This window comes from Colossoma macropomum, unplaced genomic scaffold (genome assembly GCF_904425465.1).
Source record: "Colossoma macropomum unplaced genomic scaffold, Colossoma_macropomum, whole genome shotgun sequence".
In the NCBI taxonomy this organism is placed as follows: Eukaryota; Metazoa; Chordata; class Actinopteri; order Characiformes; family Serrasalmidae; genus Colossoma; species Colossoma macropomum.
Window position 1 is genome coordinate 20578658 of NW_023494790.1, and position 72089 is coordinate 20650746.

The window sequence follows — 72089 nt, forward strand, 5'->3', positions numbered from 1 at the left end:
TCAGAAATTGCCAATCATCTGTTGAATCACTCACTGCAGAGTTCCAAACTGCCTCTGGAAGCAACATCAGCTCAAGAACTGCGCATCAGAGCCTCACAAAATGAGTTTCCATGGTCGAGCAGGTGCACACAAGTCTCAGATCACTTAACACAATGCTAAGCAGTGGCTGGAGTAGTGTGAGTGATGAATAATGCTTCACTCTCTGGCAGTCTGATAGATGAATCTGTGTTTGGTGCCAAGAGAATGCTGTGTGCTTGCAAGCATGGTGCCAACAATAAAGTTTGGTGGAGGAGGAATGATGGTCTGGGGCTGCTTTTCAGGGTTTGGGCTCAGCCCCTTGGTTCCAGTGAAGGGTATTGCTAATGCTACAGCATACAAACACATTTTATACAATTATATGCTCCCAACTTTATGGTACCAGTTTGAGGAAATCCCTTTCCTGTTTCAGCTTGACTATCTGTCCTCAAAGCTAGCTCCATAAAGACATGGTTTGAAGAGTTTGGTTTGGAGGTACTCAAGTGGCCTGCACAGAGCCCTGACCTCAACCCTTTTGGGCTGAACCAAATGCTCATTTGACTGAACGGGCAAAAATTTCCACAGACACACTCCAAAATCTTGTAGAAAGCCTTCCCAGGACAGTGGAGGCTGTTATAGCTGTAAAAGGGGGCCAACTCCATATTAATACACATGGTTTGAGCTGGGATGTCCAAGAAGCTCATACAGGTATAATGGTGAGGTGTCCATATGCTTTTGGCTACATAATGTATATATTATTTCAGTCAACAAATATGACCTTCAAACAAAAACAACTGGTCTAAATTAATATAAGAGATATTTTAGGGAATTTCAGGATGTTCAAAAAAGATTTAGCAGGGGCTGCACTGCCCTCTGTTGTGTCCCACCTTCAAATATTATTTTCTATATTCTATATTATATTTTAAGCTCTTAAACTTAGTCATATACATTTTTCTAATAAACAGCTTTGTTTGGATTCACTGCAGCCTCTCCTCTCTTCATCATCGCTTCTACAAAGCAAAGCAACCTAACTAAAACTTTGCTAACATTTCTGTGTGTTGACATTATGTGATTATTCACTAACCATCCTATAAAGCATTCATATACAGAGTGTTAGCTTGTCAGACAGTGTCCTAAACAGGTAGCTGTTGTTTTGTTTATTTATGGTTAGCAATGCCATGTTCTTTCCATGTGTTTGGAAACCAAATGTTGCTTTCAAGTGCAAATGAGGTGAAAAGAAACTAATTCACCTGATTGGTTGCTTTCATGTAGGAAGTAGCTTAAACAAAAATGGCATAGCTTATTTTACAAGTCTTTAACACATAAATAGCAGAAATAAAATGTGGGTTAACTGTACATATTTAAAAATTAATTTTGACAGTTTTGTTTTTTCCCTCCCTCACAGTCCCTGTGGGCTTCATTGTAGCCTTGTTGTTTCAAACTTGACTATTTCAATAGGCTACAATATAACAGTGTAACTCGATAGCTTCAAATTATAAATTTAAATTCAGTGTTATGTAGAGTTCATAATCATAACTAATAAGGCTGAATGGATTTTTTCTACATTTATGTACTGCTTCTGTAAAATTCACAATGGTTGCTACAAAATAACACATTTGTGGGCAAAGCGAGGATTACAGTGGCACAAAAGAAGCGCCATTTTCTGAACTGCAATAATCAATTTAAGCATTCAAATGGTCTTTGACTTGCCTAGGTTCTATATATAACCATTGTCTTTACTAAAAAATCCTTGAAGGACCCCTTTTTAGGAGCGCAACATTAGACCTGCCTTCTACTTCACCCCAGTCAGATCACAGAGAGGAGTGCTTCTGTCTCCATGAGGAATCTGTTGGAGTGAAAACAGAAAAGAGAACAGATGGAGAGAGGACACCGAGAGATTACCATGAGAGGAAGAGAGAAGAAAAATAGAAAAGTTCTGTGGGCATGTGCTGCTGCTGCTGCTGCTGCTGCCAGTAATAAACAAAGACAGAGAGGAGTCAGAGAGAGGTGGGAATAAAAAAAAATAGAGACCAGTCAAGGAAATGGATTTGTAGAGGGACGAAAGAAATCTATGTGAAATGATACAAGCAAAAGAGAAGCAGAGAAAGAGAAGGTGACAGAACGTGCCTGGGGCAGAGAGAGTGAAAACCAGGCAGAATAAGAGAAACAGTGGAGAGGGAGAGAGGGAGAGTGGTAGGGTGCTTTTAAGGAGAGAAGGCTAGACAAAGAGCAAGAGCCTGAGAGAACAAACAGAACACAGAGTGCAAGCAGCCACTTATCTGTGCATCAAGGCTTTGGCACTGCCTACTGAATCTGTAAAAGCTCATTTGTAGCGTTTTCCGCTTGTCACTGGCCTTAATATGGCACACTCGGGAGAGCTGGAGTTTGCTACTTGATGAATGGGCGGGCAGAAAAAGAACGCCTCACCATTAAACGCTTTTGACTCCCCGGTATGCGGCGCACGCGGGAGCTGAGTGATATGGCGCGTGATAGTCGGCCCGCTAGCTGTCTCATTAATTATAAAGTGCGCGTTCTGCTGTACAGCTGAGTCGAATGCTTCCCTCCCCAAATCTCTCACACTCTGAACATTCTCTGTGTTCTTCAGTCTGCAGCCTTGGAGTTGTTTTACACAGACAAGACTAGCAGAGACTGGTTTATCCTTCCTGTGAAGGCAGTCTGAGCGAAACGCTGTATGCTAGCTGGCTAACAGTAGAAAAAATCCTCATTCGGGGAAGTGAGCCATCTGTATATTTAACTATTCATGATTAAGTGATTAGTGAGAGAAAAGTGGACCACTTTGTACACTCAAAAAAGTCATTCTTTACCTGAATTTAAATGAGCTATGGAAATGATACACATTTAAAAGGCCTTCTTTCAAAATAAGGCATATTGGTTGATGCAACATAATTCACTAAAATTGGTCCAGTCCAACTTATCTCATGAATGTTCACTGAAGTCGATTCACTACTATTGATTTCACTTTTGTTGATCCTACTTAGCTTACTAGAGTTGGTTTAAAGTGGTCACTGTAGTGTCTACTCAGGTTAAAACCACACTCAGTAATAAAGAATGTTGTAACAGTCTTGTATGGCCAACAATAACAAGGCAAGGCAATTAACCAAAATATAGAATGTGAATGTATATCTAAGGGACGATAGAAGGAAATACATCAGGAAAGTTCTTGTAACTCAAAATAGTCGAGTAATAAGAGATATATCCTACACTCAGAAAAAAGGTACTAAACTGTCACTGAGGCAGTGCCCCTCTTGTCAGGGATGGGACCCTCAAGGGGAACATAATTCTACCCTAATCCACTGAAATTATGTTTTCTTAGTTGTATTGACTCCACGCACCCGTCATATCGCCAGTCTTTTTGTATTATTGTTCTTTTCTAAAACATTAGGTTATGAAAAGGCACAAATACGTACTTTTCAACTTCAGCTTTTCAACTCAGAAACCTATTTAAGGTACAAAATTTGACCTTAAAACCACTGTTGTACCTTTGAGGATACATTTACACTGTTTGTACCTTGATGAACAAAAAATGTACCTTCACAGAAACTTTATTTCTAACAGTGTATTATAAATACAACAGATTTCATTTTTGTTGGTATGCATCTCATGATACCAGGTAGAAACTCCATAAGACTTGGAAACACAATTCATTCTCTTTTATTTGACTTGACTGACTTTGGCTCATTTAATGATTGGGATAATTCTTTCTAAGTCAATACTTTAAGTAACAATTTTGAAATGGATCAATTCAATCAATATCAACTTGATTGGTTTTTTTATTTTAACACATAAAAGATCCAGTTCAACATGTTTTGAGTATGGCAGTGTTTAAATATGTCATTTTTAATTCATGCAGTCAGAGTAAACAACAGTTTGTGATAGTTGTTCACCAAAATGACATGACCTCAGGGTAGTGTTTTGCTATAGGCTATACATTTGCTATAGGCTGTCACTTATGGCTCCTGAGCCACCAGAAAGCCCCATAAAATATGGTTTTGTTGTTTTATATTTCAATTTTTTTTTTTATCTTATCATTTGAATATGATATTTGCATAGTTATTATTTATTAGTACTCTAACATGCCAAGAATTTGTAGATACCTGCTCATCCAATGTTTCTTCTCAAATCAACAGAATTAATAGGTAGTTTTATCACCCTTTAGCTTCAGTAAAGGCCTCTAGTCTTCTAGGAAGGCTTTACACTAGTTGCTGGAAAATTGCTGTGAGAATTTGATTGCATTCAGCCAGTAGAGCATTAGTGAGGTCAGATACTGATGTTGGATGATCAATTCTGGAGCACAAACACCACTCCAACTCTTCCCAATGGTATTGGATGGAGCTCCATCACTCCAGAGAATGCGGTTTCACTGCTCCACAGCCCAATGCTGGGGGCTTTATACCCCTCTAGCCAATACTTGCCATTGGTCATAGAGCCCTTAGGCTCAGAGAATCTCTTATTATTGCCACTGCTTTTCTATGGAGATTATACAAGCAATTAAACACTTATGTCAGCAATCGGTGCACCCTAAAGAAGCTGAATTCAGTCAGTAGAAAGGGTGTCTGGATAATTTTGGATAGTCAGTATACTTGTTAGTATACAATGTGCATATCGGTTTGAAAAAGTCATTAAACATTGTTGGGCACCAATTGCGCCAATTATTCGCACCAGTCAAGCTGACACAGCTTTTGTGGCCAGATCATCATAAATCATTGCATGATGCCATTTTACCCATATTGATTTCAAAGGTCATTTCTCTGATGATATCAGTTTACGTCTATCCCAATTTCATTTATAAAATACCTGGTCCATTATGAGAAGCTTGATTATTTCAGTGAATTTTACTGATAATAGAGACACAAGGCACTAGCTGTGGGGTTGCAGCCATTTGCCAGGTTTGCATGAAATCTGCACTCAGCAGTTCCCTCACAAAATACTCACCGGAAACAGCTGAGTTGAGTCGATGAGTGCACAGCATGCTTTCGTGTCCCTGTTCATAACCAGCTTGCTACATGAGATGCACTAAACCTGGCTTTCCGCTGTTAGCTAATTGCAGCTGCCAAAACTGTGATGCGGATTAATATGCGATTAATTGTGCAGGCCTAATTCACAGTTTGGGGTGACTTCAATGCCATGTGCAATACCTGTATCTCTGCACTGCAGGCCCAGGGAAATACGGCCATAAATCGCCATGCCGACATTAATTAAAGGGTAAACATATTGTGCTCTGTTCTGTTAGCGAATTAGCAATCCCCTTCTCTCTCCTGTGCATAAGGTCATAGAAATATTGTTGCCTTTGAGGTTACACGCAATGATAATTCAGTTAGTTCAAAAGGTTTGCCCATTCCCTGTCGAAGTCAAAGACACAGTTGTCTTATCTCTTTGTGTAAACCATTAATTAATTGATGATAATCAGCATGGAAAATGAGTATGCACTGCCTCTTTAGACATTAATTAATTAACCCTGTTCAGATGCCAAGGGGAGGCTCATAATTAAATATAATTGTTGGTCAGGGGTTTAAAAAAGTGCATACATAAGCAAATGTGGGCACATGTAAAACCATACCTGAGAGAGAGAGAGGGAGAGAGAGAGAGAGAGAGAGAGAGAGAGAGAGAGAGGGAGACCAAGGCATTTAATGAGAAGAGATATGGGCATATTTTTGGACTCCCTTTTGGTTGTCACTCTTATTTATGCAAATAAGTTTTCCGCTTAGCGAATGGGCGTCAGCGTTTGTATTGGAGGTGTATTCTTAATCTACATATATCAGCTCACCTGATGAGGTCATGATGGTTTGTCACCATGACAACTCTGACCCAGTTATCACTGGGCTGTCTATTTATTAACAGTAATTTGATATGAGGTGAGGTGATTGGATATGATGCGTGCATAGTAGTGTGTGTATGTGTGTGAGAGAGAGAGAGAGATTCAATCTGTAAAGATGTGATGTGTCCATTTAAAGTAATTCCTGAAGTTCTCATAGATACCCTGCAACCAAACATCTCATATCAGTGTAAGCTACCTTTTAGCCCTCGGAGTGTGTGTGTGTGTGTGTGTGTGTGTCTATGTCTGTGTGTGTGTGTGTGTGTGTGTGTGTGTGTGTGTGTGTGTGTGTGCGTGCGCATCTGTCATACACAGAACATTTTCTTTCTGTCCCATTACATTTCCCATGCTCTGCTGAGCTGCACTTGTCTAACTTGATTCCAAACTAATAAAGACTAATGAATCTATCTAACTGATGATAATTATGTTATTAAAATGCAAATACTTAATTTTTGTTAATTGCAATCCATCACATCTAATCAATCACAATGACTTATTCTGCTGTCGAAACCTCCTCAGACTGGCTTTGTGACAATTACACAAGCAAAAATAACAAATCCTTACCAATTAGTTTTATGTTAATAATTACATCAATATAGGTAAATACATTTGGAAATGTATTGCATTTGTTGTAAGTGCTGTGACTGTAATAAATGAGCTATAATCTAATATTTCATCATGCTGCTTTAATTTACGCTACCATGGAAAGCAAAGCAAAGTTTTACAAAAAAAAAAAAACCTGACACCTTTATTATACATGAAGACATTTGGCAGCTTCAGCACCACGAACAGCGCCATAACCTCACTAACGAGGATCAGAACCTTGGACAGCGGCCAGTAGCGCTCATACAGAGCAACTGTAAGTAAAAGCAGAGTGGTAATTTAATATAGGACAATCAAAAGAAAAATATTCAGTGCGTTACCAGCAATAAAAAGTTAACCATAACTTTAACCATTTAACCATTGCATTCTTGGAATCTTGGAAATGACCCTTGATTTGTACTTATGACCAGGTACTTTTAGAGACCACTGTGCATCATTTCTATTATGTCAAAACTTTTTTACACCATTTGACAATATGAGCTGCTCTTAACATTGTGTGCAACTTTTTTGATGAAGAGACCAATAGTCATGACCCAAAAGTACTTAGAATACAAGAAAACACAGGGATTTGTCACAACACTGATGGTATCTTACTTCTTGCCTTGTTTAAGCTAACTCAACAAGACCAAATCACTGCACTTCTTATATCAAGCAAGCTTCATGAAGTCAAGCTTTGAGGCTAAAGGCTCTACACACATCTCACATCTCTCTAAAGAGAGATCTTCAAGTGTAAAATCAAGAATTTAGCGGGTGTTAGAAGACTTTGGAGTGTTGAATGGGTCTCTCCAGACTCTTTCACACTAGGCTAGCTTCACTGAGTCTTTCTGAAGGAGGAATCTCTGAGAGAGTGCACAGGGCTTTATGGACAGCAGCTATGGGTCTAGGAGACTCACATAGAGCAGGAGACCAGAGATGTGGGTCAATGGTGAGGAGCATCAGAGGCAGTCGATCAATAAACCTTATCCCAAAACACTTTACATTTGAGACTTGTGGTTCAAACAGTTCCTGAACCAAGCAAAGCTGAACAAGAAGGAGATGCTCTGTTTAGGACATAACAGTGACAGTGAGAAGGGTCTTTGGGGGATGATATTGTTTTTTGCATATCTTCACAATCATAAAAAATACTTAAGGTAACTTTATAGGAGAAGAAAAAAAATGTTTAGCTTTATATTGTAATTTCATTTCATGCACAGTAAACATTAATCTTTAACCATAATCTATGATTTAGCATAGTGCTGATTTGATTCAAACTCCCAGCTTAAAATCCGTTAATCATTAATTAGTTTCCAGTGAAGACAGGGCTTCGACATGTTGCATATACTTAAGGGTGACAAAGGAAAGACCTGAATAAATGAATGGACAAACATAACAAGTGCAGATGATTCCAGATAGTACATGACCTACTCTGTGGCATACAAAATGCTAAGCAGGCCCAGTTGACCTCTATTTTGGAACAAGATGGCAAGAGGAAATCTCCAAGTGTCTTTGAAAGAGGCATGGATTTCAAGAGCTTCAGTCACAAAGACTGCTCAACAGCCTAGTGTTTCAATAGGAATAGTGATTAAAGTGGATACGGACCTGTGGGACCAGTGAGTAGGGCTGTTTTGTATTGTTGTGTTATATTGTGGTACAAAAGTCAAGGTCCATTTTTTTTCCCAGGGGAAACATAATGTTACCTAATGTTTTAAAACAGAAAATAAAGTAAAAATCCCAGAGTCAAAAGAGGATATATGGAGTCAATGTAACTTAAAAATGTAATTGCAGTGGAATATTGAACAATTTATATTCCCTATATAAAGTTACTGAAGTCGTATCCTTGAGGGTACCACCCCATCATAGTTTAGTGCCTTGTTTTCTGAGGGTGTGATGCTCCTGTATTCGTGTGATATATAAGGAAAAACCGAGGTGCAACTGTTCTTAGGTGACTGAGACTGTTAATCTAGGACGTGATCAGATTGTGTCAGTAAGTCTGTCCACAGTCCATCCACGACTATGTAGAGAGGGTTATCATAGTAGTATTGCAGTGCATAAACCGCTCACTACAAAGACAAATATACATATGAGAGTTCAGTAGTGTAAAAAAACAAAGTCACTGGTCTACAGAGATCTGTGAAAAAGATCAAGTGGGTGAGTGCATGTGTGGCATACACGAAGAGAGCAGTACAGGCCTGAATGCTTGACTCTACTTGTCCTGATAGAGGAAAAGTTCATTGCAAATCGATACAAAGTTTTCTGACTGATCACTTTCATCTTTTAATGAAAGATTTCTTCATTCTATCCATATGGGATTGGTCTCTTCCTGGGTGCCAATTTCCCCTTCCACAGGGCATGAGGGGTCAATGAATGGTTTGATGAAAATGAAAATGATGAAAATCATATTCTATGACCTTCACAGTCACCATATCTCAACCCATTTTAAAGCCTATGGGAGATTTTGGACTTAGTTACAAAGTGCTCTCTACCACCATCATCAAAACACCAATATCTATTGGAAGAATAGTGCTCCATCCCTCCAGTATATTTCCAAGGACTTTTTTTTGCCAATTTGTTCTAGCAGTCTGTGGTGAGTAAACACCTTACTTAGACATATATTTGACATTTATATTTTTATTTTCTTTTAATTCATCTGAACATGATGAACATGAGCAGAGAGTTGATAACCACCAGTTTGCATCCCTCCAGAGTGAGAAATGTCCCTTTGCCAATAAAATATGGATTTAGACCCTTGATCAGAACCACAGGACACCTACATATAGCCAGAATCTATACTCAATGTAACCTCCAAATGGCCAGCCAGGGCATTTGCTTATACATTTATTTGACTTTTCTTTGTCTTTGTGGCTGTGTGTAGTATGAAAAGTGTTATGAAAAGCTCTCTGTTTAACTCTTAACTTGTGGTCGGGTTACTTTGTGTTATTTGTGCTGCTCTTTGCTTCTGTCAGCTTGAAGCACTGACTCAGCCCGAGTTATTTCTTTTCTAAAATGGCTTTCTTTGTTCTGTTTAACACAGCTGCATATTTCTGCACTGACTAATTGCAGCCTACACACTTAGTGACATCAGCATTCCATTTCTCCAATTTGCCATCTCTTTATGAAGGCAAGGACTGAGTTTGTAAAATAAGGTGCTAATGTTTGATCATTAAATATTTAGAGTGCTCTTTCGCTAAGTGCCAAGCTGGGAAATAAGGAGTCAAACCACACTGAAGCGACAGAAATCATCCTCTTTTCAAAGCTCATCTGTAATTGGGAGGCGTAATACGTTTGGCGGGCTCCATTTGAAGAGGATTCAGTGTGCAGTATAATTGAAGTAATTTGACAATCCATTTTCAAATTAAATTTGTTCCTTTCCAGCATGTGAGACATCGCACACAATCCGAGCGAGGTCCGCTCTTAAGTAAGTTCACCCTGCAGCGTGATGGATGTATAGAGCAGATATTAGATTTCCTGGTGTTCAAGCAGCATGTGTTGTATCTGTTTTTTTTTAATTGAATAACTCTCTGTGGCCTGTGCTTACCTCTCTAAAGAGAATTGCCTTCAAGTTGGACTAAATCATAAAAAAAATCTTACATCATAATGCTTCCTCAGTTATGGTTCAGATGTGACATTATTAATTCTTTTTGTGTGCATGGCTGGATAAAGTTAGAGCACACAGATAAAACTACTAATTAACTGATTATATCTGCAGGTTACCAAAGGTGCTATAGCGGCTCATTAAGGCCTTTTCCCAAAGAACTGCCACTCAGGAGGACGTTAAATTTCTGACTGGTTAAGTATTCGTGGATCCATTTTCCAACAATAGTGATACCGAGAGAATCTATATGAATTCCAAAGGCAGAGTTTATTTGTTATTATTTCTCCCAAGCATTCTTCTTATATGCAAGCCAATGTCACACACAGAAAAGCATTGTGCAAGGAGATGATTGCTCCATGCAACAAAACCACAGCGCTTTATACTGCTTTTCTCCTCGAACCCAGCATAAACACCACCCTCATGCATTTTGCATGCAGGACCAATTAATAGAGTGTAAATATATTGCAGCATCTTGACGAAGAAGGAGACGCAGGAGAGGCCATGATTTCTGCTATAAGTAGTGCTCTTTATTAACACCAGCAGAAAAGGCACATCAAACATAGCTGGGGAGCAGGCAGGTGACCTCCAGTTATAAGACTCCTCTCTATGGTAGAACCAATCCCACTCTAACTAACCCCACTGCTCAACACAAAATAGCACATCAAACACATTCACAACAACAATAACAACACAAAAAACAATATTTAATGTCTCTTTGGTGAAGGGGGCAAGGCACACAGTGCAGCTCTGCATAGCATGCCTCTTGAGCCCCTTCTGCAAACTGGAGCAAGTGGCAGCAGCAACATAGCCCCCGCCAACTGCCCCTCCCAAAGATCAGCCATACCAGCCCTCAACACAGCCCTATGAGGCCCCCGCTCCTTGTGAGCGTGGCAAGACTCCTTACAAGTCATTGCATCAAGTCTGGGACTACCGGGAACAGTGGACAGCAGCAACAGCACTTCTCCCAGCTGCCCTCCTCTTTCACCGCCACTCGTGCACCGACTTTCTGCCTTGGCTCTGCTGCTGGTGACTGACCTGAGCTGGACATTGGTTACATTCCAGCCATCTGATGTTCCTCTCTTAGTGTGTGTGAGCATGCCTGGTTGTAGTAGGGATATCAATGAGTCTGTGTCAATGAGCGCAATGAGCCATCTGCCCTTTACACCTCACTCGACCCAAGATCTGTGGGGGGAATCTGGGCCGATTCCCCCAGCCAGCTTCGGTTTCACCACCAGTTCAGGTCTGTAGCATTGTCTGATGTGGTGTCTCTTTTTCCTGCAGCTCCGGCCCACCAGGCACTCAGCCGTTGGTGCTCACTCATGGACCATGTGACACACATGGTCCTCCGCTATGCAAAGCTGTGCTGTTCGCTGTGGTGTTTCCATGCTGAGACTGAGCTCTGCTCCACCTCACCCTACCTGGATGCCGCCGGTTGCTCGCTCACCTGCCACATGACACACATGCTCCTCCACCTCATAACGCAGTGCTGTTTGCTGCTTTGCTTCCACAATTTCTCTCTTGTTGGCTTCTCTCTCACCAGCTTCTCAACCGTCAAGCTTCACTGCACCTCCTCCAATGTTCAGGCTTGCCGTGCTGTCTTCACCATTGAGCCTCACTGTGCTGTTTCTGCCGTCACAGTCTTTTGCAAGGCTCTGCCTTCCTCTGCATCTACCTTGAAATTCCAGTCCTTGCTGCAGGTGGGTGCTGTCCCACTTCTGACACCAAATGTAGTCTTGGCAAATATGGAGACATGAGAGAAGCCATGATTTTATACTATGAGAAGTGCTCTTAATTAACACCAGCAGAAAAGGCACATAAAAAACAGACCATTAGCAAGGAATGTACCCTCTAGCCATAGTCCTCCTCTGCATAGTAGACCCTTAACCCACAACTAGCTAAACCCACAACCTGATAACAATTGTCCCTTCAAGGAGAGGGAGGCAGAGCATGCAGCAGTTTTGCATACCACACCTCCAGAAGCCCTTCAGCGAATTGGAACAGGTGGCAGCCACCACAATATTTATATCTTTTTATATCTTATGTCTATATTTCTAGTTAAGAAACATAATCAGTACCTGTTATACTATTTTTCCCCTTCTGACAAAATTATATAATGTAACAACACATAAGATTTTTCAAACTTAAACCTAGTACAATATGGCTCCTGCAGGTATTAATGGGTAATAAATCTCAAATACCCAAATGTCCACTTTTCCAAATATATGTAAAGCTTGTTACTAATCTTAGGGCCAATGGTCAGAACACAGAGGTGGGCAGAAACTGCTTATACTACTTATGTATTTTTTGAATGTGAAACACCTCATGGATCTGGCTTGTAACTTACTCACTAACATTTGCTCACTCCAGTTTAGAAAGATGAAAATTCTCCACAAAAGGCTGTCATTAGCAGTCAAATACAGTCATATGAAAAAGTTTGAGCACCCCTGGTCAAATGATGTTTTGTTGAGTTTGTGAAAAAAAAAGTGAATATAAGTTAATACATCCTCTGCAGAGAACACACTTTGGCACATTTTAATGCACAATTGTTGAATATTGAAAAAAAACCACAAAGCACCTACACTTTTTGGTACCTTAAAATAAAGGTACCAAAAATGTCATTGTGTAATATCATAGAGAAACCAGTTTTATTCCCTAAAGAACTTTTCAATGGATTGCTATTCAGAGAACTATGCTAATGTTAATCCAGATACACATATTTAAAAAAAAATGGGATATGTGAGTTAAAATTTAACAAACCTCAACATAATGTAAAGGTTTACCCTTCAATTTGTGAAGAACCTTTACAAAATTTTACATTCCTGTTTCTCATTTACAAAAAATGGTTCTTTAGGAAACCAAAATCGTTTCTTCTATGATGTCACTCAAAGAACCATTTTGGCACCACTGCTTTGTAGAGTACGTTACTGTCCCTCATATTAGCTTTAGCATTGTTTTAGACCAACAGGAGACCTAACAAACTATAATTTCTATGCTCATATATGCTGGATGGAAGTTCCACACAGTTCTATGGGGAACTTTTGACCTGGTACTTCTTTACTGAAGTTGTTTTCTGCTAGGCTACGTTTACTACTTAATTATTTGATCACTTGACATTTCAATGAAGTAACCATACTTATTTGAGCTCAGTTTCCTCTATCCACCCACAGAGACCGGAGATGTATGAGAGCTCACGCTGCACCAAAGGGGCCATTCTGGGGCACTGAGATGTTTAATCTTAAAAAAGAGCTCATCAGTTCCTTCTATCCATGTCTTACATTGGACACATGGTGTCATGGTTTAAAGGATGTTCCCCTGAGCAATGGCTCCCTCCTCACAGTCATCTTCTTATTCTAATCACACAGGCTTCAGCCTCCCCATTCTGCTGTCCAGTCTCTAACAGAGACCCCTAGAAAGCAATTAGCAGCCTTGTCCATTAATTGCATGTGGAAGTGCCACAGCCTAGCATGGCTACAGCACAAAGAGGATGCGAAGCTGCAAGATCAGTCACTTTAATCAAGTTTTACCAACTGCTGCAGTGGTCATGATTTGCTCGATCGCGGGACGTCGGGAGAGATTCATTTGCTGACACCCCTCCTGCTTCTCCTTGCAATACGCACTAACTGTCCAGAAGAAAATGAGAGTATTCATCAGCACTCCCGTGAGGAAGGGACAGTGCTGGAGATGAGGCCGCCTCCACTGCAGCTGACAGAGCCCGCGCTGCTCCCACTCGTCACTCTAATTAGTTTTGTTTCTCCGCCGCAGGCCTGTGCTGCAGCGCTTTATTACAGCGGCCGAAACCGCGCAATCTATACTAAAGAGATCCTCACAAATGCACACAGCTGGAAGTGAGAGGGGGCTGCAGTGAGAGAGGTGGACTTTGAGACTTTGACTGAAGTGCTGAGGCTGAGAGAATGGGAATAGGGCTGATTAGGGCTGATTAGGGCTGATTGGAGATTTGTGGTTTGATGTGAAATCACATTGTAGAGAAATCTACCAATTTCTTTAAAGCAATGGTGATAGGAACCAGGGGTTGTGATGTCTACAATGCAAATATAAATATATGACCAGTGCATAACTTATACAATTTGCTTTGTAATGTTTATTATCATAAAACAACAATAAATGAAAATAATGCCTTATAATGCCCTGTGTGTACCTTTAGATAGAAAAAAGAAAGCTAGCTAGCTAGATAGACAGATAGATAGTATATATATATAATATAAAATATGATATAAATATACAAAATAGATATGATGATCAGCAGTGTCCAGTATAGTGTGTGTATATATATATATATATATATATATATATATATATATATATATATATATATAATTATATGGTAAGCTAGCAGCATTACAGTGACAGCATGCACCAAAAAAAGTGCACCAAATGTTTTTTAAAAGACATATTTTAGTCCATAACTCAAAACTGTACAGTAAAACAATTTATCAGGCATCAGGCAACACATTTGCAACTGTACAAGGTACAGTACAATGTACAATGCAGTAACTTTGTGTGAAGCAGCTTTTGTCTGTTTCCTATAACCATCACTGTGAACATTCTGACTCACTGCCTTTCTTTGGAATCTTAACCTTTTAACCTCTTAAATGGCCAGGGCCCACCGGCAGGCCCAAAGTTTTATTTCACACTTCTATAACCTAAGAATAGCTCAACCAGTTTGCATTGAAGACCCTGTAGTTATTCAATACGAAACCTTAGTATGTAGTAAGCCTGAGATTTTAAGGGGTGAAACATCCTTAACAGTCTTGAACATTAGAAAAATCGAGCTGGCTTAAAGCGAAAGATCCTCTGTTCAAGATCCTCTCTGTTCAAGCAAAAGATGCCTAAAAATAATTTAATGCTGATATTATTTAATATACATTTCTGGTCAAACTTTACAACCAAAAGTGGTGACAGTGGTTGAGAGCGAGTTATTAAAGAGGACAATTTATCCCCCTCCAAACACTGAAAAGGACACCAGCACCACCACCCCCCGCCCTCGCAAAAAAGGACATGCCCCTCCCCCACCGCCACCCACCCATTCCCACATCTGTGTCCACGTCTTTGGAATTCCCCTTTAAGGGGATAATAACTGAATAATAAACCTAACATTTAAGGAGTTAAGAGTTTACAGCTGACCTGTAACATAATATTCCTAACTGAAACACAATTTTAATAGAAGCATTTAAGTAGCTTCTATTGTGAGTGTGTTTTAGTCGCTGTTTTTTTCTTTGTTTTTTTTTTTTTACTTCTTTACTAAGTACAGAGAATTGTGTCAAATTTATGTGGCAATCAACTGTATGCTTACAGATGTAGCAGATGGACATTGGGTTGAAACTTGCAGAAGTATTCCTCTCTTCCTTTAAGGGGCTAAGACATAATAACAGTAATAGGAACAGAAATATTCACAATAACTAAATAATGAGTCTGCAGTTTACGGTTGTCAACTCAGTTGACCCATAAAATATGAAATATTTTGTATCTGTGTAGACTATTTTTATGGATTCTAAGGGATTATTTCAAGTCTTCTTTCTTTATGTGTGAACGCTAGATGTGTTTATTTGATTTGATGTACAGAACCGATATGCAATATTGGTCTATGCAGTATTTACTGTGTAGAAACATCGTTAAATATGAAGAAAAGAAATAGAGATATGTGGACAGAGTGGGAGGACAGGGAGAAAGAAAAAATGAAGGAGAGAAAACAGACAGACGGATAGACAGACGGGGGTGCTGAGTGACTCATTGATCTTCCCCACCTCTCAAAGACCTGTGAGAAGTAAACAAACTCTCTCGCTTTCTCCCTCACACACCCCCCCTTTCGTTCTCCCACTTTTCCACTGAAGGAAAAACACAATAGCTCACATCATTTTCTCATTTACAGCTGTATTCAGTTTGTCAGCAACAGAAACTATCACACTTTGTTCTCTGCAGCAAAATAATAAAGAAAATTCTTTGTAATTGTTAAATATAGATACAGCATCCATACAATTTGTTAACTCTGCTCATCACTCTACTTGGCCTGCAGGGACACATAAAGGAGTTATAGAACAGAAATGTTATTAGAACACATATTGTTATTAGAATACAGAAAAAAGATAGACTAACCGAGAACAGTGGCTACAAATCAATGGGAAAGAATAAGTGCTTTTGCAGGCCTGCAGTTTGATATTAATGCCTCTGAAAGGCACATCTGCAATAACATTCTCCTACACGATCATTTGTGAGTGCATGCTCCCTGGCAGTATCTCTCTCACACACACAGCAAATGCACATATGGCAGGCTACGTCTATAAATGTTTATTAAAAGCTTAGCCTACATTAGGAGTACAGTGTTTATTAGTGCAATCTGGCAATATTTTGATCTATGAAGGGAAAATACCCATCCAAAAGACCACTCGAATATTCCACGCAGTTTAGCTCGGTTAAAATCAAATTATCCTCATAAAAGTTTCATCAGAGGCCATTACATTGACCATTTCACACTGAAAATCAATCACTCTGGACAACTCCCCAGGAAAAAGCTGACACAGGCAAAGTTTTAACTCACATCCAAACACATTCCAGCTCCAGTATTGTCCACATACATATCATTTCCAGGCACCACCGCATATGCAAATGATCCTGTGCAGATAATGAGTCTAAAAAACAGATTCAGTAACAAATAAACCTAAACGCTGCTCCATGAAGACTAAATGTAGCTCACTGGTATAGATGGAGGTCCTAAACCATCAGTTTGATTTTCTGTATAATCCTGATCTAGTGCAACTGATTCAGTCGATGAGGGATTTGATCGTTATCTGGCGTGTGTTAAAGTGGTGTGATGGTGCTGTAATTAGTAACACCAGCAGTATATCAGCAGTAGTGTTAGTGATGGTACTTTTAACCTGAGATGTTGCTGTTTCTGTGAGTCTGTGAACACAAACAGACATACACAGACATCTCAGTTCATTTGTAATGTCAGGGGGCTGTGCTGTAATCAGATATGGAGCACACCAAGAGCCAAATAACAGGTGATTTACTGCCTCAGCACTGATAGGATTTCTCGTTACTCTGTGTGTGTATGTGTGTGCACGTTGTTTTTGTATTAACAACAACCAGTTTACCAGTTACCAGTATTAATTTATATAATAAATTTTGTGAACTTGTGATTGTGAAAGGAGCTACAGTTTGTAAAAGGTATGCAAAATTTATTTGCACAGCCTACATTTATTTATTTTTTTTTTTCATTTTTCCCTGATGTATTCAAATCGGCAAACATCTGTCTAGCTTATCTAACTGGAATGAAATGATGATGCAAAACCAAAATCACATATTTGTAGGTTTTGTCTCAAATGAATTATTTCACATGCATGTGGGTGGATTTTTTTAATTTTTTTTTAGTAAAATGAGAAGACTTAGGAAACAAAGTCACATGTCCAAAGCAAATAATACTCAGTTTCAGTATCCACATCCAGTGGAATAGGTTTCATTTCAACTTTGGCGGGGACACACTGCTCACACCACCTGACCCATCATATGATAAGTGTTTTATACAGATAAGTGTTTTATTCTAACTACTAATTAAGTCTGTTTTGAAAATGTGCATAGCTGCTTGTATATTCGAGCCTATCTTGAGTTGGTAAACCTATAGTAGTGAAGTATGTGACTGATGACATCCTCTTACATTCACACTTTGAAACTGAGCAATGTTCTGATATTGGCTTCCTTTTCTTGATTAAGGGCTACACTTAGAGATCTCTGATCTCTCTATCACAGTGTAGCCGTGTGAAAGAGGGTTAGATATTATGAATTGAATGCCTTTAGAATGAGACTCACTCTCATTTAACAAAGTAAATGCATCTGCTAGTCCTACAAAACTAGCTATCGCTAACAATCTAGGCTTTTTTTCAATCCAGGAGACAGCTACAGTCTGCGGTAGATAACAAGCTGACAGTGTCTCACATCATCACAGCTATCCTGCTTAGTTTACCTCACTTTTAACTCTTAAATGGCCAGGGCTTGCCAGCCGGCCCAAAGTTTTATTACACTTAACCTAAGAATAGCTCAACCGGTTTGCATTGAAGTGTCTGTAGTTACTGAATAATAAGCCTTAGTTTGTATTAAACCTTGGATTTTAAGGGATTAAACATCAACAGTCTTAAACATTAGAAAAATTGGGCTAGCTTAAAACAAAAGATCCTCTGTTCAAGATCCTCTCTGTTCAAGCAGTAGATGTTTAAAAAGAATTTTAATGCTGATATCATTTAACATACATTTCTAGGCAAATTTAATAACCAAAAGTGGTAACAATACTCTGGATGTGTTGCGAGTGAATTACTGGAGGGGACAATCCATCCCCTTCCAAACACTGAAGAGGACATGCCGACCACCCCCAACCCCTTTCAAATTTATGTCTCTGTCCACATCAGTACTTTGGCAGAAAACCAGTTTTATAATGCCTGGTTGGACAACTTTTCATGGATGAAGTATTTAGTTAAAAAGATGCAGCTTTCTGCTTTTTATGTAGACTGTTCTGCTCCTACAACTGGCAAGCAAAGAAGTTGTCCCCTCAATTTAGAGTGGGCCTCAGTACAACCAGCAGTCTAGAGACAGCTCTGGCTCATACTGTTGAGCTATTGCTCCTGTTTGTTTGTTTTTGTTTGTTTTTCAAAGACGTTTATTTTTTGCCTAACACCCTCCTCACTCTTTCACTCACACACATCCGCACACTCGTACATGCTCACTCCAGTCCGTGTCCCCCTCTCTGAGGTGATGATAACCTTTATCGAGCCATGGGAGATGATGTGACATCACAGCAAAAGTCCAACAAATGCTTGAGCTCATAGCAAATCAAAAATTAATTGCCCAGCTCTTCAGAAGTTTCTAGTTACCATAGTAATTAAGGGTTTCAGATTAAGGGAATGGATTACAATGGGATTATGGGGTGATTACGATGGATGATCACAAGCAGTCGAAACCAGTTTATTATGCTGCTCATCCATTTATTTTAATCAAGTTTACTTCAGTAAACAAAGCAATCTCTCTCAACACTGCACCCTAGTGGTCTAGTTTAGGAGCATCCCAGGCCATCTGCTGAACCACAAAGACAAGACATCATTAACGAATTAACAGAAAGGCCAAAATCGTACAAATATAGCCCTATCAAGCACAGTGAACACAGCTGATATGATCTATGTGCCAGAAATGTGTCCCAAACATCAAGAGGAACATTCAGGTACAAATGCATTAATGGCCATTCTGTGCATTTCAATCCGTTTTCAACATTTGTATGTTTAAAATACATTTGAACTACGCCATTCCATTTCTGTAATGGGGTTATAGCAGCCAGGGTCTTTGAAAAGTGCTCATCTCATCCAGTCTCATTTTCAGTGCTCTTTAGACAGATGAAGCAGTGCAGATACACTTCATGATAAGCACACTCTCACCCATTACCGGCCGCATCCATCTGGATTAATCCATCTTAGGGTGCTCCAAAACCCCCAAAATAGAACATCGGATCATGTAATGGATCAATCTGAACCCATCCCTCATGATTTGCTCTATCTCCAAGAACTATTATGCTGAAGATTGGCCAGTCAGGCTGATTCTCTTCGGTCAGCCCTGAGGGCCATTCACAGCCTTGTGCTTGTGAGCTGAGGTTATAGCAGTTCTCCTACTCCCTTCCACTTGCGATTGCCTTCAGCCCACCACATGGTTATTATTTAATAAATGTGATGGGATAAATGTGATTATAATATATGTAGGCTAAACTGAATGGATATTACATTTAATGAGAAGATTTCATTCTTAAAATGAGGGAAGAATACATCTGGGCATATTTTATTAATAAAAGCAACATTGCAAATTTTTATTTTCCACATTATTTGATCACAGTAGCTGTCCTTTACATTGTGTGGACACTTCAAGATGAACAAACCATCAGAAATGCTCCAAAATTTCTTGGAATAAAATCCCTTTAACTTACATTAAATCAGGGGTGTCCAATCTTATCCACAAAGGGCCCGTGTGGCTGCAGGTTTTCTTTCCAACAAAGCAACTACTCAGCAGTTTGAAGACTGAAAAGAACTGATTAAACAAGGGAATTAGGTGTGTTTTTGAGGGACAACTGTAGCCACACTGGCCCTTTGGGAATAAGATCAGACACCCCTGCATTAAATGTAAAGGAAGAGTTTGCCTTCTCCTGTAAATTTTCTATTTTGGAGATACTTTTTTGGACTTCTCAACGAGAAGCAAGAGTCAGAGTCCACCTGTTAAACCTATAAACTAATCTAAAGATATTAATTAAGACCCCCAGAACTTTAACCATTTTGAGAGAACAAAGGGATCAAAAGGTTTGCACCCGCACGCCATCTGCAGCTGCACTCAGGCCCCTCACTGCAGGTGTGTGGGGGCGGAGCATTGTTGTTGATTGGTTAGGCTTTGGTCAGCAAAATCAACCAGAAGCTTTGTAGGTATGCACGTCCTCATCCTATAGCAGCTATAGCTACAGATCAGGCAAGACAATACAGTTACTACATGCTGTATCTGGTTAATGTTTACCATGGGCAGTAGTGCTAGCAAAGTAGGGCTACTGTCAGAGCCTTCCTCAAAGACGGGTCATTTCAGCTTTATGAAGTCTGTCATGAGCTACAACAAAAACAAGGATTTTGATGAAGACTTAAAGAAACAGAAAAGAGCACCTCACCCGTGGAGTCCAACCCAAGGCCCTGTCAATGATGGAGCTGCTTCCAGGATTAGACAAACCAACAAAGCTGAAATGAAGTTTCGGACAAAGTTTGACCCCCGCGTCACAGCCAGGTATGATGCACAGACAAATTTTTAAAAATAAGTAAGGTTATACTGGCAGATCTGGGAGTGCCACCAGAATTGAGGAGGCAGTGCTCATAATTAAGCGTATTTCTTCAGTTTATATTGATAATTAGTCCAGACAGGCATAAACCTTTGGGTTCTGTTCACATTTTGATCCTGCCAAGTTATATTCTGTGTGCAGCTGCATGATTAGCGGAATATATTTGTACAGGCGTGTAAGGCGTCATTAAATGTTTTAAAAGCCCTGCTATCATCATTGGCTCCAAAAGCATATTATAGTTTCATATTTGAGAAACTTTCTCGTATTTGTAAGCAGCTCACCTGTGGCCACCCAGCTGGGCCATGCTGCCCTCAGTTCATTGTCATTTGTCAGGTAGATATGGCCTCCTGGGGATGTGATAAAATGACCGTCCTTCCTCAACAGCTCTCTTCACAGCAGGGCCCGAAGTATTTAAAGCTTCAGAATCTTGGAGCACAGCCTTCTCAGAAACTGTGAGACGGGGCTTAGCAGACGGTCAGACTGTGAAGTGCATGCAGATCCATGACCTGCTGTGGTAATTGTGTATTTAATGAATACAAATGTTGTGTATTATAATAACCTGAGAGCAGGTTCTCTGAGGCTTTCATATACATAGGTATCAAAAGATAATTATCAGCATAGTGCTTTAAAATGCTTTTAGAAATTTTAATGTAAGTGGTAGTCAATGGGGGTTCTCCATTATTACCCCCCCCGCCACACACACACACAAACACACACACACACACACACAGCCCCCCAGTGTTGAACATAAAAAAGGGATCCACATAATGTTGGGTAATATTTTTCCAGGTATGACATCAAGGCTCTGATTGGTCAGGGCAGCTTCAGTCATGTGGTGCGTGTTGAACATAGACACACCCGCCAGCCCTTCGCCATCAAACTCTTGGAGGTCAAAGGCCACGAAGGTCGTGAGTCATGTCGTGCAGAACTGGAGGTTCTATGGAGGGTCTGCCATGCCAACATCATCCGTCTAGCAGAGGTGTTTGAAACTTCGCATCGTGTTTACCTTGTTCTGGAGCTAGCCACAGGAGGGGAGCTGCTGGAGCGAGTGGTCGCTAGAGGCTCCTTCACTGAGACTGACGCCACAAGGTAGGGGTGAGAAATATGACAATATGTTTGCATTATTGATAAATGTAGTATATATCATTCAATAACTGTATGTATCATAAAACGACACTTCATAGAGTGGCTGTAAACAATAACAACCTTATAGGAAAAGGAAGTATCTAAACTGCATAGTAACAAGTAACTGACTATGCCATTATTAACCCTTTGACTAACTCTTTGACCCTTCGGTTAATTACTCAGTTATTAATCTTAACTATTGTTCAGTAATTGCTATGGATTGGTTATGCAACTAACATGTAGTTAAACAATCACAGTTAAAGAAGTAAGATATTGAAATTGTATTTCCTCCTGTTTCTTCATTAAATATTATCTTAATCTATTATCTATTTTCATTAAATAATGTCTAAAATAACATTTAACAGACATTTAAACTTTAATTTGCACAAACATAACGAGAAACTTATATCTAGCAAAATGAATAAACAATCATTTTGTGTTCCAATATGTAAACAATCAAAAAAAAACATATAAATGTAAAAGTCTTGCAAACACCACAAAAAAATGCTTTTTTTAACTATCACTATTGCTAACTATTACTATTCAGCTGAACATCAACAACCTCACAACATTTTGCTATGTTTTTTAAAGAAAATACCTAAGGATGAGTTGATTTTACAATAAAATAATGATGTTCCTCTACAGTACCTTTTTTTCTGACAGTGTATTATAGTGTTGTACCATGGCATGTTAGCTCATAGCACTCTTCATTTATTTTTAATGTATCAGAAACAGTATTTGGTGAAGACACTATACTGTATGGCATAGAACAGACTTCTGAATTTGTGAAACTTTACACCCCTCATTTTTGCCATATCCCCCACCCTTATGACCAGGGCGCTCATCATGGTGTCAAGTGGGCTGCGCTACATCCACGCCCTGGGCATCATTCACAGAGACCTGAAGCCAGAGAATCTGCTGTACTACCATCCAGGTCAGGATTCACGTCTGATCATAACTGACTTCGGGCTGGCCTGCTGGGGCAGCAAGAGCCGCACTCTGGGAAGAGGTGATATGACAGTTGGGGGCAGCTGTGGAGCTGGAAGTGCCCGAGAGATTGTGGATTGTGCTAGATCAGTTGTGGATGATGATCGGGGTACTGGTGGCACCAGAAGTTGCAGTATTATAAATATAAAGGAAAAGGACGCTTTATATGACTGCAGAAGATTAGTAGAGGATCGAAAAGCCAAAGAAAGCAGCCAGGGAAAGGGTGTTGCCATTGGAGGAGATGAGAGAGGGGATGCGAATGGGTGTCCGGTCAGCACAGGAGATGAAAGGGAAATAGATGAAAGGTTGGGATTTGATGGAACGGGAAAAGATAGCAGTGGTGTAGAGAATGAGGGGGGCAGCTGCACTGCACTCTCCGGGGGTACTAAAAGGGACCAGCTAGAGGAAAGTCAGACAGATGGTTTAGAAACTTCTAAACATACCAACCCTGATATGGAAGGAGAAAGAGAAAATAGACTTGGCCAAGAGAAACAAAGCCAATTTTCACATGACAAGCTGAAAGCTAGAGGACAAACTAACTGTATTCAGCGCAGACAAGATGGAGATCATAACAACCAGGAGAAAGGCTTTCATAGCTTCACAATAGCATCTCTGACCGAGGATAATAGGTGCCGAAATGGACATGACTGGGCACTGAGGACGTTGTGCGGAACCCCTGAGTATTTAGCCCCTGAGATGGTGGGTAGGAGACCCTACGGCAGTGCGGTGGACATGTGGGCACTAGGAGTGATTTCCTACATCCTGCTGAGTGGCTCCATGCCCTTCGACCAGCGCAGTCGGCCACGCCTCTTCAAGGCCATCCTCAGGGGCAGCTACAGTTTCCACGGTGAAGTGAGTGTCACGAACTATGATGTAGTGTCTCTTTCTCTCTCTCTCTTTCTATTTCACAGTGCCTCTTCAGGGTCTTCACCATCTGTGTAAAAGGATGGCAAGGTCACATGTGTAGGTGTGGGTGCATTTGTTTGTCTGGTTCAATGCAGATCAACATATGCTTATGCAGGCTATAATGTTAGGATGTACTGTAAAAAGTGTAAAATTACAGTAAATAAAAGTAATAATTGAATTACATTGACGGTATGCTGTACCTGATTAACAGTAAATAACAGTAAACATAATAACAACTGACCTCACAGTGACCTGGACCGCAGGAGTACTGTGGAGTAACTGTATTCTGCACTGTTGTGTTACTGTGATGACTGTATTCTGCTGTACACTGTAATACAGTAATACAGTCATGTCCTGTATTGTAACACAATTGTTAAGTAATGAAACTCCGTATTGCAAACTGTATAAATATAAAAAATACATTTTATTTTAATTCATATAAAAATACTTGATTTTACCAGACCTATATATGTAAATGAACCCCTTCTCAGGCTTATTACGTACTAAGGCTTCTTATTTAGCCATCTTCTAAAACTCTATGACCCCCTCTTTTAATTGGTAAGTGATTGGTTCCTAGGCGCCTCACCGTTGTAAAAAATATGGCGGATTAATCGGATTAATCTTTTTGAATCACCCGCTATTTTTCAGTTTTTGACATAATTTGAAAATACCTGTTGCCCTTTACATGGTATGTAAATTTCATGATGAATGGGCTAAAAGAAATGACCCAAAATGACTTGGAAAAAAGTCTGGTTCCATTGACTTACCTTAAAAGCAAAGGATGTTTTTTCCATAACCATGAAGACAGTAATTCTTATTGTGTTTTTATATCTCTTAAATATTACTTATTTATAAACATTAAGTCTTTAACCCCCTTAAAAGTCCAGGCTTATTACATCCTAAGGCTTATTATTTATTACCTACATGGACTAAAATGCAAAGTTATTCTTAGGTTATAGAAGTATGTAATAAACATTAAGACCAGGTCATTGACTAACAAATTATTATTCAGCTATTAATCTTAAATCCTCACTAACAACTGAGGCTGTACAGCACTGGTGACAAGTTATATTTTGATGTTTTATGTCTTTGCTACAAATATTATGATAAGTGAAACACTAAAAAGGAGTCTTTATGGGACTAATTATCACTCTACCAGTGGAGCTGTTGCATTTGGAGGAGCTCATAAAGTCATTTAGATTATGGCGGCATGGACATGAAAATCATATTGCAGTAACACCTCAGTATAGAGATACATTATAATGCCCTTGTAAGGCTCTTATTGAGTCTGATCAAATCAGTAGCTGGTAATTAACTGAGTGACCATTGCTACGTTATTACGTAATAACTAGAGTGAATTAAGCATTTCCAGAGCACTTTATGCATTATAATCACATTATACATTATACATTATAATCTTGTGCACAACCTTTGTCTGAGCACTGGGTCTATAATCTGCTTATTTTCCTTTGATTCATGTTAGTAACCAAATAATAAACCACCAATCATCTCTTATTAAAAATAAACTAGTCCTCTATTCTAAAATAAAGTTAGTACATGTTTGTTGTCAACATGTATTAAGAAGGTGTTCACCTCTGGTGTATAAGCTTTATTTGAGCATGGCATCTGTAAGAACTGTGCTTATTAAAAGAGCAAAGAAGCTTCTGGTCAATACCTAACCTCTTAGACTGCATTTCATCAGGCTGTCTTCTTATCTTCCTATCAAAAATGTGCAAAAGATTATGATGTATAATACATAAAGTGTCCAGCCTAGTTTGAGTTATAGTATGAACAGGCAGTTCATTTCCAACTACTGGTTTGCTGTGACTTAGTAAAGGCATTAACTAGGGCATTATAAAGTCCCCCTTCACTGAAGTATTATTATGCTACACAAATATATTCTGCTAATCATGCAGCTGCACACAGAATGTAACTTGGCAGGATCAAAATGTGAACAGAACCCAAAGGTTTATGCCTGTCTGGACTAATTATCAATATAAACTGACGAAATACGCTTAATCATGAGCACTGCCTCCTCAATTCTGGTGGCACTCCCAGATCTGCCAGTATAACCTTACTTATAAAAATGCCTTTTACTATATTGAAAACACATTGGTAAGCCTTTGATATGACATGGTCAAGGATTTGATTTTTTGATTTTTGACTAAAATGATTCATTAATGTGAAATCATGTGAATGCTGTGATTCATCCAAAGGTCAGGTGGTGCTCATAGCACACTATAAAACATGGTTCAGGGCTCATTTGCATATTCTAGCCTTCTGGAATATCATTACTGCATAGAATAATGATGATTAAGAAACTATACCTTGTGCAGCCATGGTAACCACTCTGAAACTTACAGGGGAAATGGGGGAAGAAGCCCCTCTTAAGAACAATGTAAATTGAAAGTGTCTCCTAAAACAGGAGAAGGCCAAGACTTTCTTTAATTTTGATGTAAGTTAATGTAAATAGGTTTTGTTACAAGTGATTTGGGATCATTTATGTAGCATGGTGTAGCATGGTGTAGCATGGTGTAGCATGGAGCATGATGTAGAAAAATGAAAACTGAAAATTGTTTTGTACCACAACAATTTACTGTAAAGCTGATTGTTTAAGTTTAGCATGTACAGGATGATGATGTATAAACCTATGCACAGTTAGAGGAAAAGAAACTGGAACCGCATACAAATTTGTTTTACGATCAGCTGATCTGTCTCACAGCCTCACAGCCTCGCAATGCAACAGAAAACAACACGAATACTGGCAGATATTTGAACTGCCAAACTTAGGTTAACATGAACACGGGTTGCCAGTGTGAACAAACTGAAATAACTTGTAAGTGATTCTTTTTACAACTGGTCCAAAACCGAAAGTGAAAATGAGAGACTAAATCAAGTGATAAGTCTGCAGCAGGCTAAGCAACCAGAGTCAGAATGGAGGTGATGAATGGTGTTTTCGCTCGATAGTTGGTGGAGGGTGGGATTGTTGGTTAGTATCATACGATATAATAATCATATATTTTTAACATCTTTTCTTGTACAACTTGATATAAACAAACAAAGAAAAAAAAATTGATCAACAGACCTCAACAGACCTTTTTTTCCCCAGAAGATTTCTGGGGAAAAAAATCTCAGGAATGCAGTGATCCTCACGATTAGACCATAGTGTCGAGATTTGATTTGGCTGCAGTGTTTGATCAGGAGAGGAGGGTATCGTGCTTTTTCCCCTCAAGGTACCTACTTGTGTTATGAAGTTACGAAAGAAACAGAAGCTGCACCTGCAAACAGGTCCCTCAGTGTTTAATTTGTGAAGCACTGCACAAAAAGCACTATAATGGAAATCCATAGTGATGTTGTCTGCGAGTCATCCAGCACTTTGCTGAGTTCTAAAAAAAACACAGCAGGAAGCAGGAAAGGACATACAGTCAGAACCAAATCTAAATGATCCAGAGTGGTCCGGATATAGTTTGCGTAGGTCTGACGGGGGTGCCAGGTAAAGAGAGCTGAAAAGAGGCAGGCAGCGGAGCAGAGACCAGTCAACAGCCAAGTGTCAACCAGAGGGCAAACACTGTCTGTGTGTGTGTGCGAGAGAGTGTGTGAGAGGGAGGTGAATTCTGGTCAGCTGTGTAAACAGCCTGGAGGCTCCTGACAGACACGCTGGCCCTCCTACGACTGGAGGATGCAGCATGTCTCAGGTGTGACCCGTCTGGCCCGCGGCTATTTTCCTGAGTGGGGGGGTGAGGAGGGAGGAGGAGAGGAGGAGGAGGAGGAAGCAGTTGGAGGAGCAAGGGAGGGAAACACATTCTGAATGTACCACAAGGCTTTTATCACCTCCTTCACACATCACACTGACACACACTCACAAACACTCACAAACATAGGGCTATGTTCAAAACACTGATGTGCTGATACAGTCATATGCAAAAGTTTAAACACCCTTGTTCATATTGCATGTTTTGCTGATTTTCTAAGTGAAAGTTACCACGTCAAAATTAAATTTTTTTCTGAAAATTTCTGCAAATTTTAAAGCACAATTTCTATTTATTTGCTGAAATTAACATAGTGGATAAAATAAAACATAAAATATAAAATCTGCCATAGCTTTTGCACAGGCCACATTTTATGCTTTATTTTTTACAATATGTTAAATTCAGCACATAAACAGTAATTGTGCATTAAACTGCAGAAGTGTGTCCTCTGTAGAGAATGTGTTGAACCTCTTTTCACTTAAAAATGACGATCTAACGTTTGCGTACGACGGTGTCAGCATGTCGATATTCTGAACACAGCCTTATATATCAAGCTGTTATGCATACTTATACAGTGATGATTGTATCAATATTTATGAATTTACTTTACTTACTGAAACAGATGCTGCTTTCAAGTCTGCGACTGTGACTTTTAAAACATGTGCTCTAAAAAGTTTGAGTTTTGCTCTTTATATATTATTTTTGTATGAAGGGCTGCACTGGAGAAAACAGTGTTTCACTCCAGCCCCCTTTACGCATCACACATTCAGGTGAAATGAAGCAAGAGTGAAAACAAGTGAAGGGAATTCATTGATTTATTGCCTACTGTCATGTGTGTGAATTAATAGACCTCTGAAGTTGTGTGTCATTCTATAGTTGGTGTCATACTCATATCAGGAACTCTCAATCTAAGCATTTGTGTCTATGTGCAAAATGAATGGCATTTTTGAAAATCACTGCTATCACGTCCTTCAGTAAACAATATGGTTGCAAACCAGATGTTTTGTCCTACATACATTTTTCCACAAAATGTCACTGGATCCTCAGAATTACAATGTTGTAGTACAAATAATGCTAGATATATGCTACAAACAAGCTAACGCTACTGCAGATTAAAATAATAAGTCACATGAAAGTAAGTCTAAACTGTAGGCCACTACTGCCAAAGCAACTTCACTACCACATTTAACAATGGTGTTTGTGAGGTATTTTGAAGAAGTATTCTGATGTCAATTCAGTGCACAATGGTGTTAGCGTGCATGTAGTACATTGGGTCCGGAACAAGATGTGAGTAGCTATTTTTGAAGAAACCGTTCATTTTCCCCATAGAGACATCAGTTCACACAGAATGACAACAAGACTTCACGAGTCTAAAAATCCCTCCTTAACAGTTAATAAGGCACATATGATCCTTTTTAGCTGTGTATTCATATTAACTTACCTTTTACAGATGTGGCTTAGTTTGCGGTTGTAGTGAGTTATTAGTTGATTAGCGCCTAGCTGTTCACACAATTGTAGAGCTGCTTTGTGTTGTAATGCTGTTGAAATGGATGATGATACTGTGCTGTATGTGATCTTTTGCATGTTAATGAACATTTTGCATATGTGAGTGTACAGTGCAATGTGTGCTACATATACACTTATATGCTTTGATACACTTTCAAAAACAAGAAAAAATCATTATAGAAACACCTTCAGGTTGAAGGACAGAACTGAAATGCTACACACAGTAAATGCAGCTGGAGGTTTAGGGTGTTTCTTTCTAAGAATGTCATCTAAAGCTTATTACCACTTCAGCTGAATGAGCTAGCTGACACACTTACTATCCAAACTACAGTCATGTGCATAAGTTTGGGCACCCTTGGTCAAATTACATGTTTTGTCAATTTGTGAAAATAACAACACATTTTATACAGAGAAAACTCTAAATGTTTAATTGCTTAATTTAACATATTAGGGAAAAAACAATCATAAAATTTAGCCTGTCCAGAAGTTAGAAGGTGTTTCCAGTTTGTTTCCAATACGTTAAATTCAGAAAATAAATAGAAATTGTGCACTAAAACTTGCCATATTTAAGTTCCTGTTCTCTGTCGAGTAACTTATTTTCACTTAGAAAATCAACAAAAGATGTAATTTGACAGGGGGTGTTCAAACTTTTGCACACAACTGCACAGCCATAACTAACTGAAAACATGTCGAACCTGACACTGCTGCGAACTGCAAGAGAATGGCACTGCAGTAATGACAAGCAGAACTGACACAATCACATAAGCTGGAAACATAAGGTTTTATTCATTTACTGCATTAAGGTTGCAGGTTTGAATTTAATCCGTTTTGTTTGTGTTTTTTCTGAAGCTGAAATTTCACGAGTCCAAGTCGAATCATGAGTCATTTAACGAGCAACTCAAGTCCAAGTCATTGACTCTAAGCTCTATACTCAAGTAGCTCATCTAAAGTAATGTAGTCTTTCACTTTCATTCAAACAGCTTCTACTTCCTCTTATCAGAAAGCCTTACAAATGCAGTCCAAGACAAAAAGTAGCTGAAAATAAGTAAATAAAAAAATAAACATCATTTATTATTTCAGGCCAACTTTTAAACTCTATTTTATTAGTTGAAGTCTGTGATTTTGAAAGCTGTGTTGTGATATGTAATTAGAAACTACTCAGGCATTACTTATAGAGCAGGGACGCATACACGCGCACAGACTCAGCAAAGACCCTCACTTCACTTCAGATATATATTTAAGCAGATGAATACGGATCCGCCCAACAAGACAGAGAATGATAGATGATGGCTGAGTGGCCCAGAGTTAGTCATTCAGCTCCCTCAATGTTTTATTGATGCGAGAATTTTCTCTTTCCCCTCCTCGCTAAAAGTATTAAGGAGGGGCTCTTCCCTTTGGTGGAGAAAGGACATAGAATGACTTATGGATTTGTGGTCTTTTTTTTTAGTTCTAAAACTGTGCATTGTGTATGTGTCTTTGAGTAAGGCCTGCTCTTTCCATTCGTCAGCAACAGTCTTGCGATTGTCAATTTCATGGATGATTAATTGTCATTACTATGTGAGAGAGAGTGTGTGCCCGTGAGGGTGAGTGAATGTGTGTGTGTGACAGAAAAAAAGTCAGAGAGAAAAAGAGGTGGATTATGATTCAGAGCTAGGCCTCCTTTTCTGCTTGATGCATCTTTTCTAAGCATGTCTTAGGTATAGATGGCCTGGAAAGAAAGCCTTGAGCTGTTCTTGCTTCAGAGGCCGTACATTGTTGTAGTGTAAACACGTCTACAGTCAGTCATGATGGCCTCAGCTATTTCCTCACCCTGTCAAAATACACACGGCGCCTGCTGCTTTGTGGGCTGGCAATGTGTGCGTCTAAATCCACAGCAGTAGTCTTGTCCAGTGAAGACTTTGGAGAGATAAACGTGTTTTCTTATTTTGAATGAAAGCAGTGTAAACTGAGAGAACATGTTTTTTTCAAAGTTTCACATACTGCTACATTTCCAGTCGGCATGTCACTCATGATTATGTTGCACAGCTCTAGCCAGTGTAATTGAGAGATATGTGTCGTTTTAAAAAAAGAGAGAGCAGCACAGACAAAAAACCAATAGTATTACAAATGGAATTGGTCTAGTTGTATGTTTTATGAGTTGACTAGGGTCCCACCTATATGAAAAATGTGTAGCCAACACCATATCATTTTAAGGGGTTACAAATTCCAAATGACTGATAATATTGGCCGACCTAATTTAATATTTATATGGTAAGTGTCAATTTTGCAGTCCAATATTTTACACAGTGCTTTACTAATTGATGATTGTTATTTCTCAACTGTTGCACTTTTTAAAATCAAGTACACAACAGAAATTCACAAGATCTTAATACAAGAAAATGTTGCACTGGGGATGGAGCTACCTAGAATTCTTTGCAGTTTTGGCTTCTATTAATTACCTCTTATTATTTTTCATTAGGTCTCTTCATAAAAAGTTTGTGTGTGTGTGTGTGTGTGTGTGTGTGTGTGTGTTATGTTATTCTCAATTTTAGCATTCACTGCTTTTCTTGGTTTTCTAGTGCTTCATTTATTTAGAAACAGTGTGAACATTCATTGACATTTAAATTATGAATCTCCAGGATGATATAAAAAATTAGATATTCTTCATAGTTACATTAAAGATAAAAATAAATTAAAAATAAAAGCAATGACTAGAGGAAATGTGCAACCACATTAGCACTGCTCCACTGAGCCACACCTGCCCCAACATAAAAATTGAGCATTTAAAGTGGAATGTGCTAATCACACTGCTTGTAGCATCATTACTCTTCAGTGGTGAACTGCGAATATTAGAGCTAAGCTTTCAATCTGATCCAATTTATGCCAAAAATCAAGAAAAAACATGGATACAATAATGCTAATTTACAGTAGGTGTGCAATGTTATGGTAGCCCTATGCTAACACTGGCCTTTATGGTTAGAACACAGACATTTGAAGTCTGTAAAAGATGATACATGTATTTTAACCTGTATGTTCCAGTTTCACAGTGTCCTCAGTAAAGGACTAAGCAGTAGAATGTCTGCTGCCATTTTCACTGTCAGTGACATACCTTCACACAACAGTTAGTTCCGGCCACGCAAGCTGATTGGTTGAGAAGCGTTGTTTTTTCACAAACACTGTATCAGTCCACTTAGACGCCATTGCTAAGCAATGACTTTGACAACTGTGGGAGACGCTCAAGCCATTTGACATTTTTACTTCTTACTTTGTGCACAAACAGATGATGCATACTTTTAAGATCACATTTGACCGACAGCCGATTTGGTCCGACACTGAAGATGAGACTACGCTAAATTCCAAAACTGTCATTACCACTGAGCAGCTTTTCGGTCGGAGCTGTGACAGAAGAACGCCTAAACTACCTGGAATTAGCCAGAAAAGAACCGAATACCATTCGCCAAACAAAATTGGCTGCAAAACGCTTTACAGACAGGCTAGAACAAAAGAAGGAGCTGGAGAACAAACTGCTGGCTGTGCAGCGAGTGAGCGGAGTTCATTACTCTGACATAGCAACAAACTGCTTTTTAAGGAACTATAATTTGGTGGAAAGAATCGCTAACATTAAAACATATTAAATGCCACGTTCACAGCCCAATTTATTTATTTATTACTTTATTTATTTAACTGTTGTATAAAAGCACTAGAACACTCGAGGTTGTGTGATATCGAGAATAACATGATGTTATTTCATGATAACACTCCCTCTCGTGTTCTATTGCTTAATTATCCGGGCCTTCTACAATGCCTACAGTGATGTTTTTTTTTTCTCTTGTGATTGTTCCCACCTGTTGGAATCCAAAAACAGATTAGTTGATTGCACTATAATCTACTATAGTCAACTAATATCACTATATTATAATAAACTATACATAATCATTTTCCAATTATGTTGGTGGTTTATCAGACACACAATGCCTTGAGTTCAACCTCCTGAAGGGTCCTGAAGGCTCCTGAAGGCTTAACCATTGGGAAAGCTATTATAGCTGTATCTATCTAGATACCATTGAGGAAAAAATTCCTGACTGGACAGTTTTCCATTGGGCATTTTACAACTTTAACCCTTATGTTTCCAACTACAACTTAACAATGAATTAAGAATGTTATGTCAATACAAGCATGTTTTTAAAACAAACAAGCATGACGGTTTTACGAAATTAACTAAAAATTATGTATATTTAGTTCCCAGAAATCTTTAGGCCTACAAGGCCCTGATGGTTCCCCTCTGCTACTGATGTCCAGTTAACCGTAGAACTGTTAGAATGTTTACAATGGGTATCTGATTATTTCAGTGATAAAAGAGAGAGCAGAATTTCAGCGAGATTCAAATAGCAAAAAATACAAATGACAGTAGGCCACTCTTGCCAAATGAACATTTCTCAATTCCTCTTTGATGCACTACATTCCTCTACCCAAAATAGACATGTTAATTAGAAGTGTACATGAAAAATACTAGTACAGCGGCTCTCAATGCCAGCTCTGGCATCTCCACAATGAATGCTTTTAGGTTTTCCCTACTCTAACAAAACTGATCTAATCCTTCAGTTAATTATCAAGTCCTTCCTGAGTCAGGCATGTTACAGCAGGGGAGATGTGGTGCAGGATTGGTCTGTGACAACCAATTAACACCTTTCTGTCTCTGTATTTGTCTTCTGCCCAGCCGTGGAGCTCAGTATCTAACCAGGCTAAAGACTTCATAGAGCGTCTGCTGAGTCTCAACCCTGAGCAGAGAATGACTGCAGAGCAAGCTCTTAAACATCCTTGGCTGGTCACCATGGCAGCCGGCTCGTCCAAAAGGAACCTCCACCGGCCCATATCCCAGAACCTCAGGCAGCGGGCCTCGCGGTCCTCTGCCCGAAGAAGCAGCAGCTCAGGTTCCGCTCATGGGTCACGATGTGCCGCCAGCCCTCGCTCACACTCGGGTCATGAATCATGCCAATTAGGTGAAAACAGATTGCAGCGCAGTGTGATGGTGTCTGCTTAAACCCTTAGGCTTCGCAAGTTATCACCAGTGATAGCAAAAGCATGTCATTTTATTTGAATTACTTTTCACTTGTAGCCTCCTAAATGAAGCTGAGAAATTCTATCATACTATAAACTTTCAATTTAGTGTTAGTGTTTGTAAGTAAAAGAGGAGATCTGATTCATTATTACTTCATGAGAGGAACAGAGATAGAAATATTATGTCTGTAGCATTCCTTTTGGAGTATTGCAAAAGTTTTAGAAAATACTATAAGACAGTGCTCCAAAAATATCATATGGCAGTCAAAGTATTGTAAATTTAACAGTATAGTACTATTCACTGCTATAGAAATCCTATAGCTTCCTACTATATTATTAGCACTGTGATAATGTACTGTATTATTACTGTATTAGTACAGTTCTTTATTGTTGTCTTGGTTGTTGTAGAGTCTAGTTTTACAAAAAAATATAAAAATTGGCCACATTTCTGTCATTTCATCACATTAAAACAAATGAAAAAAGTTTGAAGTGCAGACTCAAAGCTGTCGATGCAGAATATCAATTAAATGTAAATGTAATTCACAGTGTAATTCACTCTGCAATTAAATATTTAATTACATCTGAATAGTACAGCAAAATGAAAGTATTCCTAAAATGAAATCACCTCTTACAAGGTTTAAAGCTCCCACTCTCTGAGAATCTGGCTACACTCCACCCAAAGACCATCAATCTGAAAAACTTTACGGTCTTCAATAAATTCACCCCATTAAGAGTGCTGAGATTGCCTTGTCATAAAAATACTTTCAGCTACACTTAAATGGCAGAGCTCTCCATGTCAGAGCTGCTGAAACTGAAATCTTAAGCTGACCTCATAATGCACATTTAAGAGCTTGTCAAAGGCTAAAGGCATATTTAATTATCATGAATTAACATTACTGAGCACAGAATGCAAAAGCATTGAAGCCCCACACATCCTGTATGTTAAACACCTCTGATATGAAATTCTAATTCATAGCTGATTAATCAGAGGCATATAAACTGAAGAAAGTAAGCCAGAGAAGTTAGCGGTCTGTTAAAAGTTCAAGCTTTAAATAAAAAATTCCATTCATTAGTGCCTCTCACATAACTCAACAGCTGAACTGGCAAAAAAGAGAAAACACAGTTTTTTTTTCCCAAACAGTTTCAGCATCTGAACTAAATTAAAATGCAAATAGGTTGAAAAGTAGTCTAGCTGTTAACACGGTATTATTTCATCAATGCACACAATCATAGTTTTTCTTTCTCTATGCTTCTGTATATTCATATTTTTCACAATAGGTTTGTTCTGCTGTTGATTGTGTGAATAAACAATGTAAAGTTTTCCTCAGTCTGATCACCTCCAGAAAGTGTGGCTGTGATGATTACATTAAAAGAGGAGCAGTTTGTGAATGTCTGTCAGATGCTTCCGTCTGCCTCCAACTGATTTGATTGGTGTGGGGACTGTTGAGACGATATTAAAGTACAGAGGATGCACATCTAAGATATTTTAGGAATTGAAATCAGTTCAACAATTACTTGTCTTTACTTTGGTGTTGGGCTGTTCTGGACTAAACTGGTCTGACAGTGGGCATTTTATGCTCAAAATCAGACCTTTCTGGTTTAGGATAAGGTTAAGGTTTGGGATTTTTTAGGTGGGGCTGTAATGGGGCCACAGTTTCTGTTCAGGGGCCAAATAAATGCCTTCAAATTCTAAGAGCTCCATAATCACTCACAATATCTGTACAATGTATTTGTATATATTATTTACATTACATACATATATTCATCAGTGTGTTTTACACTTGGCAGCAGACATGGTAAAATGTAATTATGAGGCTAATAATTTCACAACTACCAAACACAGACATGCAAACTCATAAGCAGTGAAAAATAGGACAAGTTCAGAAACCAAGCCTTGTACAGGGTCCAGAGGCTTGAAACATTTTGCTTAAAAAATATTAGTTACTTTAAATGAAAATTTAAAGTATGAAACTGAAGCTTCATGAAGCTTTATGGTGTTTTGATATAGGGAAACCTCCAGGACCAGGATTGAGTACCCTTGAAAGATGAAGATTGTAGGAAGATTCAGTTCATTGAGTTCAACAACTATGGCAATTCAAGTCATGTCAAAAACTGTACTGCTTTCCAGGTATTAAATTATAAATGAATAATAAATAAAATAACCTATTGCTTACCATACCAATGTCACTGAGTGAATCTGACAAATGTATCCTTTTAAGATCCCTCCTCAATAGTTACTATAAATAAAGGCCATTCTAAAAACTCACTTATTTGTATTCTAACTGCTGAAAGTCCTATACTGGCGCAATAAGGCATGGTATGTTTGGACCCCGATTGATGTAATATGCTGACGATTGCTTAGCTCTCATAGGGAGTACAGTCCACAGAAATCAATGTGTTCTGCATTAATTTCAGACCAAAACAAAGTGCTGCCTGACTGTCTACTCATACTCATTTACTCACTCATCTACTCATGCTAGTTTTTTTTATATACTTACACATACCCAACACTCTAAAGGTATTGAAGGATATCATATTGATGAAAATGAAACTGCTCAAGAAACTTCTACTGCACACAAGGTTTTATTTAGCAGTACCATTAAAGCGCTGACTTCATTTTAGCTAAGTTAATATTATCCAGCAGCACTTCTGAAACTCTTTCAGTGTACACAATTCATGTGAGCAGCATATTTACCATTCAAATCCAGGAATTTCACTATAGGATGTCAAGATTGTTAATGATGCGACTGAAGGTGGTAAGTGTCTGAAGGGGGCCACGTAAGGGGCCTATCAGATTTGTTCTGGAGCCAGTGACCCTGTGGCCCCACCCCTAGATCCGTCCCGGTCCTCTGAAAAGTAAATTTCACCCAGTTTCATTCAATTTTCATCCCCCAGAAAATACATGCATACAACTGCACATTAACAATAAAATATTTCCATTTTCAGTTGTCTGTGTTTGAAAATGAAACAATTATGCATAAAGGCCTCAGCAAACTTCTTGCAAGGTCGACATACACCTGATTGTGGCGAACAATATGGTGGAAAAACTTTGAGGTGCGGCTCTCAGTGTGGGTACGAATGGAGAGAAATCGGAGAAACTCTCGGTAGAAATTCAAATGTTTGCCATCAAGAGTGGAAAAACCTCCTGACAAACTTGTAAAAGCAATAAAAAAATTGCTATGAGGGTTGGAGTGGAGATGCTTGTGGCAACAAGATCCTTCAGTTGTATACAGCTTTGTAATGGCTATCTGGCTTCATAAAGCACTGCCCCCATAGCTAGAACTGTGACAGAATTGCTTTAGTTATGGAACTTCGGCAAAACTAAACCACAGAAAGTATGCAAGCTTGCAAGCTCGCAAAGGCGCTTTCAGCTTTGCACAACACTCGCAAACTTCATTTTGTAAGAAGTGATGTTGTTCACCATGGAGCTTCCTGCTGTAGAACGCTGTGCAGATCTCACCTGCATGAACCGACCCCCCTGATGATACTGCATTTTTTAATCATAGACGTTGCTTCTCCTGCTTTTCCGTATCTTATACTTACACTGATGGTCAAACCTTATTCGCTGCTGTTATTGTTTGCTATCCAGTCAACCAGAGAAGGTTGGGTTCCCCTTTTGAGTCTAGGTTCAAGGTTTCTTACTCGTACTCTTACAGAGTTTTTTCTTACCACTGTCGTCACTGGCTTGCTTATGGCACCCAGACTGCTTTGCTGTTCTTCACACCTCTCACTTCCCAGCTTTAGCAAAAGGTTCTCAAAAAGAAAAGAATATAATGGCACATATCAGTTCCTTTCCTGAAAGATGCTGGTCGTACTAAGGTCGGACCTGTTTTTTTTTTCTGTAAAGCTGCTTTGTGACAACGACTATTGTAAACTTTGACTTGACTTGACTTGTATGCTGAGCACTTAAGTGCATCATGTTGTGGTTTCCACTAGATGCCTGAAGTAAAAGTAGCTACCAAAAACCAACCAAAGCAAGTAAAACAGTGGCAGTTTAAAAAAATTCCAAGTTCCCTGTATAACTCCATTGGAACTTCTTAGTACGACCAGCATCTTTCAGGAAAGATGTTGTGCCATTATATTCTTTTTCATTTTGAGAACCTTTTGCTAAAGCTGGGAAGTGAGAGGTGTGAACAACAGCAAAGCAGTCCAGGTGCCAGCAGCAACAGAATATAGTTAAACACAAGAAAGGAATTTGTAACATAAGATGAATGATTATAGAAATGAAGAAAAAGTAAATGTCTTTACTCACAAATATGCTTTTATGTGACTAAAAGTATTATTATTATTATTATTATTATTATTATTAAGTTATTATTCTTATTATTCTTATTAAGTACAAAGCCAGCAAAACTACACCTGAAATTAAGTTCCAGTAACTAATAATTTTTGTAACTATCCACCCTGATCATTTCATGTCTCTTTGGGGAGACACCATTTGGACCTGCCCCGTTCTGCTTTGGCTCACTGCAGCTCCAGCTTCACCCAGGCTTCCCCCTCTGGAGAGTCATCACACAGACTCTACCATTTTGTACTGGCTCACTCCAGCTCAAGCTCCACCCACTTTTGACCATGCTCATCTGCAGCTTATTCTATTGACATTAGTTAGAATATATTTACCTCTTTGTTGGGCCTGGAGCCTTGCAACGTCTCTGTTGTTTATACTGAGTTCTGAGCCTGTTTTCTTTCTGTTTTTTCCTGTGTTTTGCCCTTTGCTTTGTTTCCCTGTTTTTGCTATTATGGAATTCCCTCTGATATTGCCTGCCTGTTTTCTGACACCTGCCTGTGATAACTTTGAGATTTGTCTTGCCCCTAATAAAGCCACTCAGTGCATGCTGCCTGCCTACATGCTCCATTCCTTACACAAGTTGTGAAAGAATGCTTGAATCTGGTATATTATATGATATAAAACAGCTGCACACAAAGCATTTTCATACAATTTCTTCTTAGGGTTTGAAGGAGTGTTTTTTTTCTGCTTGAGAAGTTTTTGGATTTTTCCTGGCAGATGGCGTATCATTTGTCAGCAGATTACTATGGAAATCTCTCCCCTGGTGCAAGTCGTGGCCTCTAAAGCTGTTACTTCACCAGCAATGATGCATCTTCATCTGTACCGTTTCCAGTTTTGCTGCCTCGTTATTAGACCTGTTTCACTGCAAACCCTCAGTAGCTGCAGGTTGGCGAGTCTGTGCCTTTGATGGCAGTGATGTTCATGAGTCATCCGCATTAATAAAGCACAAGGCAGTACCTGCCGTCCCCTTACCGCCTGCGGACGTTTCCATTTAGAGCTCTCCACTATAATCGGGAGGAGAACGAAATGCAAATTCAACACACTCATTTCTAGCACTATTAAGAATATAGATGCCATACAGCAGTGGTCACTAACCCTGCTCCTGGAGATCTACTTTTCTACGGAGTCTGTTTCCAGTTCTAATCTGACACACCTGCTCCAGCTAATTAACTTGCTCGGAAGTCCTTGATTGGCTGGATCAGATTCATTAGAGTCAGATAAGGGGGCGCAGCATGTTAGATGCAGGTTAGAACTAAACTCTGCAAGACAGCAGATCTCTAGGAGGGAGGTTGGTGTATATATATATATATATATATATATATATATATATATATATATATATATATATATATATGCTAGCTGTCTAATTATTCAACTGAATTATTCCTTTAACAAAGATAAAAGATCGATTGAGGGTTGCGCTATATCACTAATGATTACCTAGCATTTCAGAATATGTTAGCCTCTAGATCAGTGGCTTTCAGTCAAGACTTCTTGAGTGTCATGTGGATTCCCAATAGTTATGTGATGTATTTGCATAATGCATGCTGGGTATTGCAGTAAGTGAACTCTGACAGATGAAAACAGAAAAGAAATGATACAAAGTAGTGAATTCTGTCAAACCAATGAAGCTGAGGGATGCAATGGTGCGCTACAGAATATTACATAACATGACAAATAATGTATTAAATGCTAGTTTTAGGCTGGCGTGTCCCTTTAAGAGTGCATGTAAGACATTTATGTGTTTTTAGAGGAAATCCAGTTCTACTCTTGGTTAACGCTGTGTTTTGAAGAATAGCATGTAGGCCTATGCCTTCCTGTGATTTATAGAGGACCCTATATTACTGATGTTTGAATTGAAAAACACCTTCCCAAAAGGCACAAAGCAGTGCTGATTCTACAACGTTTTTTGTTCTACTACACTTTTGGGAGATCAGGCCTGAAACAGCAGAATCCATGATATCCCTGCCTCACAGGCTTCTCACCAGCAGAATACAGTTTGGTTTGATTTCCTTACAGGCTGGAGCAGTTTGAGTGTAGTCGTCCCAGAGGAAAAGAGGTGGCAGCTTACCCATTTGCTTATTGGCAACTTGGCGGTCAAACAATTCCCGAAAGAAAATAAGATTCTATTGCCCCCTGCTGGTCAATTAAGGTATGACGGAGAACTACTCCAAAGGCATCCTCTGAAGAATATTCCACATCATGGTGTTTGAATATCACACACACTTATACAAACTCTGATGTATAATGACCTTCTGTATTTATTATAGGAAAAATCTCACAGTAATGAAGGCCAGTGTGGTTCCTTTACTGATCTACACTGTCATAATGCAAGAGCCAATGATTGAAGCACAAAGACAGTGCATCGCTTTACCAACTGGATTCTCTTTATTAAGCACTGTATGAATTTGGTTCTTTTCTTCTTGCTAGTTGAGGTAGAATATTTTGGCAATATGTCTGGCTGTTTGATTATTGCTCTGAAGGCCATGACTCAAATGTAGAAAAGATTTAAGGGTAGAGGTGCTGAAGTAGGATGAGATTTCTTTTCCTTTGTATTTATTACTGTCATAAGGTGATCTTAGAACAGCACGTTACTCTGAGATTGTTTGTGAAATCTAGACATTCATTGAATTCTTTTTAATTAATAAAAGGCCATAACATTTGCACAGGCCATATTTTTTCATTAGCTTTTTTCCCCAATATATTAAATATTGCGCCTTAAAATGTGCACGTGTGTTCTCTCTAGAGGATGTTTTAACTTATTTTCATTTAGAATATCAACAAAACATGTACTTTGACTCAGGGTGCCCAAATGCACACAACTATATTAAAGTTTGTATGGCTTGTAAAATGGATTAGAAAACTTGGTTACACTTTATAAAAGGGTGGTGTTCAAAAAGCTATATGACACCGGCATAAGCCTTTCATGATAATCCACATAAACACCCAAAACCTGACTGAAAACATTAATGCTAATTCCAACAGGTGTCATTCTCTATAAATGTTACATTTACCAATTTTTATCAAAGTTAGCCTTTATGACAGATGTTAGAATAAGCATTTATGTAGGGTTATATCAGTTGTCAGGACAAACTTATGTAGGTGTCATGTATCCTTTTGAACAGTGCCCTACAGTAAAGTGTTACCAACATTTATAAAGGTTTATTCCAAATTATTCCAGCTGTCATAATACTTGAGGTGAAATGACATCAATACTGACAAAAGCAGATGTTATGACAACTAACTCTTGTTGGAATAAGCTTTTATAAAAGTTTATGCAGTCTATATCAGTTGTTATGAAAGTTTTGTGGTAGGTGTTATATAAACATGTTAATGGTGTCCTCCAGTAAAGTGTTACTGAAACCTCTAACATTGTCATCCATATCATGGCAACATGATAAAAAGCGGCCAGCTTCAAGAATCAATAGGAATAGAAACCAAATCTGACAAAAGGAGCTTTAAAAATTCCTAGTAGTGCATAACCTGATCAAAATGTGATGTGTAAATAGTTATTCGAAGAACAAAAATGCATAAATATTATGAGGATTTGGTGTTTTGGTATTCCGTTTCATGAAATCAGGTTGATAATCCAAAAAAGAAAACATCCTATTCTTTTATGTCCTTCACTTTTTGAGAGGAGAGTCAGATAATGTGAAGGAATTTTTGGGTCAGCAGAAGAGACCGGGGGAAAATCTCTCTCCTCAAGGCTACAGGTAAGCTCTCCAAACCAAGCAGCACTTCTCTCTGTTTCATCATGCATTAGAGGCTGTTACTGGAGGCTCCCTACAGAGCATGACTTTGACAGAACAAATGAAAACAGAAAAACGACTGTGAGTGTAGAGATGTTTGTCTCGATAAATGCAGTCATCAGAAGTTTTCAATTGCTACTGTGCAGAGGTTCTATATGACTTCTAAGAGTAAGAATTCTGATCTTGTCTCAGCTATTTACTTTCATATCCTTCTGTGTATGACTATAAAGGCCTGGGAACAATGACCTGAGATATCTGATGTGTGTCAGACTAAGTGTTGCCTCTGCTGGAATTGACCACAGACCTCCTGGTGAGTCTCCTCTGTGTCTGATGAACAGGGTTGGGAGGTTTACTTTACGATGTATTCTGTTACAGATTACTGATCACCAACTGCAACCTAATCCAGAGGATTAGCCATATTAAAGTAATGTAATCTGATTACTTTCTGTTACTTCTGGATTATTTGTCTTTAATTAAAGATGTATTATTAAATAAAGAAAAGAGAAAAATATTTTCAACTTTTTAACAAGAATTTAACTTCTCACACACCAAACACAAAAGCTGCACTGTTTGATGAAACAGAATGAGAGATTATAGGTGACTTAAATATTGTTCATCACAGAAACAGACACTGATTTCACTTTTAGCAAACCTAAGTGGAGCAATATATGGAAATATTTAAACTATAGAGATAATATATTTGTATAACAGTATATTTAGACATGTATACTCAAACCTTGCAGTTCAGAAATCAAAATTGATTGATTTAACAGGAAAATATTTTTAAAAATCAGTACTTATTATTACACTTATTATACACTTATACTAAAACATAGGGGAACAAGTAATCCATGTGGAATGATCCAGTACATGGATCCAGTGCAAGTGCAATACAGTTAAAAACTACACTACAAATCTGTTGTTTTTTATGCCAAAGTCAAAACATCAGTCTGGTAGAAATCTTATTTTGAGACCCCTCATCAACAATAATCATAAATAGAGGTCAATCTAAAAACTCTGATTGGCCATCATATGTGTCGTCTGCTTAAAGGCTGTACTGGTTAATACGGTTTCATGTTGGTGCATCGAGGGATCAGATTCTACTATTGTTTACTAAGACTTTACGGATAGGAGATCCTAGATCAGCACTCCTAGGGGCAGATTTACTAAAAGAGGCACTAATTACAACAGTGTACAGAATTCAAAATTAACTTTGAGGAAATAAGACATTTTTTGATGTAAGTAAAAAATGATTAATAATGTTTCAAAATACATGTTCATTTTCAGATGAAGGGATGTGTGGAGGGAACTGTGTTTTAACCTCTTAGCTACATGCAGTGAATTAAACTGCACAAACTGTGACATTTTTGCTGTAGAACAAACAAAACAACAAGTAGCCTTAGTAATACAGAGATTTCTCAGCCAAAACAGTTTCTATTTGTTCTACATCTTTTATAGAATCTATATGTTCTATATATTCTATACATGAACAATAGAGGACAGTCAAATCATTATTTAGGCAAAACCTGCTCTTAAGGCATCTTGATGAGTGTTGTAAAATGTGTCCTACACTACTTGTTCATCTACTTTAGTTTACTCACTGCTGGTTAACACTGGATAATCTTAATGAACTGTATGTACTTGGTGTTTTCTTGATTAAAAGTTTAATTAGGCAATAATACATTTTTACTTCACTGTATTTCACCACTGTCTTAATCTACACTTCCCTGGATGTCTTCAGTGCTTCAAAACAGTACATGACAGATGAGGGAGCATATTAGTTTCATTCCTTCTGATATCTGAAATTGTGCAGACGTTTCCAAGCTGTGAGGGAGATAATGGATTTACACATGTATTTCAAATAAAGATGTTTAAGCAGCATGCCTTCTTAAAATTTAATGACTCGCTTTAGAGCACAGTGTCCATCAGAGATACTGGGAGAGGCTTTGCATGCTATTATATGATAGGCCACATTTTTTCCCCTTTTTTCCTTTCAGATGACCTTGATGCTTCCTCTTGTTGTATTGCTGTGCTGCAGGGGCAGTTCTCAAGGCAACTGCAGTAATGGAGAAAATAAATCAAGCTCAAGACATTACAGCCACGATATCTGCTCACAGTTTGTTACTGATATTCGTAATTGCTGTCTATTAATTTTCTACTTTCAGCGTGCGCTGACACATTCTAACCTCTCTGCGGCAGAATTTACATGCTGTGGATGACCTTTTACTTCTTGAGATTTTTGTAATTATCAGTACCTGTTTATAGAAAGAAGGCACTATGATGGAGGAATATACATACTGTTACTATAAGGCACTTCCTTCTAATGCTCTCCTGGAGACAAAGCTTTGGAGCTTAGCTTCCAAACTTGATCAAACAGATCTGATGCAGTTAATGAAGATCTACAGTAGCTTTTGAAAACTAGATCAAGGGATGTTAAATTAAGAATCAAGATATCTGCTATATCATCTGCTTAAGCAGAACCACAAAATATAGATAAATGAATAGTTGCTTATGACTTATCATGCAGTTTCTGAAGATGTATGATACACTGTTATCTATAAAAAATGGACAGACAAAATCTAGGTTAGCTGCTACTATTGTTTTTTTTAAACTATGCAATGTACTTTTATCCATTTTTATACTTAACGGTACATTAGAAACAACATGAGGCAAGTCTGTTTGAGATTATTAATTATTAAGTTGGCTTGACAAAGCCAACTTACTGTTCCTCATTCTACGTTTTGCTTTTTTTGTCCCGTTTTTCACCATTTCTCATATTAGCAACCACCTGGAACATCATAGTAATGGCCTAGTACCCTAGCGACCACCTGGCAAAACATATCAATGGCCAAGCAACACCTTAGCAACCACCTGTAGTAACGTAAAAACAGCATAGCAAAACCTTAGCACCCCACCTGGGATAACATAACAATGGGCTGGCAACTTCTTAGCCAGAACCCGGGATACCACAGCAATAGCCTAGCTACATCTAAACAACCCCCTGGATACCACAGCAACATCCTAGCAACACTTTAGCAACCACCTGGAAAACCACAGCAATGGCCCAGCAACACTTGGGATTTCATAGCAATGGCCAACATAAAGCTTATTCATGAACTTTCCCCTTCTAGTTTGTTACTAGTCTCTTGCTGGTCTTTACCTCAAACTGTCCGCTTTTGGCAGCAGATCTTTTAGAGTCATGGTCCCTAAATTATGAAACATGCTTCTCTATGCCTCTGTCTCTCTTCTTCTATACTCCTCCCTCAATACCTTCAAAGTACAGATCAAAATCCTCATCCAGTTTTTCCACCCTCATCCATTTTTTTCTTCTTTGACAAGACAGTCTATGACTGTGCATACTTGATTTTGTTTCCTTGCTTTCTATCACGTCTTATGATTATGTACAGTTTGTTTCCCGGTTTTGTTGTTGAATTTCCTCTTCAAACCCAGCAGTGTGCTGGCCAGGGTATGAAGCACTATGGAGAGTGTCTTACCAGAGGCCCTAAATATATCCCTAAAAATATCAATATTTGTTCCACTCAGTAGTCTCACTTGGAGTAGGAGTGTTTCCCAAATTTCTAGACCCTATGCAAATACTGTGTGGGCCCCCTTCTCAAATTTGAATTTGTACCCCAAAACAAATGTTTAAGTCTAAGCCGACGGAAGGTACCCTCAAATAAGAGTAATTATTTCCATTATTTCCACAGTTGTGATACTCCTGCTCAGAGCAATATTCTGCAAGAACATGCCCACATTACTTTAGTTTTTGCAGTATTTAAGCTGACATCAGTGTGTCCCCACCATTAACATCCAACAGCTAAGCCTGCTCAGCAGGGTTGCAGCCTATTTGCTCTATAGAGAAAAAGATTATGCAGTCCTGCAGCATGTTTCTTGGATTTAGGACAATGTGCATGGTTGACCCCTTCTGGATAGAAAAAGGCATGTTTTCTGTAGCATCTGACCGTCTGATTGTTGCAAAAGCTGAAATATACGAGGTTCGCACTTTCAGGCATTTCTGTTTTCCATATTGTCAATGTACTACATGGCCCATACTGACAAACTGGGGGTTGCTAATTAGCTCAGTATCTCTAGTTACATTAGAGAAAACCTCACTCAAAGTACTGTGGAGTAGTGATGCTCTAAAGACAGCACAGAATTTCATCCCACCAGCAGCACAGCAGGTCTGGGCTTAGAAGCTATTCCATTTTCTGCCGATTCTTTTTGTATCTCCCTCCATACTCATAAGTAAAACAGAGAAAATAGAAGGGGTATGGTGCATTTTAGTTGGGTTTTCTCAGGCTCTTCCCTTGTAGGGGACTGTGAGTGCAGACTCTTTTAGCTAAAGGATGTCCATCTCATTCTCATCATGTACTTTCAAAATCTTTGGCAACTAAACACAACATGGTCACACACACATTGCTTCATCGACAATACAAATACAGTGAAACGTGCGTGACTACACCACAGAAACATAATTTACATCAACATTTAGCATCAAATCAAGGCAAAATACTAAAAATTCACTTCAACATGCTTTATTGTCTCTTGTTTAGACCTTCTTAGTGCCAGTAGCAATAGGCCTCATTCACCAACACCTGTAAGTATTTTTCTTTAATTGTTCTTGAGAAAGGTCCTAAGAAAAGTGTACATCAGTTTCATGACGTGTTCTTAAACTGCAGGCCTGTTCACACCTTTTTGCTCTTGAGTGTGTGTAGATACTGTTCTTACCTAAGAACAAATCCCCAAGAAGAAAACATTAGTGAATGTCAGAATCTTCATGAAAGCTGCATAAATGGGTTTTAAGAAGAAACTTCTTCTTCAGAATGAGGCCCTTTGGTTTGAAGAACATATATCCCCCACAGTGACAGCCATTTAGGCTAAATTACAGCCTCCACAAGGCAGGGTTAGTGTTGTTACAACTGAGCTCCATTTCCCCCTCATATAAATTGAAAACTTTCTGGAATGTTTATTCACAGATGGAAAGCTTGACTGTTCAAACAACATAGAAATATATTTATTGTGTTTGCATCGTTTTACCACACTTTTTGACAAATGTTACAGCTAGCCCCTTAATCTGTTACAACAAACTCTATGGGGTAAGTTGTAACATTTGCGCTCATCCTGCTTTTGGCGGATTTTTAAAAATATTAGGTGCCTGAAACAGTTTTTATATGTTCATTCAGAGCAAAAATTTGTATGTTGCTTGCATAAAAAAGACTCATCTTGCTCAAATATTTTTCAAGTTATTTGCCAAAAAAGGAAACATGCCTCGCTCTCGCCAACCTGACTTTTCCCACAGACTATGACCTTCCTAAAGGCTAGGCTCCCATTTCATGGAGAAGATGAAGAGTGACTTTATGTTGAGTATGTGTTCTTCCTGCACAGCTCCTTCGTTCTCCTCAACTATAGATGAAAAAGAATATTGCCTTGTTAACTGCCAGGTTCCGGGGCAAGGGTGGATAAGGCAGTCACCCTTTACATCAGCACAACTCTGCTCTGCTCTTTTCCTTTCAGAATGCTTTGGGTCTGACAAGCAATGACAGCTTCTTCAGGCAGTTGGTGGGCACTCAGCATGAAGTTAGGGTAGATACTAGATATCTGAGGGGGGGCCTAGGTGCCATAATGTGAACTCTACTGAAGCAACAGAGCCAAACAAGAGTAGTAGAGCAAGGAAGAGGAGATAACCAGAGTTGGACCTTCTTTTGGCATGTTTGTTTTAAAGTGGTTTTGACTCGGCTCAAACAAAGTGTGACACTGAGCTCTTTCGTTTCTCTTTCTGTTTCTCATGGGTAACATAAACTGTAAGAAGTTACACATTATTTATGTGCTTGTTTGTTTGTTTGTTTGTTTGCTTGTTTATTGCTGAGCCATCATCCATCACAATTTGAAGGACACATGCCACTCCAGATAAGAGTGTCTGCTAATGTAAATGTAAATGTAAAATACACTTGTGTGCAAAAATTTCGTTTTGCTCAAATGACGTTTTGTTAATTTTCTAAGTGAAATTAAATTAACACACCCTCTACAGAGAACATACTTCTACACATTTACACAGTTGTACAGTTACTCTTAATTTGCTGAATCTAACATATTGAGAAAAATAAAGCAGAAAGCGTGTGCAAACATTATGATACATTTTGTGATGTATGTTTCAGTTTTTCCAATATGTTAATCTCAGCAAATAAATAGAAATTGTGCACTAACATTTGCTGAAAAGGTTTGTGCTTTGTAGACGATGAGTAAACTTATTTTTACTTCAACAAAGTAATTTGACCATATGACTGTACTTTATTACAAATATTTTAGTTTTTGTCATATTTAGCCTATATATTGTTATTTATACAAATCATTCACATGCCCTCCCTCTTCCTCACTCTTGCTCTGAGTATGTTTTCTTGTTCATGTTGGTTACCATTCCCTACAGTTACTCATTTACTATCACAGTTACTATTCACTATATTTTATAGATGCAGGTGTCCATTTTACTATGTGACACAGTGTTTCCCCATTGATGGCAAGTGAAATGTAGATATCCTTCATACCATGGAAAACACTGAGAGCTGTTTTGTTTCCGATTACTTTTACAGGAGTCGATAACCAGTCCTAGTGCTCTTCAGGCTGTTTCATGTGCCACATAGCCAACAGCAGTGTGAAAATGCAGGTGCAATGTGATGCATCATTCCGATAATTCGACTGCATTGATTTTGGAATGTTTCAAATTCAATATTTCTCATCTACATATCTGCTGATGCTGAAACACACACATAAACATTTATAAAGGGTAGAAATTTAGATTAGCATTAGTTGTGCCTAAAGGATCTGTAAAAGCGAGACCTGATACTTCAACAGAGTAGAAGATGCCAAATATGAAATGTTAGTCACCTGAACAAATAAAAAGTTGCATCATTATTGTCAGCAATGTTTGGCAATCTGTCTCTTTCTGTGTCATCTGAGGTAAGATATAAATAGAAAACAATTCCACCTCTGCTGTGGCAGTATGCTTTAGTATGCATAGGATGCTTGACAGTTTGGGTTTGCTTTTTTTTTCATCTTTATTATGTAAATTTTAGCTGGCCAACTTTAAGTGATGTGTTTACTGGGGATAAATGTTTGTTTGTCTATTTGTACTGTTTTGTCTCGATTTAAAAAATTTGTGCTTACATCTGTGATGTGCCCAACACTGTGGTTAGTATGCTGCCATCACAGTCCTGCATAGCCTTCATGCAACTTGCTGTAATATCATAAAATATTCTGACCATGAAAAAAATAGCTAGGTTGGGGTTTACCAAAAATGTATGCCAAGGGGCCTATAACCTGAGCATCACGGACAAATATAACTATTTCTGTAAGGTTATATATACAGTAAAATTAATGAAATGCAGATATTTTAGCAGCCCAGTGTTGCCTAAACATTCTGCTCCTCTAACATGCATTAAATATCAGTTTGAAATATTGTTCAAATTTAAACATCTGGCCAATGCAGGTAATTTTTTTAAGCAATTATCTACTGATACCTATATGATTCTGACATCTCAACCCAATAAGAAAAGTATGCCCTTATTTTTGGCCCAAATAAAATACAAAATGTAAAAGTCCAAGAAAAAAAAGCTTAGTGTTTTGTTTATAATGTCCACTATTGTGTGACTAGTTCCTCCAGTCACATTTGTGAACTCAATATATTTTCCTGAAATGTCATGTTCTGTTTAGGTTTTGATTACAAACTGAATAAATGTGAATCGAGAAATTTATACCTGCTTCTAATAGCGAGGTTCTGGTTGTAGGTCACTCTGTTACCTTTAAAAGATCCTGTGGTTTTAACACACAAAACATTTAAAAAAAGAGTGTCTACCATATCGGATCATGAAGAATTTATTGAAGATAATCATATAAGATTCAGTGAACATGGAATACAGACATAATTCTTGTTATTTTGCAGTCGGAAAACATTGTGAACAAGACTCTGACAGACTGGTGTTTGACACCATCACACAGCAGGTGTGTGTTTTCTCTGTAATGGTCTCAGTGCTTTTGTGTCAGTGTTTGAAGAGAAATGGAGAAACACTGCACATGATGATTGGATTCTCTTCAAGATGGTCCACCATGATAACCCAGTAACACGGTGAAATCATTCTCATTCTCCTCAATCACTCTCTCTTCTTTCTCCAATCGCTTTTCCTTCTCACACACTATGAACCATCACTCCACTCACACTCCATCTGACCCCTGAAATGTCTGTCACACAATTTCAGAGCATTATTAGACCCGTGTAAACCACCAGAAAACATGGACAGAATACAGACCTGTACTGAACCATTTTATGTTCTTCAGGGCCATCCATCTGTGTCACAGCTGGCTGAAAAGGAGAAAATCATTTATACTATAAGATCCTCAAGGGTTAGTAAAGTAAATACAGTTAGTAAAGACCGGGGTTCTATGTAGAATCATGAACACTCAAAGAACTGTTTGCATGGTTAAAGGGATCTTTGCATCATGAAATTGTTTTTCAGATTGATGGAGAATGTGTGGTGTATGGTTCTATACAGAACCTTCTTAAAAAAGATTCTATATAGCACCAAAAAGGGTTCTGTTATTGTTATGATGACAAGCTGCCAAGAAATCAAGAAAGAACCCACCCCTCACTAGCACAGTTTATATTTCATTGTTTATGGCTGGTGATTATTTTTGCTAGTCCAATTTACTAATCTAGGATCAGAGAGGTGGCTGAGCACAAATCCAAGACAATATTTATTTGGCACACAGTCAGGAGTGGAGATTACTTGATTAATTGTACTTTGTTACTGTACATAAATATTATTTTATAACATTTGTACTTTACTGTTTGTGATACTGAAATTAAAAACTTTACTATTTCTATGGAAAAAAAATCATGCTTTTTACTACTAGCATTTTGATTTATAACCTTCAAAAAACTCATAACAAATCTTAAAGGCCAGAAGATTTCTATGGGGTTACAAATGCAACTCTGCTGCCAACTGGTGAGTTCCCAGTGTAAAATGAAACTGCCCACAACTGTGCTAATTTGACTTTGTGTGAGGACTAGTTCTACTGATCAGCCACACCACACCCCCATATGCTTATTTTTTACTTATTCTAAACTTGAGTATGTTTAAATGTTGATACATTTTAACTTCCACTCAAGTATATTTTTGGATCCATACTTTTAATTGAGTAAAATTTTGACACAGTGTTCATACTTTTTTTGCAATATTTGCACCCCTGCTTAATGTACATACCAGTCCATAAAAGTTAGAGAAATTAGAGCCAAGTATGTTTAATCCTAGCTGCCATCCACTTTTTAATTCATACAAATATTTTAAAGAGTAATACTGCATTAAAGCCAGAGCACACCAATTCAACATTCTCCAATATCAACAAACCCAAACATTTGGAAAATTGTTTGGTAGAGGAAAGATAATGGCCTTCAGCTGTTTTTCAGATTTTGTGCTCAGTCCCTTAGTTCCAGTGAAGAGTAATGTTAATGCTACAGCATACAAAGACATTTTAGACAGTTATATGCTTCCAACTTTCTGGCAACAGTTTAGGGTAGGCCCTTTCCTGTTCCAGCATGACTGTGCTCCTGTGTACATAGTGAGCTCCATAAAGACATGGTGTGATGAGTTTGTTGTGGAGGAACTCCAGTGGCCTTTACAGAGCCCTGACCTCAACCCCCTGAACACCTCTGAGATGAATTGAAACATTGATTGTGAGCCAGGACTTCTTGTCCAACATCAGTGCCTGACCTCACAAATGCTCATTTGATTGAATGGGCACAAATTCCCACAGACACTACTAATAACCCACTGTACACTGTTTCTGTACAGTACAGGCAGAGACTATTGTTAATTTACTTTAATTTCCAGTCAAGACATCCATTATGTACAAGTTATTCATTTTTCAGGAGATTAGATATAAGATAATCTACTAGCATAAGGAATGGGAAGGTCAACAGAAAATAAGTGAAAAAACAGGAGTTTAAAAAAACGGAGTTCAAAAAAGATATAAAGGAAAAAGCACAGCACTCTGCTGTGCACCACCTGAGAGACCACCAAAACTGTCACCATCAGATAAACAGTACTTAAAGCTTTCATCTTTTGAGAGAGAGGAGAAAATCAAGCTCCACTCCTGTTTCAGATCTGAAAAATCCACAGCTGTTTCTGTGCATCCTTCCACTGTGAGAAGAATTCAACTCCATGAGTCTGAAATGTTGTGTAGCTCTTAAGAAGTCGTTACTGAGAGAAGCTGCTGGTGTTCTCAGAACAATGGACTGTCCACTCCAGGGTCCAGACCTTAACATCAGTGTCTGTGATCACTTGAATCACAAGAAGCAGAAAATGCAACCACTGAACTTTAAAGGTATGGAAAAATATCTCTGCAGATTTCCTTGAAAAACTGAAAGCAAGTCATCTGAAAAGAATGGAAGCAGAGTAAAGTCGAGTGGACTCACTAAATTTTGAAAAAGTTTTGATTTACTTCTTGAAACTTTTGTGTAATTTCTGTTAGATTGTGTATGTGTGAGTGTGTACATGTGTGTGGTGTTTGCACCTGCAGTCACTCTCAGGGCCCGTCATTCCCCAGCGCATGTATATTGTATTAGAGCAATTTGGGGCTTTCATTCATCATGCATTCATCTGTTTATTCATCCATGGTCCAGCCATCCATCCGTTATTTCGCCCCTCACTCCTTAAGTCTACCAGTCATGAAGTCATTTACTTATTTGTTAATTCATTTTTCCACCCCTGGATTTTTACAAAGTGCTTTACACTGAGAAACAAAGTGCAGTATATAGAGGGGTAAAAAGGGAAATAAAAATAACAATAATATTAAGTAAAATATGAAGAGAAAAATACTGATGCATAAAATACAATAAATTATGACTGAAAAATAAAGCTTAGCCACATTACTGGGATGAGCAGCAGATTGCTGTTTGATGACCTTAATTTTTAATTCTTAAGTCTATCTGAAGTACAAGCTCTGAACCAAGCTTACCTCTAAAGTATTCTACCTATCATCATTCTCTCCCACAGAACCCATATGTCCAAATCTGTGCATTCCTCCAATGTCAGAGAGAGACAGTGTGAACTCTACTGTGGAAATGAGGGCAGGGCCAAAACTGATTTCTGTATATGATCTTTGAAAAGCTCTTGAATATGTCTTCATTTTTTCACATGATGACAGAAGGACATGCTAATCTACAAATTTCCTTTTTCTGAATATTTCACATTCAGCAAATAAACATTAACTGTGCATGAAATGTGCAGAAGTGTGTTCTCTGTAGAGGATGTGTGCTTAGATGTGGAGTTTATTAACTGGTTTTGCTGTTATTTTTAATGATTTAGTGTGTAAAGAGAGTAATTAGCAGCTGAATATCTGACAAGACTGGAAATAATAAATTAATGCTATGTGTCTTCATAATATCATGCAGCACTGCCACCTAGAGGTCACAGCACACCTGAGCAACTTGCCTCTGTTAAATGGTGGAATTTCTGATCACTAGTCTAGCCACATTTAAGTATTTAAACATGGTTTGAATTAAAGCGGAAATCAAACTGTTTTTACCTTATTTACTTTGTATTGTATTATTATGCAGAACCAGCCAGAATCCTGTGACTAACAACACATCTTCAGACAGCAAGAAAAAAAGACATACCACCTCAAGCTGTGCACTTCCTCTGCTGATCACAAGGTGGTGCAGATAGGGGAGAATTACACTGCAGTCATATGACTGTAGAGTATTATCTTTTGTAGCAGGAATGAAGGCCTATCATTTTTATCTAATAAACTGAACAGTTTTGGAGTCACTGATAAGTGTGGTATGCTCTGAGACATATTAGATGTATTTTTGGTAACTCCCTGGAAAACTATATTTGGATTTTTTAAACGTTCTACATATATTAGCTATATACACCGATCAGGCATAATATTATGACCACCTCCTTGTTTCTACGCTCATTGTCCATTTTATCAGCTCCACTTACTATATAGGTGCACTTTGTCGTTCTACAGTTACAGACTGTAGTCCATCTGTTTCTCTGCATTCTCTGCATACTCTGCCCCCTTTTAGCCTGTTCTTCAGTGGTCAGGACCCCTATGGACCTCACAGAGCAGGTACTATTTGGGTGGTGGATCATTCTCAGCACTGCAGTAACACTGATGTGGTGGTGGTGTGTTAGTGTGTGTTGCGCTGGTCTGAGTGGATCAGACACAGCAGTGCTGCTGGAGTTTTTATGCAGCTTTTATGTTATGCCTGATCGGTGTACATGCACATATATATATATATATATATACACCAAGTTAAATGAGGTTTTACTGGTCTCATAGATCTCATGTTAACCTCTCTCTCTCTCATGTGAAACTGAACTAAAAGTGCATCAAACTGACCCACTTTATAAGTAAAAGAAAGATACAGATGATTCTGAGGAAAAGGAGGGGGGGGAAGTGAGAGAGTGGCAGGAGAAAAATGAAAGAGAGACATAGAGACAGGGAGGTATAATCATAGAGAAAGAGAGGGGGAGGGGAGAGCAGGAAGTGAGCTAGAGCGCTAGTCTCCCCAGAGAGAGAGCATTGCATAATGAAGCACCAATCTCTTACTGTAGACAGCGCAGATACCACTGTATTCATGCATTCCCTCAGAATACAGAGGGCCACACCATTAGGTTCAGAGAGTGAACAAATGCACGTAGTATGCCAAGACATTTATAGTCACAATTATTTATGCCATACTGATATGTGGCTGTAAGCCAACAACAGACCAATGTGTTTGGATACACCTATAAAACTGTTAATGACAATAATTCAACAATGAGTACAGTGGACAATGTAAATATGCCAAGTGGATGTTTCTCTAACAGCTTTATAGGAGATTAAAATATAAAAGGTCAAAGGCTCTTTTCAATAATTATGCTGGGGCTTGGTTTTGAGTGATGTTAACGTTAGAAATTCTGTTAAAAAAACGATCATTTGCCCAGCATAAAGAGGCAGAACAGAGCAGTGGCTATTTTTATTTTGTCTTTAACTAAAAACGAGTTGTTCTTTAGAAAACTACACTGTCCATTGGTGTAACGAGTAAAAAACAATCACCAATAACTTACACCTCCGTTTACACTTCACGATACAGACTAATAAAACTGTACCTACACAAAAACTCAAAGCTGCATCAAACTGAGAAATACCCAGTAGAGAGTTGGAGTTTATGAAAGTTGATATATTTACAGTGCTCAATAATAAATGCTATTAAGGTGAAGCATAACTCATTGTTTATATAAGCTACACATTTCAGGCCTCTGAAAGCAGGCTATTGATTTCTAATATGTATTTCTAATAAATAATCAAAAAATAATGTTTTCTTAAGAGTTTTAGAAGCCTGAGTGTCCAGATCAGGTTATTAAGTATGGTTACTCAATCATGTGGTGAAGTGTTGAGGGTTGCTTTTATTTCCTGCCTTTACTACGAGAATAGTTTACAGGTGTAAGGTCTATTTCGCAAATATGGCCTAGATGAAATGTGTTGGTGAATTTCCTACTGTTTAATGTAGGTATATGTACCAGAAAGCGCGTGCTGAACTTTTCGTCTAATGTAGACAGGTCTCTCGTTTCATTTTTGATAAGACGGTTTTGTGGGTTAACGCGGAATGATCTCTACGTAGGAGAGACTCTTCTTGCCTTGTGTGCTGTTGCTCACTCTCCACAGGTGATTGGTGCCACTCGCCGACCAATCAGGACGCGTCTGATCGCCAGCGCAAAGTTGTTAACCCCCTCAGTCGCGTCCCAATATGTATACTCGCTTCCTAACTAGAACGCCTAAGTAGTCCACAGACTTCCGGCCTCCCAAAGGCAGCGCTGCCATTCTCCGGGTTAGCTAAGCGTGCTTGTGCTTCAACTAGAACGCGCCCCCATCTCGGACGATGAGTCGGTCAGCTGTAGTGATCAGAAAAAAACGCCTTTAGCTACTTTTGTCGACAGTTTACTTGGCGAAACCTGATCTGGATGTGGCTTCTTTCTTTCTCGACAACAGATCACCGTCGGATACGAATTATGCAGGCAGTCGGAAACACTCTACGATGGTTTTTGCTGCGTAGCGTTTTGTTGTCTCGCAGCTCCAACTATGCAGCCTTCACACGGTTAGGTAGCTTTAGCCTGTCATGTTCAACCCAATTGCCACCCCGTCCACCCTAGTGGTTAAACTGGTAAGTTGCTCTTTTTACAAACAAAATGAATAATAACTCCGTTTCGTTTGAAGGAATATAGCCGCTCACCCAGGGTAATGCTTACCAGTTTAGTTTTTTTGTCAAGAAAAGAGGTCAAGGCTAAACAGTTTTGCCAAACGTAAGCTAGACGTTAGCAAGTCAACCCGATCGGAATTTGTTGGCACGGGCCAGAGTGTCGCTGTAACCTTCGATTTTCCTCTTAAATGTTTGACCTACCGAGCTAAAAGTGACCAACCTTTAACCAGGAATATGCCAATATCTCTAACAGACGCTTTTAGATTGAGGATACTCTGATCTGGATGTAGATAGATAGAAACAAATCGGTGTTGTATGTTCTTGTAGTCGTGCTCAACATTGAGCTCGTCACACTTTTTTCTCACCGATTAGACAAATGTAAGTTAAAACGAGATATTTTGATAACCGGCGAGTACAATGACCAACACTGTCGTTGCAGCTCGGTACATTTTCCCTTTTCGGTTTAATATACTCGTCGTTTGTGCTGTGTGTCGGTTATTTTGGGACACACACCGACCTTATAAGGCAAAAATGTGCCAGTGTGAAGTTGGAGCTCTCTTTTGTTAGCGGTCTCTTTTGCTTTTCTTTTACGTTTCCGGCAGTATGTTTCTAACCGAGACGAAACTTGCTCCGTGTTCACCAGTAGGAGGATGTAAAATAGACTTTTCTGCAGTTGTACTCCACATTTTTCCAAGTGGTGTGGAGGAGGGGGCTCCAGAGTGGATTTGTCTTTTTGTAAACGTTTAAACGTGTTGAATGATACAGGTCGTTGTATGTAATCATTGTCATAACCCGACTAGGCGGGGACGCCATGAACATTTGCTTCAGCCATGACGGCCAAATGCAGCAGCGAGAATAACTATTGTAAACGCACAACGAAGGAAAATGGCAGATGTTAATTATTTGTGCTCCGAAAGCACCAAAATCCCCTGACAGGGTTTTAACTAAATTGACTAATTTGCCTACGAAGCTTAAGTTAGCTTCTTGTTCGATTTTTCCGGTCCACCTTAAATGGTGCAGTAGCTACATTCTGGCGCCGACAGAATTCTACAGGCGCCAGAATGGATTCGATGCACCATTTAAGGTGGACCGGAAAATTCGAATAACAAGCTGGCGAATACGAAGACAACTTCAGCCGTGTGATTTCCCTGTTTGGATAAATGTGAGGGGTTTGCCTCTTCAGTCGAGCCGCAGCTGGTACAGTAGCTGCGTGGCTCACGTAGGCGGGACTAGTTGCTAGTTGATACTGTTAGTTAGTCATTTTGACGCTTTACTCTATTTGAGCTGTTACTGCGCCTTTGAGTGAATCTCTAATCAGTTCGTGCTCATCGAGATGACCTAATTCAGAGCTGGCCTCATCTTTCACTGCTACACTAGCGCAGACGTTGCCGTAATCTCTGATCCTCGGTATGCAACAACAGAGAAATGCACTCGAAGCTGTGGCATGTCTGTGTTATTTTTTGCCCCGACGCAGTGGGAGAAGGTGGGGGTGGGGGGTCGGTTTTGTGTTTGGAGACACAGAGTCTTTGAAGTTTCTTTGGAAACTTTTCAAAGATCTCATTGTATTGGCCCTCCATAATCTTTTTTTGCAAGAAAAGAGGAATTCTGGTATGTCCAGTTTGGGGAAAAGCCACCCTGGGTGGTCAAACATCAGAACCTAGTCTAAATGGTTTGGATGGAAAAGGATCAAGTGCACTTTCAAACCATCAACTTCAGGAGAGTCTGAATGTGAGTACAGGTAATACTGGCTGTAAAAAAATGTCTCACTGCCAAAATACTTAACTAATCTGCCTCTGTAGAATTGGATTAAAAGAGACAACTTTCAAGATAAAGATTGAGCCAGGTCTTGGATTAGATATGCCATATCTAATACACTTAATATTCTGTTAAAATTCAGTATTATGGATCAGTTAACATTCCTGTATAGTAACATTGTGGTCAGTGCAGTTTCAGTGAGATGGTTATTAATAGCTAATAGCCATGTACACTAAACAGTTGAATCTGACTCTTCTGACACTCTCCCCTCCCCCAGGAAGCTGTTTATTCTTGATTATAGGCTGGCGACAGACAGCGTTACTGGCAACTTTCAGTTTTATGATATTATTACTGAAATTTGCTACTTCAGACATTTACTAAATGTTATGAATCACAATGATTTTGGAATCACATCAGTATCAGCCAATAACTGATTTTCTAAAGATCAGCGTCATCAGGCCGATGCTTAGATTTGGCCAATATTTCAAACCAGTATTTGATGACGCATTGATTCTATTCCAGACGAGCACCGTTAACATTTAGGTGATTTTGGTTGTGCAAGAGCAACGCAGCTAATGCGTCTCCCACAACACCGCGCACACAAGTAAACTTTGCAGCTACTTTGTTGGCTGATCAGCTCTTTCAGGGGAAAAAAAAATCAACAAAATATCCCAGAAGCTACAACCGTTACAGCAGAGGTGAATGAATTCATCACTCTGGATGATCAGCCTCAGGCCTCAGAATGTAACTGCTGCACCATTTAACATGGAATGGAAAAACTCAAACAAGAAGCTGGCGAATAGAAAGCCAACTTCAGCCTCGTATTAAAACTACAAGTAGGATAGTTTGATGGTCTAAATCACTTTATCAGAAAGTGTTTAAAAGAATTAAAAGAATAATTTGAAAGTTTTGATCGCCTAAATCAACTTAATATAAGTAGTAATATTCAGCTGCACAACATGGTACATCTGGTGTGCAGTGGCCTTTGCAGAAGGCAGTTTTGTATGCCTAAGATGTAAAATATGGAATATCGGCATTGACTAATGGGTACATGTGAAATAACAGATATCGGCCTTGGCCCAGAATTCCCATATCGGTGCATCCCTAGTAAAGGTGTTTGAGCAAGTAAATGTTTAATGTTGTTACCAATAGCCTGATCTTGTTGTACAGAAGTGATATGTGAAAGGCACATTTGAGCACTTTGTCAAAATGGTCATTTGTAATAGCTGACGTTGGCTAGTTTTATATGCAGTTTTTCATGAACTCTCAGTAATTTAACATGGGCTGAACTTGACCATTTATTTCTAGTGATATTGAAAGGTCAGAAACGTGACCACAAATTAGCCTAAAAATAAGCAAGAAAGACAAAAAACCCACAATTTGACAGGTGCAAGGTAAAGCATGATACAGTCTGCTCTCTGCGTCACACTCATCTGCCTTTGCGACTCATGCTGTAATTAGCAACCTGTTTAGGGCCCAGCCCCAATCTGGAAATCACATTTGTTTCTGTCTCAGTGATGAAATGCCTAGGTGCAGCCTTTTTATTGCTTTTCTAGATCACCTCACTCTTTCTTTCTCTCCTCTTGTTTTCTTTTTTTCCATCCTACCTTTCTCATCAAAGTCTAATTGTGTATGACTATTTTTATTACACTTGAAATGCATGCCATTTAAGGCAAGGCCTAGGTTTTATTAGACTCCCGCTCAACGCGCAGCTCTCCATTTTAAGAGTGCAAAGAGTGTAGCACTAAGTCTGTTAGCCAAGTTTGTATTTGTATCTTTAGTGAGTTGAAGCATTTTAGGTTTTTCATGTATGACTAAGTCTAGTAATCATTCAGTGACTTAAAATGCAGAACAGTCTAGAGTTTGAAAGTGGCTCTCAGGCTCTTCTAATGGTGCTGTATCTGCCATCAAGCCAGGAAAAAATGTTGTGTGTTTTGTCCAAAATTATTGCCTACCTTTTATTTCCTGCCCTCAATCCACAATTTCATTCACTTTGTAGGTCCTGCACGATCTAGCCTAATGGATAATTTGGATAGTATTTTACACGGACACGTCTCTGGACACAGTATGGCGCACAGACCTAAAGGTAAGTTATACCATGCCAGTCTAGTTTGCATAAATATTCTCATTACTTTGATCCCTGTGGTCAGACAAGTCCTTTCCTGGAGATAATATGGAGATGTCCCTGATGTAATCACCTGCTGATACATGGTCCTGAGTATATTGTGTATATATTGAGTATACTCATGTTTTTGTTTTGGTGAAAGTAAAAGCTGTGTGTGTGTGTGTGTGTGTGTGTGTGTGTGTGTGTGTGTGTATATATATATATATATATATATATATATATATATATATATATATATATATATATATAAATATAAAACCTAAGCCTATATTTCAGTCTCAATATTGTTATATAGCCTATGCTGTGTCTGCTGCTTACCGTAGATGTTACATTACATTTCATCAGCAAGTTCTGGAGGTTCTGAAGTGGTTGCCACAGATGACCACACCCTGGAAAAAGAATAATGATTAATGAAATATGGAGATTGTGTTTTCCAACTAGGTAGTTATGTAAAAAGCAGCTTTATGTTTCCATGATTTCTATTGAATTACAGCAATGCTCTGTCCTTCTGAGGTTTTCTTCTTACACCCCTCTTACTGTGGTTTATATGCGTTACCAGCAGAGGGCGACGTTTCCCAGCATAAGCATTCAGAGCGCCCTGTCACAGAGGAGTGGGCAATATGGCAAAAAATATACATACCTTGATATTTCACGGTATGAATCTAATCTGTATCATGATATTTAGCTTTTGAGATTTTAAAAATTGGAAGAGACAAAAATGAACTGTTATTTCCACATTAAAAAAAACTTAAAAATATGAATAGTGATTTTAGCGAACATTTTCAGAGTTGCACTAAATCCAATTACACATGCCTAACTGTGCTCTCTCTGTAGTGGAACATGCAGTTTTTCAGTTCAGTTTTTTAAGTACTGACAATATCCATGATGCGCTCAGGCAAGCAGACTGAGACAAAATGTCATGTGTCGTGATAATAACGTATAATATCGTATTACCCACCTCTACTGTGGCATAGTTGAAAGTATTAATCCTGCATTTGTGTGTGTGCACAAGGCCTTCACTAAAGCCCAAAGTGGGACAGCATGTTTTAGTTTAAGGCTCTCCAAATTCATAGCGGTACAGTTTGATACTGTCTGAATTAAAGTTTATTTTTATGCTCTCGTAAAGTAGGGGTTTGACAGTGCAGACAGAGTAAATAATGTACTACTGTGACAACTATAGAGATGACATCAGTATCAAATAGGTATTGATATGGTATTGGGCGACATCCGAGGAAATAGAATGAATCTAATCCTGTAACAAATTGAGCCTGAAATAGCACATTATATGATGTGATGGTAGCCGTGTATTTCTTTCTGTGGGGTAGTAAATTGTTCGAGTAATTTCAGTGGGAGAACTTATATGTATCTTACAAATTTAATATGGATCTTATAAATCACATTATTTAGTGTGTGTGTATGTGTATGTATGTATGTGTGTGTGTGTGTATATATATATATATATATATATATATATATATATATATATATATATATATATACACACACATGCATATATACATAAATACAAATATATAAAAATTATTAGCGTGCGCGCGCATCTAGATATTGGAGTGAAGTGGTATCGCGCTGGTCTGGTCTGTAGTGACCGTGTGTGTGCTCGGTGCTCCGGGGCTGGATGTGAAGCGGTGTGTAAGGGGAATATAGTTGGTGTGTGCGTGTGTGGAGCAGTAAACAGCTGTGTGAGGGGAGAGACAGGCTATACTGACCGCTCTGAGCGAGTGAGAGAGCGAGAGCGCGCGGCTCCCCATCCCCCATCCTCCTCCGCCCCTCCGGGCGCGCACGCGCGCTACACCGAGTGCGAATGGCTGGTGTGTGAGCGGGGGGAGGGGGAGGAGGGGGGTCGGGCCGCAGGAAGCAAACCGAGAGTTAAAGAGTTTTTAATGTCCGCCATGTTGGCCATGGCGTGCTGAAGCAGGATCCAGAGCGGGTCTACACAGAGCGACCGAGAGAGCTAGAGAGAGCGAGCGAGCAGGACCCGGGCCCGCCCGGCTCCCAGCTTCTCACTGAGACAGACCCGCCGAACGACTCCGCACACCGCCACAGACTCATCAATGAGAACTAAAACGGCTTCATTAGTCAATCTGAAGGGACCTTGTACATTTATGCTCCATCTTTCGGTGTAAAAAAAAAAAAAATGAGCAAGTTGTCGTTTCGGGCGCGGGCGCTGGACGCCGCCAAGCCCCTTCCCGTCTTCCGCTGTGAGGACTTACCGGACCTGCACGAATACGCCTCCATCAACCGGACAGTGCCGCAGATGCCGACGGGGATGGAGAAAGAGGAGGAATCGGTACGTTTGGAAGCGCCGTAGGCCACTTTGCGTGCGTTTTACAGTTTGTTTTTCAGTGCGAGCGTCGCTTCGCTATCGCCTGCGCAGGTTTGCACAAAATGGCGGCCGCTTCGTTTTCTTTTCCCACGGTAAAACGCCTCGGTTGTGCGCGCTGCGTCGAATGTTTCGCTGCTTGTGCGGAGAAGAAGGCCTTATGTCGTGATTTTGGGCGAAATATTCATGTTGTGAGCAGCCGTTTGGCTGCGAATCGCTTTGCAAAACACAAAGGAGTCACGTGACCCTGGCCGAGCCGCCATTTTGTGGCCGGGCTCGTCGTTGGGCTGCGGCGTTGCGGTGGCGCTAAGCGGCCGGCAGGAGGCGCACCGAAGCCACACCGGCACACCACCACCGCGCACATGGACAGAGGCGCGTTCGCTGTCAACTCTACTACGGTCAAAACATGTCAATGAGGAGTTGTTATCCAGGGCCTCAGTACACGAAGCAGGACTTATCAGTTCAGCCAGATACCTTAAAGTTCAAGTCAGTTCAGAGTGAGAATACTGGACGTTCGCGCTTGACTGTCCTCAACGTTGGGCCTGATTTATCTGACTGACTGAAAGTCCTGCTTTGTGTAAACACCTTGTGAGTCAGGGAGCCCGTCCGTATAATTAATTATACTCTAAAATAACTCTTTCTGTCGTTCATCGGTTGATATATGCGGTTACGGTAGTATATTTGCATGCTGTCAAGTAGTTTTGAGTCGAGTCGACTGGACGTTTGATGTGATACTGACATTCACCAGTTCAGTTCATGATGCCCGAGGGAGGTGGCAAAACAACACGGGCCGCTCAGAAGATTTGACATACTGCCACTAGATAGTTAACGTGGATAACTGCAGACCTTCACATGTTGTTCATTTTGGAGAGAAAACATTTGTTGGGGAATATGAGGGGAATCCAGCTGACTAACACAGAAGCCTGCACTGCTTGGTTTCTCTAGTCGTTGCGATGACAGTTCTCACATTTTCTCCGCGTTGTCTCAGGTCTTGGACAGGACTGGAGTTAATTGAAGGGGGGCTGTGGTAGAAAGTGCTAAATTTGCCTTGGAATAAATCTAAATTATTCAGACTGTAGGCTGAGAGGCATGCATCGCGGTTATTAACTCTCGATACAGCTGTGATACAGGAGTTTAAAATAAGCATTGTACACTCACATGGACCAACACACCTTATAACATTTACAATGGGTTTTTTTTTTTTTAAGTATTAAATACTTATTGTAGGCTGACAAAGACCCTCTGTTCAGCCAGTATCTGCAGAGCTAGTTAGCCATCTCCAGCATTGAACTGCTAAGGATGCTTGTAGGTGTCTGGAGGACATGAAAGCTTGAATTCGGTCTTCACTCAGTAGTCTCAAACTTTTTGCACTGTGACTGAAGACGATTAATAAAATGCTTTCCACTGTAACACTATCACTTCAGCACAAAGTAGTGTGTGTGTGTGAGAGTTTGAGAGAGTCTAGTGTTGTAAATTATTTCTGTCCCAAGTGCTAAAACAAGTAGATTTCTGCTGCTTTCTTGGTTGTGTGGAGAGTATAGTCACACATGTTGGTTATATTCTTTATTTACATAAAAATACAAATATATACTCTGATGTCCAGATCAGTGCATTGAAACCAACTGTACAAACTGTGGAAATTTTTATATATAATTTATATAAAGTTTTTTATATATTTTATAATAGGCCAGCATGTTTTCCTTACTGTTGAGGACTTTTGAATGAAAATGAGGAAGAGGTCGGTTATGTGACGAGACAAGTTGGCTGCTTTTTTGTGTGTGCACTGTTTAAAAACAGGAAGTTCATGAAGGAATGCCTTCGTTTATTAATGTTTGGTTCTCTTGTTGATTTTGGTCCACCACTTGAAAGTATTCTGTCCACTGAGTCAAAATGAGAAGTTAAAACACATGACCTCATCTCACACGTGTTATTTACTATAAGCACAGCCACACCCCCAAGTGTCAGGATCTGCAGGTTACTGATGGTTGTCCCACTGTTCAGCTCAAGTGTTCATGAATATGAGGAAAGAATAGCTTAAAAAGCAACCAGTGAGGCAGTTTTATTTGTTTGTTTTTTCTTTCCCAGTTTTCACTGTGCCGTTTCGACATGAAAATGATGGTCTGTTCTGCTTGTCTGAGCTGGAATATCCTGCACATCTTGAACTGAAGAATGCTGCATAGGCCTGGCTTGTTAGGCTGATAAATGTAGTATGAGCATGAACTCTTTGACCTCCAGAAATCTTCTGAATAGATCTGTACTGGTGTTCTTGGTTGCCTTATTCTCATCTTAAAACTGTACAGATATTCAGCTGTAAAGATGGCTTGTAAAATGCATCTTCGTCCACCGTTTTGTGTGTTGATCTTTGTGGTTTTAGTTATTGCTTTTATTTTAAATGAGCAGGCATGCTGGCCTTAGGAAGGTGCAAAATTTATGTGGCCAAATATGACAAATTGACAGCTATGGCTTTGTGTCTGCAGAGAAATTTATACCCAGCCCATGTCACTGGAAAATTGAAATGGACAGGCTTGTGAAATGAACTGGAACTAGTGAAAAGCAGGGGTTGGAGTGCTTGCATAATTTATTGGATGTGAGCCTCCTTGAAAGATAAACATAAGGATGTGGGCAACTGTCCAGTAAGTAAAATCAGGATGTTAAAGGAGATTGGAGTGGTGATTGGTTTTGACTGAAGATGCATAAAGAAGGTGGTAATTCTGAAGTCCTTTAAGTTGTTGTTGGTCTTCAATGGTTTCATGATCAAATTTAAATCTATTTACAGAGTAGACATTTTTTCAAAATTGAAAAGAGTGGTATTCACTGATTTCTCAGCTTTGTATCAGTGTTTATGTTTTGCAGTTCATTCTTTGCAACTGAAAATTGTGCTTTACTCGTTTTATTTAAGAGTAGCCTAAATCTCTTCTTGCGTTCTGCAGTCTAGTCTGGGCTAGAGGTCATGGAAGTTCTCCAGTTGGATTTGACCTGCTTTTCCCTGGTTCCCAGCCGGAATGCAGAGACAGTGTAAACATTTGGCCGAGGGCTGCTTTAGTCAGCGTTTACTGCCAGTTCAGCAGACGGATGTCATCCGTAAAGCTGGGCGGACAGTCAGCTGATGAGCAGAGATATGAGTGGTCTGAGCCTCCTGTTTTCACATTTACATCCTGAGGATGAATTATTGAGGACCACTAGAACTGATCAGATGAGTAATGTTATAGAGTTTCTGGTCTGTTAAGGATAATCGATAATTAACACCTTGCGTTGTGGATACCAATAACAGTAGCTTTAATTTTATTTTAAAGACCCCAGGAACCTGAGGCTGTGTTGTCTTTCTAGTTAAGTTAATCTTGCAGGTGAACAGTAAGAAGGTACTAGGGGTACCATGTGAGTGGTGTTCCAGTGATCAATAAATGACCGATATATTTCTCCACATTTCTCTCTTTTTGATGTAAACTGGGCGGTCCTAATCTTGGGTTACTCTCCCGTAAGCATCCCCCTTATCAATCCCAAGGCTGACGTCTCTTGTCCAGCCCACACAAGTTTCAGAGTCAGAAAAACTTAGTGAGCTAAGCCAAACCCAGCATGACCGAAAACTAGCAGGCTATACCACCTGTCTGTAGCTGCCTCATTCCCAGTCATTCATATATCGTTACACCAACGTTGTTCATTCATCTATTCCTTCATTGTAATATTGCTTTGTCTGTCCATTTGTTTGTTTGTCTGTTCTTTCATTCATGTGTTGCTTCGTCTGTCCATTTATTCTTTCATCCGTCTACACATCTCTTCACCTGTAATCTTTTTCGTTCTGTTGCCATCACATAAAAGCTGGATAATTATTTTAGTTTTGTATGAATGTTGGAGCAGGCTAGGAGTGTTGGACAGAGCTGTCAATCAGGCTGCTCATTAGCCACGCCCACACAGATCTCAGATAGGTCTGATCAGCAGTTTTTAAGATGAGTTTTATCATGTTTTTCATTTATTTTTTGTTTCATTCAGTCTTGCTGGATGTTTAATATAACACAGTGTAGCATTATAAACATTTTTAAATAACTTTCTCTGGGACTTTCAGTTCAGTGTTTAATTCTTATGTAAAGTGCAGTGAGAATAAGACTGATTAACCACCAACTGACAAATAAGCAATTTTCAGCTAATTTTGGTTTAAAGCAGTTAATTTAATTTTTCATTTCCATAAACAGCTTCTTTTCGAATAGGCAAGTTTATTCATAGACGAGAGGTTTTGAATTGTATGCTTAAGAGCACAATAGGTAATTGATTTCACCATGATGGACTCTCTTAAAGATGTAGCACACCACTAAAAATGGAAGTGTTCAGGACCGTGGCACAGTTGGGACACAGTTACCATCTGTAATTCCAGTTTTGGGTTGGTAATAATACATTTTTTTCCATATGTTGATGAATACTACATTTGCCACCAGTGTATTTTGCATATTAGCCTGTAACGGTCATGAAATTTTAGTTGACGATTAAGTGCCATATCAATGATCATGATTAATATTTAAAATTTTTGTGCTCATTTTGTACAGTTATTAAAGTACAAACTTAGTGGCCAAATTGGATAATTAGCTGTTTTGCTTCTTAGCTGTCTTTACATACAGACGCATATCTAGAGTTACTCAATCACGTGTAATCAAGCAAAAGACGCTTTACTCTTTGCTTCCCTCTGCATCAAGTTATCTGTTCAAGTGTGTTTGTTTGTATTTTATACTTATTTGGCTTAACCTCACTGGAAAAAATGCATCCAATTCATTTTCTGCTTGTTGTGATAAAGTATAATTGTGAAATCTGCCTGTATGGTAAATTACCACAGTCAGCTGGGATGACTGTGATTATCTGAAATAATTGTGATAACTGTGACAGACCTGCTTTTGAGGAATAACTTCATTGTGGGATCTGGGTGCTGTATTGAAAAGAGGAAGTTGCTTTATCATAATGTAGAACGCCAAGTCCTTTGTATCTGACTCTGTGGATTCGTATTAAAACATGATGTAGCCATGTTAGATCATGCCAGAAAATAAAGTATCCCACGTAACGGGTTGTAAAAGACGAGAGCTCTTGAGTGTATCTCTCCCTCCTTTCCTCACTCAGTCTTGCACTCTGTCCTTGTATGTGGTTTGTTGTGATGAGTGACTGCAGGGTTGGTGTTGGGAATGTTTGACTTTATTCAGAGGAGCATGCCAAAAGAAGTCTGCTTCTGGTCTCTGCTAATTGCTTCCTTATGTGTGGGAATTCTGCTAAGAGTTCAGCCCTGAGTCATGAGGCAGTTGGTGTGTGTGTGTGTGTGTGTGTGTGTGTGTGTGTGTGTGTGAGTGCATGTGGGCAAGGAGTTTTGAGTTTGGATGGGGTGTAGTGTTTGCATAGAAGGCACAAACTTGAGTGTTGTTTAGATTTGTCAAATACCAATTATAAAAACATTTATCAGAGGTTTTCTGAAATGTCGTCTCAGATTGTAACATTAAATAAAATTCTTCTTGTTGATTAGGTTGCAGTTACAGAATGTTGCGCGAAGGCCCGCAGTGACCACTGAGCAAAAGGCTGTGCTACCATCCACCTAGCAGGAACCCCCTCCAAATCTTGTTGTGCTGTTTATCTTGTGACCCTTATTTGAACTCCTCATTCACAGGTCTCTCAGATGTTTGTTAGAGTCATAGTTAGAAAATGTAAAATAGGAAATGGAGGTGAAGTCATCTCCTCTGGTTGTGATCCTCACAGATTGTGCCAGAGAAGTACATGAGGCTGACATGTTCGAGTGAAATTCGAGTGAACAGTGAACTTATTACTGTTGCTTTGTAGGACTTTCGTCCAAGAACGTGTTGGTATACGCATATAATTGCAGTTCCTGTTTGTCATCATGTTGTTGAGTGTATGTGATTTGAGGATTTTAGCTGGAGTATTTTAAGTTGTGAGAAGTAAGTCTGTCCAGTTTAATATTTGCCCAGTTTAAACGCAGACGAGAACCTTTTAAGCTGCGATCTGTTAATGTCTAAAGTAGTAGAGGATTGGAACAGATCCAGGCATATTTCAGTGGATCAGATATTGACCATATTCAGTTTTATATTAAGATCTAATTCAGGTTCTTTATTTTTTTGCATTATTCACGTTGCTGTGGTTGATAAGATGTAAGCAGATGTGGTCCAATAAGCGTGGCAGCGAGGCGCGATCTGAATGTCTGCAGTGTGGAACTGTTTTAAAAGGGAATATGAAAACTTCCTATGGGCGGTGGCAGTGTTTTGGCTATGTTTGAATTGACCAGTTTTCATCAAAGCACAAGCACTTAATGTGATCACATGGTGGCTGTTATACTTGGAGTCCATTTTCTGGCTCTTGTCACCATGTACAAAATACACTCCTGCGTATTTTTTCACTTACAAGTCACGAATGGTTCAAACTAAAGGATCAAACTGGTGTTAGCAGTAACACCGTATTCACAGTTAATAGAAAACAGCTGACTACTCTGTACATGTTGGAGTAATTTCAAACCATAGCATAATCTACGCGTCAAGAAGTTATTTCATAGAAGAACTCAACAGAAGTTTAGTTTAGTGTGGGCTGAAGCTTTTAAAAGGGATTAGCAAAGTCACTTGGTGGGGCAACATGACTATTTTATCATGATGAATTTTGTCAGTATGCTCTCTGAGCATGTCATGCATATTTTCAGTACTAAAAAAACACTGACCCACTGCGTATTTTATTACAAGGAGAGCATAATTGGTCTTGCTTAGATGAATTTACTGTCGCAGAGTACATGAAAAATTGACCAAAAAAAATTATGTTCTCTCATGAAAATTTCTAGTTCACAGTATTGTGTATTTTTACCAAATAGCTCACCCTACTGTGAAGTATCTGTTAGAGAAAAGAGACACGCATTCAAAATGAAGTGATTCCACCACAGCATTGGCTGGTGGCCTAGCATGTGTTGCCTAAATTTTGTGGGTGTTTATCTCACAAAAATGCAAATATGTGATTAGATTCAGTGTTGGTGAATGTTCAAGAGTACAGTGCTCTGGTCTGGTTGGAGCAAAAAAATCTTGATCAGGTCGTCCTTAACATAGAGGCTTGTGGTGTTTTTGTCATTGGAACAGATCTCATTCATATGATAGCAGCCTTCCACCAGTACTTATATTCCCCCATACATGCATGCTCCTTTCACTTTGTCATTATCCTCAGCAAACACTAGTATGAGAGTGTTGTGGTAAATGTAAGCAAACGTACATCTTTACAGTTAGTGTTCTTATATATGATCATTTTCATTGGCGGTGGTAGTGATGTAGAAAACTGGAAAATTTCAGTGTTTCCGTAGGATATGCTCCTAAATGAAGATAGTGTTGTAGTGTTTTTTCACTGGGCTGTGCAATACATCAGGATTATAAGTCAGTGATCACCCCTTTTTCACTGGGAAGTGTAGTACTTGTGTTGAGTTGTCCTTCTTGCTGGGCTACCAAGCGTATCAAGCCCAAACGTATGGGTGGTGCTAGTAATGGAGGATCATTTTGCAGAATTGTCAATCTCTTGTATTGTTTCTACTGTTTAACATGAGACTCGTGAGAAATCATGTTGAAAGCATAATCTAAAGAACTCTGCGAAGCTTTACAGTGCTGTTGTGCAGTGGGAAACACACAGGTACTGGAGCAGGGAACGGATAGTTCTGTGCTCAGGTTTGTAACTGTACCGTACTGTCTGGTGGAAAATTTCAGGTAGTGTAGTTTCTGATTGCAGTCTCTTCGAGGCATGCTGTTGGTGTGTACATGGATTGTGTACATTTTGTTTCCATGGAAAACTAAATTTAAATCATAAACATAAAAACATACTGAAGTAGTTGCACAGCGTTGTTTACCTGCTTTCGATGATAGTACCAGTGTCATATTGAGGCTAATAGCATTGACCATTATAGTGATTTAGATTCTCCTAGTCTGCATTTTTAAAGAACAATACATATTAACTTTTCAGTGGTTGGCTGTTGTGGGCTGTTTTTCCATAGTCTGATTACTAAAGAAGTAAAGAATATTTTGAAGAGTATTTTCAATTGCTTAAGCTTTTTAAGGGTTTCTGTAAGCCTGTCATGGTCGTAATTTTTAGCTGGAACTCAATTGCCATATAAGAAATAGCAACTAAGTTTTTTTTGGTTTGTTTTTTTTTTTTCTGTTGCATGCAGCTGTTAAAGTAGATACCTGAATTGGCCGTATAGGCTAAAGAACTTCATTTCTTCCTAGCTCTTGATTGAATCTGCTTCCCAAATGATGACTCCCTGTCATCATGTTATTCCCTGCCCTGTAAAAGTGCTAGCCACGCTTCAGAACTTGTCGTTTTTATAAGATCCAAGACGTGTTTATTTCCTTTTATTTGTGTTTGCCTCAAGCTAACAGATATTTGTTGCTACGAAAACATTGATGCACAAACAACTGTGGATAATTGTGATTAGCTTAAATAATAGTGATCACCTCAAATCATTGTTAGCAGGTGATTATGTAGTAATTGTGGCAGAACTAAATTCCATGGTTTCCACAATTTGGTAGAATCCCAGGATAACATTACAGTGCTGTTTACTCCTATTGATATATCTCCCATCCCTACCTCTAAATAAGTGTAATTCTTAATCTCTGTTTTGTATAGGAACACCATCTCCAGCGGGCCATTTCAGCACAGCAGGTATATGGGGAGAAGAGGGACAACATGGTGATCCCTGTGCCCGAAGCAGAGAGCAACGTCGCCTACTACGACTCCCTCTACCCAGGGGACTTCAGGATGCCAAAGCAGCTCATTCACATACAGCGTGAGTCTGCCTCGCTAGTGTGTCTGTGTGCCTCGTGCTTGCATGAATGTTAATTAAGGGAAAGGATGGTTATTAGTGAGTGCAGCCAGAGCAGGACTGCTCATGAATGTGGGTCTTAGGAGCAGTTTGACTGTTGAGGTGTATGGAGGATGGTGCGTCTGTTCATACATTGTTGATGCTCATTAGGTGTTGACTTGATGGCATACGCATCTTGCTTTTGTGTCTCTTTAAGTGTTCTTGTGAAAGTTTAATGCAGTTGTTGTAATCTTATGTATTTACTTGTATTTACTGTCTTTGAAGGAGGCTGCTTTTAGAGCATAGTGTTCTGAGACTCCTTAGCCTGCCACTTCTAATTTTTTGCTTTTCAATTTCCACCAAATCCTTTTGTAACCATATACACTAAGCTGTATTAAACCATGCTGAGGGTGGTGTTGTGCACCATGATCAGCTTTTTTAAGGAATAGTTTTGTATTTTCCTTGTATTTGATGCTTGAATTCAAGAACATGTAGTTTTTGAGATGTGTATCTTGGTCATGGTCCATATGGAGAAGTGCTGCAGCAATTTTATCTGATAAATCTAGATAGAAACCTTTCAGAAAATGGTTGTAAAAAGGGAAATAGGTTCA

General features: G+C 39.0%; 2 protein-coding genes and 1 long non-coding RNA gene across 7 annotated transcripts in view; 2 read left to right on the plus strand and 1 right to left on the minus strand.

Moving 5' to 3' along the window:
- The first annotated feature begins 20568 nt into the window (after positions 1-20568).
- On the plus strand, positions 20569-34170 carry si:ch211-27e6.1 (serine/threonine-protein kinase H1). Its single transcript, XM_036571829.1, has 5 exons — positions 20569-20825; positions 21667-21966; positions 22839-23016; positions 23638-23841; positions 33847-34170. Exons 1-5 carry the CDS (start codon positions 20569-20571, stop codon positions 34168-34170), a joined length of 1263 nt encoding a protein of 420 aa, XP_036427722.1.
- Positions 34171-50133: 15963 nt separating this feature from the next.
- Positions 50134-62699, minus strand: LOC118809310. Its single transcript, XR_005007354.1, has 3 exons — positions 62575-62699; positions 60662-60732; positions 50134-50577 (listed from the first exon to the last, which is right to left on the minus strand). It is a non-coding gene; the product is annotated as an uncharacterized LOC118809310 (long non-coding RNA).
- The window catches only part of epc1a (enhancer of polycomb homolog 1 (Drosophila) a), a 30134-nt gene continuing 14136 nt past the window's right edge, over positions 56092-72089 (plus strand). The window contains exons 1-4 of one of the 5 annotated variants that reach the window (XM_036572475.1): positions 56092-56427; positions 58057-58191; positions 60218-60304; positions 71304-71463. In XM_036572475.1, coding sequence (XP_036428368.1) covers positions 71364-71463 — 100 coding nt within the window. In that variant the 5' untranslated portion in view covers positions 56092-56427; positions 58057-58191; positions 60218-60304; positions 71304-71363. Of the gene's footprint in view, positions 56428-57947; positions 58202-60217; positions 60305-62174; positions 62652-71303; positions 71464-72089 lie in introns of those variants that run through there. The other 4 variants (XM_036572472.1, XM_036572473.1, XM_036572474.1 and 1 more) reach the window with 4 other exon arrangements.

Bases quoted from the DNA above. Each gene is read 5' to 3' on its own strand.
- si:ch211-27e6.1 (XM_036571829.1), top strand. From the start codon at position 20,569: ATGGGCAGTAGTGCTAGCAAAGTAGGGCTACTGTCAGAGCCTTCCTCA. The intron at 20,826-21,666 runs GTATGATGCACA...ATATTTTTCCAG, and splicing joins GACCCCCGCGTCACAGCCAG to GTATGACATCAAGGCTCTGA. The intron at 23,017-23,637 runs ATGACAGTTGGG...AATGGACATGAC, and splicing joins GCACTCTGGGAAGAGGTGAT to TGGGCACTGAGGACGTTGTG.